Below are 64,937 nucleotides of genomic sequence, written 5' to 3'. Positions count from 1 at the left end.
CACCATTTCCACCACTAAAACCACCATCTCCACCTCTAAAACCTCCATTTTCCTCTACTACAACCTCCATTTCCTCCACCACTTAACACCACAACTCATCTTAGAGATCCCAAATTTCACTATTCTTACCAATATCAAGAGCTTGGAGCAAGGAAAAGGAGGTGACTACCACCACATCATGTTCTTGGAGACCCAATCCAGACAGACTACCACGAACTTATCTAAGTACTCGTGGAAGACTTGGTTCATCAAAATGCAGAATGTGGCTAGCGCATTGGTCAACCCGAACGGCATCACCAAGAACTCAAAGGCGCCATAACGGGTGACGCACGTTGTCTTGGGTTCATCTCCTTCTGCAATACGGACTTGATAGTACCCCGAGCGGAGGTCTAGCTTTGTAAAATACTTGGCACCACTGAGTTGGTCAAACAGATCCGCAATCAGAGGGATCGGGTACTTGTTGCGCACCGTGACTTTGTTGAGAGCCCGATAGTCCACACATAGTCTCCAACTTCCATCGTGCTTCTTTTGAAACAACACTGGCACACCAAAGGGGGCTTTAGATGGCCTAATGAATCCTGCCTTGAGCAGGTTCTCAAGCTGCTTTCGAAGTTTCGCTAGTTCTGGGGGAGCCATTCTGTAAGGCGCCTTTGCAGGCGGTTTGGCCCCCGGAAGCAGTTCAATCTCATGGTCCACACTCCTTCTCAGGGGTAATTCCTTGGGAAATTTGGGAGGCATCACATCTACATAGCTCTCCAAGACCCCCTCAATCTCCTTCGGAATCATTTCTCCTTTAATCTCATCCCTTATCATGGGAATTGCTACATAGGTAGGCTCATCACGCTTCACGCCTTTCTTGAACTGGAGGGCGGACAAGAGGTGGAGTTCACTTGGTTGTTCGATTCTTGCGAGAACCACACACGGCCTTTCTCCCATAATGAGCAAGTGTTGGGCACTAGGAATGGGAATGGCTTTGTTCGTCAACAAGAACTCCATTCCTAATATGACATCAAAGTCGTCCATCTGAGCAACTACGAGGTCAGTCTTCCCTTACCAGTGACCCAACTTGAGTGATACCCCTCGAGATAGGCCTGTTGTGGGTGAGGCCTTTGAGTTCACAGCTTTCATGCGGCCCACTTCCTTCTCCAACTTCAACCCCAACCTCCGAGCTTCAGCTTTTGACACAAAGTTGTGAGTGGCCCCTGTGTCAACCATCACGCTCTTGGCTCCTTTCCCATTAATACTACCATCTACTAACATCAAGCCTTTAGCTTGGGACTTCCTTAAGTGATCGTGGTTTTTTCTCCACCACACCCAAGAATCTCAAAGCTCCCATGTGACCAGGTTCCTCCTCCGGCTCTTGCTAATCCTCTATTTCCTTCGATTGAATATGAGCCTGTAGAGCAGAGATAGCAGTCTTATAAGGGCATTCATTCACTCTATGAGGTTCTCTACATAAGAAGCATGCTAGTGGTTTTGGAGCATAGCCCGAGGGATTAAAAGGTCAAGGGGTGAAGACCCCTGTCGAGGCAACAAGCTTGGACGTTGCCGTGTCCCTGGCGTTCACTGTTCTCCTGTCCCCTCCTCCTGAGTTGGAAAATATGGACTCCACTCCCCCACTTCTACTGGGCCCGGGCCTTACATTTCTGTTGACATTCGCATTCGAAAATGGCTGAGTCTTCTTAGAAGAGTTCTCTTCGAATGTGTAGTCCGTCAACCTTTCAGCAGTAGCTTGTGCGGAGGCCAAATCTTGGACCCTCTACCGCTAAAGTTCTGTCCTTGCCCATGGATTTAAGCCTTCAAGGAAATAGAATAGCCGATCCTTCTCTGACATATCCAGGATGTCAAGCATGAGCAAAGAGAACTTGTTCACAAAGTCTCGGATGTTGTTGGTGTGCTTGAGCTCCCTTAGTTGCCGTCTGGCAATGTATTCCACATTCTCGGTGAAGAACTGAGTTTTGAGCTCCTTCTTAAGGTCTTCCCAAGTGTCAATGGTGCATACTCCCCTTTGGATGTCATTATACTTGGTTCTCCACCATAGTTTTGCATCTCCCGACAAATACATTGTTGCCATGTTCACCTTCACCTCTTCCGAGTCTGGCTTCACTGCTCGGAAGTATTGTTCCATATCAAATAAGTAATTCTCAAGCTCCTTTGCATCTCGCGCCCCTCCAAATGCTTGAGGTTCCGGAATCTTTACCTTCCTGTAGTTCGTCATAGGTTGATTTCCCATCGCACGGATGGTCAGGTTGAGCTTGGTACTCATCTCCACCAGCTCGTTCCTGAATGCATCAATGGTGGCTCAGACATCTTCTGCCATATTGTCCACCGTCACCTGGAGTGTGTCAAAGGCATCACTCATTGCCCCCATTTGCTCGTTCGGAACGGGAGTTTCTTCCTCATTTGTCTCCCTTCCACTTCCTCGAGCTTTACATTTTTCAAGGGCCACAACTCGGTCCTTTAGGCTCTCCACCTCTATCATCCGCTCCGCCAACCCATCTAGGTCGACGCGGTCCAACACATTGGTGATATCAATCGACCTGTTGGGCACCCCCGCAAGTTCTCCGAGTTGCTGGTCATACCAATCGAATCTTTGTTGGTTTGTCATCTTGCCTGTCATCGTAGTGAGCTTCTTGAGCCAACCTGGCTCTGATACCAACTGTCACGGGCTAAACTTTGCAATGCGCAAAGCGGACCGTGTGGCACCTGCTAGCAAGCAAGTCAGCCAAGTGAGTACCTTGCAAGGAACAATGAAAGCCACACGATATTAAAATAGTGCTAGCAACACGCAAGAACACAATTATATAAACGTTGGGCAACCACGAAGAACAATGAATAATCGAAAGGAAAGATCAAAGGGCAATCTCACGAGACACAGATGATTGAATAATTCCTTTTTTATTGATGGTAAGATGGCAAGGGAGGCAAAAGTACATGTGCTTACCTATACTAGTTCACTAGTCCAAACTATGCCGACTAGGAACTCCTCCCCATAAAGCATATTGGCCTTACATGAACCTGGCAGGAGGAAACATGAAAAAGGCCAAGGAGACTAATTGCTAAAATAAAATAAATTACATAATTTGTAAATTACCAAAATATCCCTAGCATGCAAGCAAACCAACCAAAAGTTTGACTAATGACCCTGGACAAGGTTGCTTGCGGCATTACAAGTGCGGCCCCTAACACCAAGTCACAAGTTAATAGCCAAGTCACTGTTAATCACATGTCACTAACCAAGTAACTGACCATGTCACTAACCAAGTAACTGTCAGTAGCCAAGTCACAAGTTAATAGCCAAGTCACTGTTAATCACGTCACTAACCAAGTAACTGACCATGTCACTAACCAAGTAACTGACCATGTCAATAGCCAAGTCACAAGTTAATAGCCAAGTCACTGTTAATCACATGTCACTAACTAAGTAACTGACCATGTCACTAGCCAAGTCACTGTTAATCACATGTCACTAACCAAATAACTGACCATGTCACTAACTAAGTAACTGACCATGTCACTAACCAAGTAACTGTCAGTAGCCAAGTCACAAGTTAATAACCAAGTCACTGTTAATCACATGTCACTAACTAAGTAATTGACCATGTCACTAATCAAGTAATTGTCAGTAGCCAAGTCACAAGTTAATAGCCAAGTCACTGTTAATCACATGTCACTAATTAAGTAACTGACCATGTCACTAACTAAGTAACTGACCATGTCACTAACCAAGTAACTGTCAGTAGCCAAGTCACTGACAGTGACTTTAGGTTAATAATGATTTGGCCAATGACCTCACTAACTAGGTATTTGGCTTGGCCAATGACTTTATTGGCCAGTGACTTGGTTAGTAATATGTGTATAACAGTGACGTGGTCAACATGCATTATGACTTGGTTAGTGACTTAGTCAGTGACGTGTATTACAGTGGCATAACCTATAAGAAAGCTATCATCAGTAAATTAAAAGGCATATTGCTTGTAAAGATTAAGAAATCCTCCGTATGGGGACCAAGAATAAGAAATCATTGCCTTCAAACGAATGGTTCATAAACCTTAATGAGAATGACTATAGTGCATAGAGCACATGTAGCATAGACCATTATAAAACTTACAACATTGTACAAATCTTTCAACAAAGCTTCAAGCATAAAAAAAAGTCAGATTGCACGGGACGAATATAATCTAGATGCCCGAGAAGAGTAAAAAGACATCTATGCATCTTGTAGTTCCAAACTTTAATCTTGTAATCGTCCCCTGCAAAAACCCAACATAGATCAATTAAAACCTGAACTGTACCATCTACAAGTTAATGATCTTCTATAAAAACAAAATACAGAATTGCAGCATTCAATTAACCATCTAAAAACCATAATAGTTCCTATCAACGTGTGATTGAAATGTTAGCTTTCGTTATATAAAGACAGATACAGAGTTGATCAGTATATCAACTGATGCAAAAAATCTATACATGTAGACCATAAAGAAATGAAACTATAAGCTTGGTGCAAGTTATAATCAAGTGTCGTCAACAGAGATCTTATACAACATCATTGCTCTCCAGGATATAGGACAGAAGATCACACAACAAAACCAACTTTTTCTTAAAAGTATAATGCAGTAGATACTGTAAGAAATGCCTATTTGGTTTGATTGAAGTAATACATTGTTCAATAATCTATCGCTAGCTCGAGCAATAGGCTAGGTTGTGGAAGAAATCTAGTTCCATGGAGAACAATGCTTTCTTGTTTGCTGTGGAGCCTCTAAAAGTATTGCATTGGTAGGGCACTAGGGCATTAATGATGACTAATTTAATAGTATGAGATGCCTAATACCAAGATAGGTCTGTAGAACCCCCATTGTAACAGAAAATTTATAAATTGCATACAGTTCTCGGACAATCCAATACCATCTCTGTAAAATAATTGACAAACAAACACATGAAAGCAGCGTATAATAAAAACACATATCCCTCATATGTAATTTTATCTATTCCTGCAGAAACATAAAGATCATTGCTGTCAATTTATGCACTCTCCTAAGCCTCTAATATGACTAGAGTGAAAAGATATCTCAAGTATATCAAAGGCACAGTAAAATGGGATGAGGTTCACTAAAGGATATCTCATTCTAGACAGGGCCATATAGACAGACATTCTACTAGTGGACATTGAATGTCTCTTGGTCCTAACCTGGTCCCTTGGAGTAGTAAAAATTAGCCAACTATAGCCAAGTCTTCCTGTGAAGCAGAGAATCAATTTTTGGCATAAAATCTTCACTGATATTCACTTGTTTCTGCACAATCCACTAGCAGCCTTGTGGTCTGAAATTAACCCTTCCAATTTGGTGGAAGTTCCACCAAAGGACCAAACATGTGAAATTTGATTACAACTCTCTGAGAGAATTTTCATTTTTCCTCTACAACTACAACACTTGTATTCTATAACGAGCAAAACAGACAAGCCTAGATACACTTAATTGGTAATTCCAAAGAAATTGAGGGGTAAAGTTAAAAGAGGAAGTACCTGATAGTTACAGTGGAAGCTGTAGCGGAGCTGAGGGTTGATCTCAATAAGAGAGTCGTCGTGGTCATAGTCCTGAGCGCGCTTGCGAAGGACATGCATGGTTGCTTCCTCCCCTGCCTGCTACCGTGTCACTTTCAGCTTCGCATTGCCGAATTCATCCTCCTCTTCATTTGCATAACAAGTAGCAACCAACCACAGATTAGTTAAGATCCTTTACCTCCTTAGTTAACATTTTGCACATTCAAAATGCATACCACTCTATCAAAACTAACCACAGTAATTCACAGCTGAAACTAAATTCTAAACCACACAAACTAATTGTGGCTTCATAATTGGCAGATCACCATACCTCACTAACATTATTAATTGATTCATGTTAAACCGTGGCTTCATAATTGGCAGATCACTATACCTCAATAACAAGATTCAAATCCATCATATAATAACTCACAATATTCAAATCACATCAATATCAGTTATGCATAACAAGTGTTCGATATAGTACCTGAGAGATGAGGCGATTGAGATCGGTGTAAGTGGGATGCTCAATGTCCAGAGATCGACGATAGATGTCGTAGATGGCCTCATTATCAAGCAAAACAGACGCATCGGTGTGCTCAAGCAGAGAATGAGTGGGGACGACACTGTTACAGGGCTCTACAACAGACGTAGAAACCTGAGGAAAAGGATACACCGTGAATCTGAGCTCGGACGTTTTCCCATAGTCCACAGAAAGACGCTCCAGCCTCCAGCAGAAGCGACCCTAGACCCGACCCGGTATCACCACCGACGACATTGAAGACCAGAAATCCCTGAAGCCCAGTGCAGTTGTCGTCGAGCTTCCGGATCCGATCCAAGCAGAGATCGACGATCTCTTTGCCGGTGGTGTATGGCCACGGGAGAAGTTGTTAGCGGCGTCCTCCTTGCAGGAAATGAGCTGCTCGGGGCGAAGTTTCGGTGCGGACCTTGTCAATAACAATGGGCTCTCGGTTGACGAAGATGGCGCGTGGAACTCTGAAGCAAGTCCCAGAAATCGACATGCTACAAGAGATAGGGATATTCGGATAAGGTTTCAGAAGGGCTTAGTTAACGGGAGGGAGGGAGGGAGGGAGAGTTGCCAGTGGCAGTTTTTGTAATTAAGTTTAACTCTAGTGGTAGGTAGTTATTAGGTGACCTTAATTATCATGGGGATATTTGTGGTATCTGGATTATCATTAGGTACTTTAAAATGACCTCTTTTATCATTGTCCCTTTAAAAAATATTAAAATTTGTAAATAATTAAAAAAATCATAAAGACTTTTTCAATCGTGCTTAACTAAGGGCCGGGATTCCTCGACTTAGTTTTCACTTTTCATACCTTATGGTTACTGGAATTTTAATTAAGGTTGTAGAACTAAATTTCCTCATTCTCTTGTTTTATTTATTTATTTCCATAAATTTATCTTATATGTGGCTTCACAATTTTATTTTATTTTCCGTTGAGCGATTTTTTTTTTGAGCGGTTTAGTAGTCAGTAATTTCTTTGATTGTTGATTTGCATGGCCTTGAAAATTCAGACCATTAATATTTAATTAGCTGGTGGGCGTGTGTATCGATATTCCATTTACATAAACAAATCCATCCGCTACTAAGGGCGAGTTTGGCCCCGAGGTGATTAATTTAAAAGTAGCTTTAGCTGTACTGTGAGTATAATCAGCTGGGTGTTTGGTAAACTGTGCTTTTAAAAGTGCTGTGAGTACAAAAGCAGTGTTTAAGTGTTTGCTAAACTTTAGTATAAAAGTGCTGTGAGTTTAGAAAATGACCAAAAAGGTCATGAAGTTAAAATGATGTTATTTATATATTTTTAAAAATAATAACACTTATGATCTTTATAATAACATTTATTATCTCTATATACTCTACTCATTTATTTATCCTACATGTGTGTGTAATCATCTTCCAGTGTCTTTGACATTATATTTCATGTTCTAACTATATTATTGCAAGGAGATATGGGTTCTTTCCTCTGAGTAACTTCCGTCGACTGAATCAATAAGCTTCCTTGCATCCTCTTCCATGTGAAGTCTTGTAATGCCAAACTTCTTATGCCCACCACCAAACTCTACTAGAATGTCCAAATCAATGTAGCCACCGGTTACAATTGGAACATTAAAGTGGGATATTTGGTACCCCTTTGGAAGGTCCGCGTAAAAGTATTGTTTCCAATCAAACAATTAAGATAGCTAATATGTAAATGAGCTATTTGCTTATGCATAGATAGTAGAGGATGCACAAACATAGTTCATTTGATGTTTATGGGATACAAAACCTTTAGCACATCAGTTTACTTCCATTACCAAAATATATACATCAAAAATTCAATCTCCAATGGAAAGGAGAGAATCAAAATGGAGCCAACAAAAATCACTCCCATTTCTTGATCACCAACGAGATTGGTAAGGTGGAAGAGTTCTTGATATCAACACATCATCATATGAAAATATCAAATGGATCTTCTATGGTGAGCGAGCATTCATTAAACTTGCAGCAATATCATTTCTCACTATATCCATTTCTTGTGCCCCGAGATTGTAGTTTATACCATGTTCTTCTTGTGCATTCCCCCCATATCCATCTCATTTTGGACATTATTTCTATTATTGAAATGAATATCATGTCGACTATGCTTTCTTACATAGTTATGAAGCGTCATTGTCGCAATAATTATTTTGACTTGTGTAATGAATGGATAACTAGGCATGTCTTTTAAAATCTTAAAATTTTTTTTCCATGCTCCAAAAGTACGTTCAATGACGCTCCTAAGAGATGAGTGCATATGGTTAAATACCTCTTTAGAACCGGTAGGTTCACCGCCGTTCCGAAATTGTGGAAGATGATACCTCACACCACCTCTATAAGGTCCTAGATATCCCTTCATTTGTGGGTAACCAGCATCCACAAGATAATATTTCCCTGTCAAAATAAAAATTATGATAATTTAATTTCTTGTTTTTCAGTTTGGAAATTGCATAATTTCAATCATTACCATTGGGAGGCTTAGGAAACTTCAGAGCAACATTCCTTATAGGTGAGAGAAATATCCTTGTATCATGTGCAGTTCCTTCCCACCCGGCACATGCAAAAGTGAATTGCATGTCAAAATTACACACCGCCATTATATTTTGAGTCGATATGCCTTTCCTTCCAATATATGGTATTTGATCTCGAGGAGGTATTGAGGCATACACATGTACACCATCAATAGCCCCTATACAATTCTGCAAATAATATGGGATTAAAATGACTAAATGCCATCAACAAAATCAAGATCTGCAATAAATAAGAGCAAAAAAAAAAAAGCCAATTAAATTTACCTTAAAATGAGGCATATATCTTGTATCTCTTGATATTTCCTCAGGAATTTCATTGAACTCAGGATCCGGCGGCTTTATAACATCAATAGCCATTTGACATACACTGTCTAGGACAATACTAAAGTATCTACTCACAGTCTCTCCAGAACGTTGGAATCGTTCTTGGGCTAACCTATTCCCAACACCATGTCCTAACATGTGCACGAACATTCCCACTATCTCAGCAGCACATATGTTCTTTGAACCAGTCAAGCCATAGTTATCTAGTAAATCATTACATAATCTGAGAAAAACATGTTTTTCCATTCTAAACATTCTATAACAACGACTTTCATGTCCTGCTAGTAATTCCATTATCCATCTATTTGCTGTTTGGTCAGAATTCATGCATGGAGTTTTAACAAGATATGTGTCATGGTAATATTCAACTGTGCGTAGCAACAAACATACATCTTGGTAGAAGGGAAACTCCTCCTCATCTATAATGTCCATATTCTGAAAACAATCAAGTAAACCTGCAATTCATCATTTCATACATTCAATTTATCTTAATACAATCAAGGATAAACAAACCAGATATAAATGAGAATTAATTAACAAATGAGAAGTAAAACCAGAAAAGTTCATCAACCAAATATATGATTACCAGTGCAAAGTAACATTCCAAGTTAAATATCCAACTGAGAATAGAACATATATACAATAGTTTATCCAAATACTAGCAGAACATGGTACTTGTCCAAGCTTCACAAGTAAACCAGTTTCAAAATCAAAATAGCTAGCTTCTTCCTAGTAGCTTCTTAGTCCTATTATTTTCCACTAGTTCCCATTTCATAATAAAGCCACTGAATCTTGATATCTGCATCTTCTATGGTGACAAACATCTCTCTCTTTTCTTCATTGAGAAATAACTGAGTTGCAAAAAACCACAAAGGACTACCTGGTTCTGCCCCGAGTAAAGATGAAACTGATTTCATCACTTCAGCAATAGAAGTCCCCAACACACATTTATTCATTACTGAAGTCACAGCGCTCCTAGTTTGAATTGATTCCACCATCCGATCAATTTGTATTACTAACTTAGCTGCACCTCCAATCTTTCTTGATCCTATACCTTTGGCTTTATTATTTTTCTCAGTACCTGCATTAACTTGTTTTGTTGGTGTCCTTTTCCTCTTACCTAAAGAACTGGCAATGACTTTAATGGGACATGCCAAATCATCATCACTATCTAATGGAACTGCAACATTGTTAACTTCTATATCATCAGGTGGAAGTACACCAGATGATGGTGCCCAAGCATGAACACCACTTGCAGTAACTTGTTGGAACATCATATCTAGCTTCTCTTCCAATTCAGGGTTAATTCCCTTTTTACGCAATTTGGCATATTCAGGATTGTCCTACATTTTAAAAAAGATGACTGTTGAAATAAGTTCATTGTAAATTAACAAAATGCCACATTAAAAACTAATTAGAAGATTACAAACCTGAATTTTACTACACCACCATTCATCAGGTGCATTTACAGTTTTCAGTTTGGGGTTCCACCCCAAACCAGTCTCCTTCCTAATTAGTTCTTTCCACAATTTCCATTGATCTCTTAATAAATCCCACTTATTTTTGAATTGAGATTTAGTATATTGAAGTCCCGTCTCTTTAGCGAAGTTAATGCCCAAATTTTCATAACCTTTTGGTGTGAGGTGAGTACTTGGACGACTTCCTTTCTCAATCTCCTTGATACAAAGGTCACAAAAGACATCTACATTATGATCAGTCCAAGTAGCCTTTCCTTTTTCCTGTATTCCACTCTTGTTTGCCATCTGTGTTTAAATCATCATTCCAAAATCTATTACAAATAGGTAATCGAAGGTCCCTCATGTCACCTAAGAAGAAGGAAAGCACAAAGAAAAACAAAGGCCAATAACCATGGAAAAAAAACAAGAGCAGAACAGCAAGGAGTTGCCTATAATGTTCTCATAGTTTAAATATTTTGCTAAGATGCTTATTTGTGCAGAGTTCTTTTTACTTGTTCATCTGTTACTATTATGTCCACTTCTGAGTTTCTTATATGCTACTAGCTGCTATATATATATATATATATATATATATATATATATATTTAGAATTGGGAATGCAAAGATTGTTTTGTAATCTTTACACAGCAAAGATAGAATCTTTACTTTAGTATGCTACTTGCTTCCCTACTTGCTGCCATATAATGTTTCATTGTTAATATTGCATCCACATTTGCTTCACACATAACTAAGCAATGTCCATCAAAACAAAGGCACTCAAATACTTCCTGTAAGATTCAACCACATATCCAAGTATGACTTCCCACCAAAAATAGGAGTCATGCTCTGCCCCAAACTTGATACCACTATAATCAAATTTGAGGACACATTCTCATTGCATAGTTTCTACCATGTTATTGTAATTTAGTACCATTGCTAGTCTACTTCCAACGATATCAATATCTGATCCAATTTATTCAGACAAAAAAAAAAGATCTAATTTATTTAAAATATCAAATTTCTGCTAGTCTACTTCCAACAATATCAATATCCAATCTATTTACTATAATATTTATGTTGATCTCTAAAAGCTAAAGCAATTTATGATAGTCGGGTGTTAACATAATTCTAGTGTGATGTATAAATTGTTCTCTAAACACACAGAAAGAGTCAATATGATCATGAATCCACAAACATTAAACCCATATTTCAAAGTATTAGAAGAGATTCAGCAAACGCAATTAACTACATGCAGATCGTACTTACCTTTGCTAGGTTATAAGGAAGTAGATACAACCTTCTTCTAATTGCAATAGAGTAGTCCCTCTTCCTCGAATCAGTTACCTGTGTGATCATTGTTTTCATCAAAACTTCTAAACAAAATCTCTGTTTTCAAAGCTTTAATCTAAAACCCTAATCTAAATTTGGAGAACCCGTAATAATTTATTCATCATGTAGACAATAACCTAGATAGGATGATGAAACCCAAAATACTACAGAAGATAAACAAGAATCAGAGATAGAACCCCAAATCAAAAAGTCAGAAACATGCATTCCCAATTCAAGCTACTGACTTTTCACACATATGAATTCCACTAACCATATAGCCTTACCAAATAAGATTGTAATGAGTGATTTGTTGCAGATATGTAGATGGAGAGAAACGAGAGCTCTGTTTGACGTCGATCAGTTTTCTGAAAGTCTAGAATGAAGTTTGTGAGTTGAGAGCGTGTAAAAACTGATGATATCAGGTAATATAGCAAATTAGATGAGGGCAATATAGGTAAAGCCAATAAATAGTCTCAGATTCTGAAATCAGAAGCATCACTTTCGCAACTTGTAGATTATAGCATTGGGAAGTGGGAGATTGAGTTATAATCCACAACATCTGGTCTTACCAAACACCTATCCAACTTAAATTATGGAATAAGCAGCTTAAGCTGCACTAACCTCGGAGCCAAACTCAGCCTAATTATCCGTTACTTCCTTTCAAAAAAAAAATTATCCGTTACTAGTCGTCACAGCAATTAGTGGACCAGCCTCTTAATTTGGTCTATTTTACACTTGACCAGGTTCAAAAATAAAATTATATGACATATGATAGGTTCAAGATATTATTGTACACAACCATGACCGCCCAGGGGAACCGGAGCTATACTACACCGGTGGAGGTGTAGGTTATTGTGAACTAAAAGAGAGGCATTTTTGATAGAAGGCGGCTTGCATTAATTAATTCTGTATACAGTTTGTGTTATACGATGGCTATACAAATACTACTAATGCATTTTATTAATAGCCTTGCAAATCAGATCAGTAGTTACATAACAGAGTTCAATTGAGATCAACTAATTAACTGAGTTCAAGCATGGTTTATGCAGCACAAAGCTTAAACCATTCTTTTATTTCACTAAATAAAAATAATGTTATTTAGATCGATCATTCACTCTGACACAAACTGCAGGAATGAATTAAGAAAATGTACGCGTGTATGATAATCCCTCTCATCTCATCATATGCCTGCAGTTTTATCAACCATCGACTATGGAAGTGCTACAGTAGGCCATAGCAGCGGTGTGTACACTGGGCTTGGACCTTGACGCATTCCTGCCAACATGCATCTGGTATTTGCTGTCTTCCACCGTTAGAACACCGATTAGTGCACGGTATAATGACGTTGGAATCGCAAGCCTTGAGACATTTCACCGTGGCTCCATCTCTTTTGCCGTTGACGCGTGCTACCTCAGGGCAGGATAGCGACACCAGTAGAGCTGCTAACAGAAGACTAAGCGCTTTAGTTCTTGACCTTGCCATGGATATGCAAATTAATTAAAGTTGTAAAACCTAGCTCGTTGAGACTTGAGAATATCGTATATATACCACTACTAGAAAGAGATCAATTAAATGTCATATATATATATTAAACGTTTCTTTGTCTATAAATGTGGTTGAATGTTACATGTAAAAAGAAACTAATTAACTGTAATTATACCCCTAGCCTTGATTCCATGTCTGAAACGCCATTGACCATGTTGTAATTAATACAATGATGCTTTGTCTTAATGCTACCAAGCAGTAAACGGCATAAAAGATAAAAACCTTGTATCGTTTTTTCGATTGTCGTCAAACTTAGGCTTTGGCTTTACTCGATCAAGGACCATGATAATCTAGCCCCCAACCAAAAAAAGGCTTCACCTCACTTCCCAAAATAATATTCTCTTTCTTTCATTTTCCAAATTCTCGACTTAACTTATCCAAAACTAATCTCTTCTCAGTATTTCTCTTTATCTATTTTCTGAATATTTTCGCTCACGAATACGAAAATCGAATGAGAGATCATTTCTTTAAAACAAAAATGCCAAGGAAATAATAATATTGAAATGGTAAGGGCGGTTATTTGATTCTCATGCGAATTTTATAAAATTTGACACAAAGTTATGCACAAAAGTAACACTCACTTAGTAATAAGAACAATGAAAATTTGCAGCCAATTTTCATAAGTTCAAAATTTCTAGTCAATCGGGTGCTATTTTTGATAAAAGCCTCCTTTATATACTAATTACCATTTCCATAAATATTAATTTGCATCATTGCATGACCAACCAAGTCCATCTGATTAAAACTAAATCACCATAATGTATAAATGTATGATAATGACCTAATTCCAACAAAACATTAACCATTAATTCATGACCCATCATAGTTCGTTTTCTCGTTGGGTTGTACTCATTGTTTGGAATTGGAAGGAAGAGATCCCATTAATTCCACTCCGTATATATGTGGACGTACTACTGAATTATTCATTTCATAGCTATACGCAATGTAATAATTTTAACTTGTCGATCATGACCGACTTGAACATAATATTTATAGCAATCCTGGAACTCGATCTATTTTGATTTCAGATCAACATTAATCAAGTTCATCGATCATTTATGCAGCACAAAGCTTCAAACATTCTCTTATATATTTCACCAAGGAACATATATAATGTTTATTTAGATATCGTACGTGCCCGTACTTAGGTACATACTCAGTTTCTGCCGGAATGACTTGAATATTTAGCGATGCGGCTGCATTGTTAATGATCGATCATGGATGTGCTACAGCATCATATGGTGAAACTGGTTCCTTGCAGAGTTTTATGCACTTGGCTTGGATCTCAGTATCTCACTGCACTTCTTCAAACCTGTAGATGATCCAAGTCCTCCTTGCTTGCACCCATATGTGCTTGGAGTCATGAGATTGTTATTGCAGTCATCAAGACAATATTCTACCACAGCTCTATCTACTTGACCAGCCATGTCGCGTGCTGCAACATCATGCCAAGATAGCAACAGAAGTAGTGCTGCTATTGCAAGAACAAGTGCAGCGCTTCTTGACATAGCCATGGACATGCAAATTAGCTAGACAGAAATGATTGAGAAACTAGCTCGGTGAAAATGGATATGTAACTGCACTACAGGAGGTGCTAGCTAGTCACACACAGGCCAGAAATATATTTTTAAAAAATTTAGCATTTTTCTTTCTTGGAGAATGATCAGTTTTCTATCTGTATCAAAATATTTCAGACGCATGTATGTCTGACAGATCCAAAAGTAATTTCTGTACGTAACTTTTCCCACCCGAGTCCTATGATATCAATGAAACTCTATTAATCTATACATATAAAAGAAGGAGTGGCGATTACCTTATTTCACTACTGGGGATGAATATAAACAAGGGACAGTTAAAGGCATACCCAAACAAACGTTTTCACAAAAAGAAGAATAAAAGTTGGAATTGCATCCCACCGCAAATAGAACGAGAGACAAGGGTAAAATGATTTGCAAAAGCACTCAGTACTAGTCGATAGCTTTATGATCGATCAAGAGACCCCAAAAATCATTTGCTTAATCGAAACATATAATCCTGCCTAGCTATTATACCTAAAATATAATTGTAGCTATTATACCTAGAATATAATTGTATCTTGATATACGGTCAATTATCCAAGCTCCTGACATATATACAACTTTTCGATTGTTCTTTTATTTCATGTCAACGTACTAGGACATGATTTATTTACTAAAGCACGTAAAAACATAGTCATCCAGTATTCTTGTGCATATAAACTGGCTCTTCGCGGCATTAATAATCGTCATCATACTTAGGCTATGGCTTTACTCGAGCGCCATGACAATCTAGCCCCCAACGAAAGAAAAAAGGTTTCTCCTCATCAGTCCTCGTATCCCACAACCACAATTTATTCCTTTTGCTGAATTCTCTAACTCCCCAAATTGATATAACCTCTTATCAGTTTTACTTTCACTCTAAATTAAATCAGGTATATATATATAGGAGAATTCTTGAGTACCTTGGTGTTTGCCATACCCTCATTTTGTTAAATATTTTGGACCATTGAATTAGTAATATATCCAATGGTTCAAAATATTTAACAAATTGGTAACTTGTTTAGCCCTTAACCTTTCTAATTTTTTTGGTAACACAAACTACTAATTGAATTGAAAACAATAAAGATTGTGAAAACAATAAAGTCAATTAATGTTTGATTATCAATTGACAATTGACAATTATGATTTTCCTTTTAAAAAAAAAAATTAAAAGAACCTTCTATCCTAGGTACACCGAATTATTTTTAGTTAAATAGTCTATATTACTAATTAATTTTATTATTAGTGAATTAATGCTTGTTATTAATGGACTATTACACAATTGAAAATTACGTTTTTTCCTTATTAAAAACAAAAACCTTCTAACCTAAGTTCGCAAAATTAGTATTAGTTAAGTAATCTTTATTACCAATTAATTATATCATTAGTAGTTTCCTTAACTAAATATAATTCTTTTTACATGAATTTTACGACAACGACAATAATTAGTGTAAAAATAAATAATATTTGTTTCAAATGTAGTCAAATGAGAACCTACTTTAGGATTTATTTACTCAAATGAGAATCTACTTTTCTCTAATGAGAACATATTACAATTACCACTTTTAGGACTTAATTACTCAAATGAGAACCTACTTTTCTCTAACCAAGACCTTGTTTACTTTAATGCGGATTTTTTTTTTCTAATTACCACATGTGTCATCAAAGTGGTTACATGAGTCCTCAAAGTGGTAAATATTATATAAAATAGAACATGTATGAATATTTATGTTTTTATCATTAGTGAAATTATTACTACAATGACTATACATTTTATCACAACCCACAACACTTGATGTAAAAGCGGTAACTTTTGTTCTATTTGTATTAATTACTTCACCTAAACTAATGTACTAATTTATAGACAATTTAACAAGTATGACAACAAATTTGTTGTCAGAGTGGTAAATCTTTATGTTTTTATCATTAATGAAATGATTACTACAATGACTACACATTTTACCACAATCACAACAATTGATGTAAAAGCGGTAACTTTTGTCCTATTTATAGTTATTACTCAACCTAAACTAATGTACTAATTTATGGACAATTTAACAAGTGCAACAACAAATTTGTTGTCAAAGTGGTAAATCTTTATATTTTTATCATTAATGGAATAATTACTCAATGACTACATATTTTACCATAACTTGCAACTATTGGTGTAAAAGCAGTAACTTTTGTTCTGATTGTAGTAATTACTTCAAAAACTATAGCATTTACAAGATTATCGACCATTTTACAATTCTGACAACATTTGTGTTGTGAACATGGTAAAATTAAAATTAGACCAAAAGATATGTAACAACTCAGTATTGTAAGGAGCTTCTCCACTTGATAATCAAGGTTCTAAATTTGATAAAAGTTGTCCAAATATGATATTTACATCTTTGACCACTCAATTACAATAACCACAACAACTATTGTCATAAGTCGTAATTGTAGTTCAACTATGTGTAATTTATTATTTTGACAATACTTGTTACATGATTTTTAACAATGTTGCATATCAAGAAAGAGTGTGTTGTTAAGATGGTAAATTTTATTTTTTAAAATGACACATGTCGATATTTAATTGAGTAACCTGTTAACCAGTTCAGTAGGTTTTCACTATATTAATTTACTAAAAGTAAAAAAAATAAAAAATAAGGGTATGACAAACACCAAGGTATATATATATATATATATATATATATATATATATATATAGATCTGCAAATATTGAATCTTGTTCTTCTCGAAACGTTTCTGAGTTCCGTTTTCTTTTCAATTGTTGGACTTTACATATTAGCATATCGGTAACCGAGATTCGCTACTCCATACTCTAAATCATGCTCAAAGCCGTAAATCATACAAAACAGACACAGTCACACACAATTAAATAGTCCTAATTCCTTCTTACTTTTATTTGGCCTCCTTAGGCATACTATATTTAGACAGGCAGATGACATAGCTGCAGAGAAGAATGCCCAAACCAAACAAGGCGGGCGAAACCACTGCTTAATCCCCATCATCTTCTCTTCTCTTGAGTGTTTGCAATTAGGACAAGAAATTAAGAAAACTCGTTGGACAAACATAATTTCAACGCCCAATATTGCCCTCAGTCTTCTTGATCGATGCATGGCCAACTGGCCTTGGAATTGAAAAATAAAGACCCTCATATATAGTACGTATTCTCGTTGGTTGTGCTCACTGTTTGGACTCCGAATAAAGTAAAGATCCCAGTACCACTTCATACGTGGACGTACTAGCTACTCAATCATTCAATCCAAATCTATATGCAATAAGATCAGTAATAATTTTAACTTGTCATAACAGACCTCAACATGCAGCGTACATATATTTATAACAATTAGGGAACTCAATTTTTATTTCAGATCCATAATCAAGTTCAACGATCATTTATGCAGCGCAAAGCTTCATACATTCCTTCATTTCACCAACAAACATAGCATTATTTAGATATTTTACGCGTACACGCGTACATAGATAGTTACTCAGACACTGCAGGAATGATTTGAATTAGCGCCGTGGTGGCTGCATTATTAATGATGGATCATGGACATGCTGCAGCAATGGATCTTGGAGCTGGTTCATTTTTCATGCAGCGGTTTGTGCACTTGGCTTGTTTGTCTCTGCATTTCTTCCGACATTCAGCTGCAAATCTGGGGTCGCACATATCTATGCATGCCATCAGGACATTGTCAGTGCAGGCATCAAGGCATTCTACCATGACTTTGTCTACTTGACCATTGGCGCGTGCTGCTGCATCAGGCGAAGTTAGCAACACGAATAGTGTTGCTATCACAAGAACAAGCGCAGCGCTTCTCGATGTAGCCATGGATATGCAAATTAGCTAGAGAGAAATGTTTAAGAAATAGCTGGATGAGAATGTATGTGGTTCTGCAATACAGGATGTGCTGGTTATATATAGTATTTACAAAGGTCATACATATATTTTAAACAAAATTAAGCATTTTTTTCTTTTCTATTGGAAAATGATCGATTGGTTTTCTATCTATATCACAGAATTCCAGACGCATGCATGTATATATGAGAGAGCCAAAAGGAATATTTATACGTAACTCTTCTCTCCTAATTCCTAATATATCAATGAAACCATGAGTGCGTGGGTACATATAAAAGAGGAAGTATCATTTACCTTATTTCACTACGGGGGATGAATATATAAACACGGGGACAGTTGAGGCATACCCAAACAAGCGTTTTCACAAAAACAAGCAAAGAAAGGTGGAATTGGTTTCCACCGCTAGTAGAACTAGAGACAATAGTAACAATAATTAATATCCAATGTTTGATCGATTGCTAGCTTTCTCAAAAGATATGAGAAACTCTAAATTTCATTTGCTTAAGTCGATACCGGTAATATATTACTTACTTATAATATGATACTTGGTCAGCTATCCAAAGCTCGTAATCAACGTTTGAAAAAAACTCTAGGCGCTAGTTGGGCAGTGGACAAGTTTATATTATTTTTATTTTTATTTTATTTCTATAATATGATATTTGGTCAGCTATCCAAAGCTTGTAATCAAGGTTTGAAAAAAACTCTAGGCGCGAGTTGGGCAGTGGACAAGTTTATATTATTTTTATTTTTATTTTATTTCTATAATATATATATATATAAAGAAAAATAAAATAAGAGGATGAAAAATATATATTTAATTAAATTATTAAATTTGTGTTTAAGATAAAATTTATTTAATTGAAGATTAAAAAACTTTGAGAATAAACATACAAGTAAAAAAGAACGCCCCGTGCACGCGCCTGGGCTATACGATGAGAATTATATCCTGTTCGATGGCACGCCCTCGTTGCTTCGTCTTCGGAAGGGCCAGAGAGGACCTCGTGTCCGGTGAGGCAGAGAGGACCTCGTGTCCGGTGTGGTCCCGGAGTAAGCTCGGTCGGAGTAAGGGTTGTGTAGAGACTACTTCATTGTCTAGATTGCTTGGAGGTTGCATTGGGGAAGGTTGGGGGGCGAGGTTGCTGTCGCGCTGGCCTAGATTGGAGCGCCAACCTGGTGGGCGGAAGGCGAGGACGGAATCTGGTGTGACCAGATCGGATCGAAAGATTCCTATCTGGTTAGGTATTCTGATCTAGTTTGGTTGATCTGATCTGGGAAAAGGAGGAGAGCTTGCTCGCGTGCTGGAGCTGTTGAAGGCATGGAGGGCAGGCGCGACTGGCCTGTGATCGCCCAGTGCATAATAGATGCCTGCGAAGGCGCCAATTGCGAGCGAGGTGCAATCGGGATGGAGGTGTCGCGGCCTATGCAGTCTACAACTTGGGCTTGGGCTTGATGGTGTTTGGACCTGGGCTTTGGCTTTGGGCCCATGTTGCTTTTAATTACTTTTATTTTATGCTTTATTATTTTTTACTTGTAGTAATTTGTGGCTTCTTGCCGGTAATAAGTCCCTACCATTATTTGGTAGGGTGACGTGGGCGTTGTCCCGGTATGCACTCTTTGTGTGCCTTGTCTGGCCTAGCGAGGCGCCAAGCTGTTTGCTTGATCAAATGGACGCAACCTCCTAGTGGCAGGATGAAACGAAGTGTCGATGGATTTATCTCTGTGCGGCAACATAGTGGGAAATCTGTATTATTTGTAATGATGCTTCTCTGTGATAGAGTTATCTTTCCGGTATGCATCGCTATGTCAAAGCAAATGGAGTAGCCATTCGCGCATGCCTTGCTAATTGGTGCTTGTTAGAATACATAGATTTTGTAGAGACTCTTGATATTATTTCAGGATGTTCTCTTGATGCTTATTGTAATCTGAGGTTCAGACTTTACGTCCCCCCTTGTATTCTACAGTTTTATTAATCAAGGCTTAAGCCGCACTAGCCCTTTTAAAAAAAAAACAATTTATTTAATTGAATATTTGTTTAATTAAACAAGGAAAACATAAAAGGACCAGTATTCAATTATGCTTTTAATTATACTTTGGCTTGCACACACGTCACACCACTTGTCCATCCAACCATCCTCTCTCTCTTCTCCCGCTCTCTACGCGAACAACAGCCACACATTTTTTTAATAGAATTCTCTCCCTTTAAAACAACAGAGGCCACACATTTTTTCATGTTCTATGTTCATTCTCGTCTCTTCATCAACCAACAGCGACCACCTACACATTCTCTTTCATCTCTCTCTTCATCAATTTTCATTTTTTTTTCATTGTTCAATCACTTCTTCCACACAAAAAAATAATACATAAACGCAATTACCATCAAAATTTCATCCAACCCAGTAAAACCCAGAATCTCGATTAAAAAAAGAAATGCCATTTGTCTGAAAATCAGGCAAACCAATTCAACCCAATAATCAGATTCACATTCAACCCAACATTTACTAGCCAAATTCATAGAATACCTATTATCCGAAGACTTAAGAATGAAGAGAGATTGAGAGTCGAGTAGAAAGAGAGTAGTGAGAGACTTAGGGAGGGGAGAGAGAGGCGAGGGCAACTGAAAGAGAGAAAGAGAGGCGCGGTTGTCGATTGAAGGAGAGAGAGACTCGCCCAGAATCACCACCCAGTCTCACAGAAGCCCAAGCGCCCGCCCAAAATCAAACTGCCCAAGAGCACCCATTAGCCATTAATCGAGTCGAAGACTCACCGCCCAGAGCCTAGGCGCCCTGGCGGTTGAGTTTTAGAACACTACTCGTAACATACAAACTTCCATCATTCCTTTATTATCCATGTAATGTATTACACTAGTACACTACTACGACGTGATTTATTTATTGATCAAAGCACGTACAAGCATAGAGTACTTCTATTTGGGAATGTAAACTGACTATTGGCTGTATTAACTGATCATGAATTTGGTTAACAAGAGACAACATTTCTTTTGTGTAGTATACCCTCTTACCGTCGCAAACAGTTGGACAACCCGGTATGTCTCGGTTACTTTTGTCCAAACAATGCATGAGGTAGTCTGCTCTGCATGCTTACTGAAGCAGTTCTCAATACATTCTGAATTGTATTCAACCTGTTGATCAGCGCCAACTTCCATTGCCGGCCATGCAGGGACGGAACCAGAAATTTAAGTTAAGGGAGACTAATATTACCTTATGATGCTGTCAAGTTTTCCTAAGTTCATATAAAGCTTATTTGTCGTACTTTGACTTCGATGAGTTCGTATGAATTTAATGGCTTCATGCGCCACAAAACTATTCTGTTAGCTTATACATCTACTCATTACCCAGGAAATCGGTGCCGATAGCATCAAGATTTGACTGAAATTTTAGTTTGATTGATTTTTGGTTAGTAGTTTGGGACTTGCGGCTTAGTTTCTTTTGATTTTCTTTGTGATTGGTCAAAATTTTCAAAATATACGTTTTGTCATTTTAGGAAGTACAGATCCTGGGTTTTGCTTGTATCAATCTTTTAATATTTTTGTATTAGCATGTATTTACTCATATATACACTACAAGAAAAGTAGTCTACCACAACATCACAATAACAACATGCTCCAAATGCTCGTTGCTACTTACAGTATTCGACAACGAGCAAATAATGTGCGTTGTAGAAAACTATTTATTACTATATTCGTCATTTGCATGTTGTTAATTTAGTTATCAACAACCTACTTTGCGTGTTGTTATCTGAAAGTTGTCAATTAAGTTATCAACAAGCAGACAAGCACGTTGTTAAATTTTTTTCAGAATTACAACATGAGAAAGGTGGTAAACCTGTTAATGAAGTTGTTGGTGCCATATTGGTAAGAAAGTTGAGCTCTCTGATCTTTAGTTTTAAATTCAAATTCATTAAAACTACCCAAAATTTCCTTTCTGAATATTTTTTCCCTCTATAAAGTGGGTCTCTGATGGAGCCGAACTGGGGACTGAAAAATTGCTGTAACCATGAGCAAGTGGTGTTTGTCATTACTGTTGCTATCTGCACTATTGTTATACTTTTACCTTTCCTATACTGAGATCATGTTGCATGTTTATAGGAAGGTTTAAAAGAGTGTAATGAGTCACAGGAGAACCCACCATCTGCAAATTCCATAAGGGATGATGCACTTACAAGAGTTTTAGGACCTGAAACTCGTGGACGAGTTCGTGGGCTTAGGTTTGGTGCTACACCATCTCGAGTCAATGCTACTATTCAAGGGAGTGCAAAGGTTAAAGAACTTGAAGCTACTGTATTAAGTCAATCACAGAGGCTTGCTCAGGTTGAAGCAAAGCTTGAAGCTCTTTTAAAGGCCACTCAGGAGGTACAAATCTGCTCTTGAAACTTGAATGCATTATTACTCTTCGGATTCTGAAACAAAACACAGAAACTGCCAATTATCTAGAACAATTATATACCACCTCTTGCAATTGAATTCATTTGTACACTTCCCATAGACCAACATCCATGGAAACTACCTTCTCAATCTTCTTGCTTCCTTCAGTTACAGTAGAGCGCAAACAAAACCGGCCAATCCACATTATATTCAAGTCCTTCAGCATTGTGCTTAATAAATCCATTTGGAATGAAGAAGCCTAATGTGTCTTGAACTAAATATAGGGACCTGCTCAACAGAACAGAAACTTAGAGAAAATGATAAATGCACATGCAACTACTTCCCAGGTATGTAATCTTTGCTATAATTTGTAAGATTTATGAATTTTAGGTGAAACAACTTATAGTTAGATGTTTAAACCAATATTTCTCTCTCTTAATTTCTTCTATTTGTAGTCACAACAATCAAGTCGATCTCCAAGCAATGATCTTGAAAATAGAAGATGTGCACTTTTGAATTGGAACAATTATGAAGAAGATGAAGTGGTGGCTGAAGGGAAGATCTCTTCAACAAATCCAAGTACAAAAGTTCATTGTGTGCCTCTTGGACGAGATTGTTGGAAGGTTTGGGTTGATGTGGTGTTTGATGAGTATCAGACTATGGAAGTGTATAGACTAACCATGGATGCCAAACAACTTGGTGAAGCTGTAGGAAGCACTCTTGCATGGCCCAAAAGCTCCATTAAAATGCTCCCTTAGTAGTTGAAGTAGCAGGTATATTTTGCTTTACTTGAGAATTTATGTAGGTGAGGGAGTACCATGCATGTTTTGTCAATGCTGATGAACAAAGAATCCAGTACTTTGTCATGCTTGTTTTGTAAAGAACATATGTATAAGAGAATGTGGCACTCCTAATGAAATGTATATTTTTCATACATGGTTAGTGTGTACTAATATTGACATGTGAATGAGTTTAAGTAATGGTGAATGTTTAGAGGTACAGGAAAGCATAACCCAGCAAATTGGGTGCAATAGTACGTACTGAAATTTTTTAACAACGTATCCATTAATATGACAACGTACCATGTATGCTGTCGAAAACTAAAGACAACATGCTGAGAATGTTGTTAACATTTACAACATGCGCTTGAAACGTTGTCAAAAATTTATGACAACGTGCAGATCTCATTGTTGAATAATTACAACAACATGCTTCGCCTCTTTTCAACAATGTTCAAATCTCGATGTTAAGGACTCGGGGACTTTTAATGACTTTGGCATCTACAACATGCGGCAAACGTTGTCAAAAGCGATTGACAACGTGAATTGCATGTTGTTAAATATGTTTTTTCTTGTAGTGATAGTTTTTTTTCTCATGCTTTTCTCTAATCTTCCCTCTATCTTCATGCATTTACTTGCTTCTATACATTAAATATATATAAGATTTTTTTTTCTCTAAAAAAAATGGGGAGTGTTCTAGCACATCCCACCACCCCCTTGGTTTCGTGCCTGCGACCATGCTAGCAAGAGCCCAGTCACGATATACTGACCAGTAGAAGCACACTTGACATCTTTTGAAGAGCTGCCATTATATACATGAACTCTATGACACGTTTACTTACTTGGAATGAAAAATAATCATGAATCGGAGATAAGTGGAATGAGAGAAGAAATGAATCAGTATTGATTCCGGAGGAATGATTCCTAAACTCATCTCCCACCTTAATAATCCAATTCCTGAGTATTCAGGAATCAATTCCTGATAAGGAGGTGGGACCTACATTCATTCCGATTCCTTCATGTGTTAATAAACGCAGGAGTTCTTTTACCCGGAATCATTCCGATTCCTTTATATGTTAGTAAACGCAGGAATGTTTTTACTCCGTAATCATTCCCTTTCCTTCCAAGTAAATAAACGTGTCCTAAAGATGTGTAACTAAGTACCTTGTTTGAGATTTAATGTGTTGCATTTGAGGCGTTTATATAGCAAAATATCACGCACAAATGTTGAGCCAGAAATTAAGATAGTTGCATCACATTCCGGATGCATGATCAGCAAACTCGTGGCATGGATTATAAACAAGGGTCCAATAAAAGTTTAAAGCCCATAATACTAGCAGCCCACCCGTCTCCTGGTGCAAAACTGAGAATAACAAACACTGAAGGGGCCGAGATCAAAATATAAAAGCTAGATTCAAAGACGAGAATATCCCTAATGTAGGCCAAAGGCGGAGATCAAGGATCTAACGGCCAGCATCGCTCAGCCATTCGTTTATATTCACAAATATAAACCCTAATTCCCCCTCTCACTCTATCCATCGCCGCACACTCGCTCCGTAGAGACTCGTCTGCTTTCGCCGCCGTCTTCTTCGATCTCCGCTCGTCAATCAAGATGGTGAGTCTGACTCACCTTTTCCTTTCTCTAATATGAATCCTCAGGTTCACTTTTCTGTTTAGATTGAACGTTATGCACTATTTCGATCGGTTTAGAAACGTGGTTTAGGGTTTTGTTAGGTCAGATTTATTTAGGTGTTGGATTTATGCACTGGTACTGGAAGAGAATTGTGTTGTTTTTGATCTGTGTTGGTGAAATTGGTAGAAGAGAAGGTGATTAATTTGTTAGAAATGAGATTTTGGAGGTGACTGGTGTTGGTTTTGTGGTGACAGGTGCTCCAGAACGATATTGATTTGCTTCACCCACCAGCTGACCTCGAGAAGAGGAAGCACAAGCTCAAGAGGCTCGTGCAGACCCCTAATTCATTCTTCATGGTATTACCCGTGATGATTCGATGAGTTTTGTGTGTTTTTGAGGTTTTTGTTAGGGTTGTGGTAATCTGATTGTTGTGATTTTGCGCAGGACGTCAAATGCCAGGGATGCTTCAACATGTGAGTTAATTTTACTTGTGCTTTTCGTGATGGTTATGATTTAAATTTGAAAATGAGGAAATTTATTTATCGAGTATGTGTGCAGTACCACTGTGTTCAGCCACTCGCAAACAGTTGTGGTGTGCGGAAACTGCCAGACAGTTTTGTGCCAGCCAACTGGTGGGCGTGCCAGGCTCACTGAGGGGTGCTCTTTCAGGAGGAAGGGAGACTGATGCTGCTACATTAGTACACTTTTGACTCTAAATTATGTGCAAGAGGGCGTTTGAGCCTTGATTTCATGGAAGGAGAGAAATGGATGCTTTCTTGTTGTGTTTTATTATCTAGAATTGGTTTTTGGTATTTAATTTTGTTAAGATTGCTTAATGTGATACTGGTGCGTTTCAGAACTTCCTTGATTAAGTTAGCTGTTTGATGTTATCAATTTTCAATCTCATCTTCAAACTTTATTACGGTTTGTGCTTTGTTACTTTGTACAATTGTCAGTTTTCTTTGTTCTATCCGTGTTATTTGTTTTATCATCCATTATTGTCTTCCCCATCTCTATAGCTTTCATGAACTTCTCCTTGTATAGGGCAGAAAATTAATGTTTGCTGAATAGAGGAATACAGATGTCCACGTTCTTTTTTGCAATAATAATTGCTTCTTTATGCTTTTCTTTCTTTCAGTATCTGAACTGTTCTTCTCAGATGCATGTAGCAAATTGTTTCTGCTTTTTAGTTGTTTAATGTGCTCCTAGTTGTAAGTTTTATGTCTAATTTCTAGGGTAGGGGGAGTGGGAGGAATCAGAGGAGGGTAGGAAGCAACTGAGGATTGAATCTTATTGTAATAGTTTTTACATCAGTGATACTTGGCTTTTTATCATGGTTTGGAGTATGGGAGGGGAGGGGGAGGAATCTAGGAGGGAAGGCAATCTTATTATGGGCGTGAAGCAAGTGAGAATTGAATCTTATCAAGGTTATTGGGAAAGTGGTCTACATCAGTGATACTTGACTTGTTGTCATGGTTTGGAGTAAATGGTAAGTGGATCATGGGAGGGGGAGGGAAGAATGTTGGGCCTCTTATTATTGTGGGTTTGAAGAAAGCGGGACTTGAAACTTTTCATGGATGCTGGGAAATATTCCCTTGAATCAGGTATAGATGGCTTCTTATCATGGTTAGGAGTAAATCTCACTGTGGATGTGAAGCAAGTGAGATTGAATCGCATTAAGGATATTTGGAAGTGCTATTCAATTAGGGGTAGTTGGCTTCTTATGATGGTTAGGAGTAATTGAGAGTTGGTCTTGCTGCGGTGGGTGGGGTGGGGTAGCAAGTGAGAGTTGAATCATACCAAGATGTTGGGGAAGTGCTTTACAATCAAAGATAGGGTAGGTATTGTCTTGATTTTTGAGTGGAGCAAGAGAGCTGAAGAAGGGTGGGATATTATCTAGTATAATTGAATCAGGGATACAAGTTTGGAGTCTACTTATCATGCATTTAGTGCAGAATTAGTGAGTAGAATACTTTTGACAATCTTATCAGACCCGGTATAAGTGAATCTTGTCATGGGTGTGAAGTGAGTTGAGCGCTCTAGTCTTGTCACACATATGCGTTTGGTGCAAGTGTAATCTTGTCATGGCCGCGGAGTGGGCAAAAGACTAGTGATGTTCATTCTTTGTGTGGTTGTATATTCCTCAACCACCCAATCTTTGTTTATGGGCTTTGCCATCCACAGGTGGGTATGTGGTTCAATATATTCATATTTTGTTTGTGTTGGTGTTTCATATTGCGACCGAAAACCCTTCCTTTCTAGGATTTGCCCAAGTACATGAACAATAGCTAAGTTCCCTGCTGTGCATCTTAGAAGTTGTTTTCATTCTTCTCTTTACAAGTCCTGAAAATTTTCTGGCATTTTCCCAAGCGTTGCCTACCTCGGTACCGTCTTTCACGTTTGTGCAAATAAAATTGACATCTGGATGTGCCTTGACGTGGGGGTTGGGGGTTGTGCCAGTGAGCCTGAGCCTTTTGAACTGTATTCACTGTTAGGATTTGTACCAATGACGGTGTCAATCATTCATAAGTGTGGAAAATTTTGATGCTACATCCTCGGTCATCATTTGATGCTTATCTTGACATCCGAATTTCTTACGTTATGATTTATGTAGAATTGATGATATCATATGGGGGCATTGACCTGAGTAAACGGTTTTTGGCGTATTGGGCATGTAACGTTCTGAGTTCCAGACACTTTATATCAATAATTCATGTGACATCTTCCTCAGCTAAACTAGCTAGTGGATGTGGCAGTCATATCTAGTAAACAAAGAAAGCAGAAACAAGATAAAAAAGAAAAAAGAAGAGTTTCCTTTGGCTTCTGTTTTCTGCGGCTTAACTCGGTTCTTCAATCAAATCTTCTCTTTCCACTTCTTCTTGTGCATCTATGGTCTTGAGCGGTTTGTAGCTCTTATGGTTATAAGCGTTGATTTGTAGTTTCAGTGGTTTTGAGCATCTATAGCTATCACTATAGTTGAGCATCTATAGCAATCACTATAGTTGAGCATCAAGGTAAGATTTCAGTAATTATAAGCATTTATCTACTTACAACTAAAATTCGAGTTTGATTACCTCCTCTCAATTTCGATAATTATCGAAAAATATAATAAAATTATACTTGATGAATTAATGCAAGATCGTGATATATTAAAAGAGTTATGGTCGGCCAATTATTTGTGGGGACTCTACTCAACGGTATATTAAAATTTAAAGACATTTTCACCATTCCATGTAACAAAGTCCATTGCAGGTTTGAGTTCCATCTATCCTTTGATTTCTCGTGTGTGAACTCCATGTTCTATCTTCAATCTGCCGACATTTGAATCCAAATTGAGTGTTCAATTGGGATTCCGAGTTCTGCAAATGTGAACCATTTCATTCGATGTGGGATGCTCATTTTGCCAAAAAACAAAACAAGACCCATGTCAGGTCAGGCTTTGAGGTTGACGTTATATTTAAGTGGGTTAAAGTTGATTTGGTCTTCCCGCTGAAACTTATTTATGCCCCATCTATCTTTCTGGCATACATGTAGAGCTATAGGGGGACTAGTAGAGTGCAGCTTCTATGAAGGAGCATCCCAACATCTTCAGACTAGTTCAAAATAACTTAGATTTTTAGAACTTTCGAAGAGCGCCGAAAAGATTTTAAGCGTGTTGTCATCGTTGCCCTTATTGACCCATTTGATCTCTTTCCTCTTCTGCTCGTTAAATTCGAGGTTGTCGTTTTGCTCTATGGAGTAGTTTTGGGTTTGTGATCTCTTGGTATGCTCTCAATGTCGAAACTATAGTATAGTTAGTTGCCCTTCATTTGTTGAACTCATAACCTCAGAGGTTTCAACAAATCCAGCAGAACCCAGGTTTCTGATTCCATCTTTGTGCAGATTGTTAGGGCTATTGGCTGTGCAGATTATCAAAAATCATGTCTTGTTTGACAGCCAGAACAGGGCGGCAGAGACAGCGGTACGAGGATCAATTGAGGCTTGTTTCAGGGTGAGCACTAGTTCTTTTGGCTCTATAAATTTATCAATTTGGTTTTCTATTTCTGTAAACACTGTGCTCTTGAATTGTTGTTTTCTTACATTCTTTAAGCTAGAGGGAGCAAATTATCCTTTTCTGGTCTGCATTATATCTTTAGTTGTTATGAATTATGATACAGGATTATTATAAATTTTAAGTGTGCAAGCAAGATTGGAATCTTTTGTTTGGAAACAGTGGTATTATGAGCTTTTGTCTTTTGGGTCCCAATGGTTGTTAACAAGTTGCCGTGACCCGTGAGGTCCATTGCTAGTGGGCAAAGGTACTTGCAGAGCTGGGCCTTAGGGATTGACTTAATATTAGCTCATGACTTGTTCCAATGTGCACCATATGTCCATGTACATTCGAAAATCCCTCTCTTAGTATTTCTACAGAAAAATTTTGTTTACTGTGAGTTTGTATTCATACAGCTGCATAAGCATTCATAGGGTAGTTAATTTTTTTCTGACCACAAAAAAAAGAAAAAAAATAAGGGTGTAGTTAATTTTCAAGTGTAGTCAAGAAAAGAATAAATTTTTCTAACAGTTTGGTACAGTTAGATGTTGAGATACAGAATGAATAGACGTAAGTGCTGATCTATGATATGCAATTGATTGTTTGATGTGTATAAAATAAATAAGAGAAAGGTATTTCTAAGAATATCTTTGGATAATAATATGTTTGTCAAGTTTTGGATACATCTCAGTTGTCAATATCTACTTTACTTACTAAGAAACATGTCATATCACATTCTTAAGCGTTATGATTTTAAACAGAACATCATGTAAGGAGAGCCAGGAGTTGAATATTGTATTCATTCTGAGTTGACATTACATGATATTAATAAATGGTGTTTCAACATCTCTTCTTATGCTAGATAATGCAGTTTGAAAAGTTGAATTCTTACAGTACTGATTTTATTTATGTTTTGAAGTCTGGATTTTGCATCGTTCTCTTACTGGGATCTTTGTTGGTTGGCAATTTTGTGGTTTTCAATATGACATTATTCAGTTGTTAATCATTAACCATTTATTAGCCTCTAAGTAGGTCGAACTGTAATCTTCTTTATAAATATCATAGCAGATCAAGAACAAAAGTTATACTTATAAGTAATGATCAACTATTGGTTAGTTTTTCATGAATAGTGCAGGAAAGTGCTTGCAATCTTTTCTTTCTGACTTAATCCATTTAGTTCCTCCTTTTGGCTTTCAATTTCATAAACTAGCAGAAAGTATTTGCTTACTGGATTTGTTTTTCACCAATTGGCATCAGCATAGTGAGAGAAACATGACATCTGCTGAGCGATATACTTAAATGGACTCCTTCTTCTGATTATTTTTCCTGAGCATAACCACTTATCTAGAAAGATTGTGTAATGAATTGGAATCTTAATTTCATGATTAAACCTTCTTTGGCTTGTGAAATGTAGATGACATGTGGAAACGTGTTTCAGTATCATGTCACCATAACTAGTGCATTATTTGTGTTGGTTCTACCCTTTGTTTTCTCTGGATATCCATGTGTGTTGATTAAGTTCTTCCTGAGCACCACCCTCTCTCTCCGAGAGTTTAGTGGGGATTTTTTCCATTTCAATCAGCTGTTCTCTTACATTTGAGGAAAATTTGGATCTAACTTTTACTCTTTTGGTGGACAAAAAAAATATAGATGTATACCTTATAGGTTTGAAGAGACGGTAGGGAGTAGCAATTGCAATGTAGAGAAAAAGTTGCTTGTTCTCATGATTTCTTCACCAGATCGAGATGATCTTGTCTTTCCAAAGGTATCTAGCTATCTTCCTTCTTTGTTTGTTTCATACTTAAAGCTCTATTGTGATAGAGTGTTGACCACAGCGACACCTTGTTCATGATCAGGGAGGATGGGAGAATGACGAAACCATGCATGAAGCTGCTTGTCGCGAGGCCTTAGAAGAAGCAGGAGTGAAGGGAGTTCTTGGTGTAGGTTTCTCTTCCCTGCTTGGTAACAGGCATGGACTCCTTGTCACTGTATTGTTTAATTAAGGCTATAGAAATTTGTAATTGGAGCTCTAAAAGTAGAGATTTTTTGCCTCACCATTTCCACCTGTAACTTCTTGCTGTATGGATTTTCACTTCATATTGCTGCGTGAAGTAGAGAAGAGTGGGGTTAATTGCATGTTTTTGAAAGTCTACTATGTTTTGGAATCTCTTTGTGGTTTTGTACATTTTTGAAGTGATTACAAACTGTCTCTTGCATCTGCTGAGACTGAATTGCTTCTCTACACAGAATTGTAACCCCTGGTCGGCTAAACAAATCAATTTCATGTTTGCTTCAGGAAACTCCACTAGGACAATGGGAGTTCAGAAGCAAGAGCAAACAGAACAATGGCAGCCTGCAAGGTGGTTGTAGAGGTTACATGTTTGCACTAAGGGTTACTGAAGAGCTCGACTCCTGGCCCGAGCAGGCCATCTACGGAAGGAAATGGGTGAGTTGTAACTGATGTATATCTTCATCCACCATAGGAACTAGGAGAAATAAGAAAGAAGCATGAAAGTTATACAATTTGAAACTTGAAAGACATCTACTGAATCTTGAAACATGACATCAGTTTTGCTAACAAGTTCAGTGCTTTGGTTATTATAATCGTTAACTTGAATGAAAAGAGTTCATTGTCATTATCATCTTTGCAACTCGATCGCTCGAGACATATCATCTAATATTGAAACTTGAAAAACAACTCCAGTTCTGCAAACAAGTATTGTGATTCAATTATTATACGTGAGGCCTTGATATTGAAGACTTGGTTGGTGTCATTTTCAGGTTACTGTAGAAGACGCATTCAAATTCTGTCGGTATGACTGGATGCGAGAAGCTCTTAGAAAGCTTTTGATAGCACTCTCAGATAACACGGAAAATGGCCCGAGAGAAGAACTGGACGGATTTCCTTTGAGGCCAGTTATCTCAGAAGTCGGATCAGAGCATCAAATATCATCACCATCCGGTTGCTTTGCTAGTCATTCTAGTGTTCAGCAGCTCGCAGCTTGAGAATTCATGTCGCAAACGCATTGTACACAGGGTTAATGAATCATGTCTAAATCAAGTCAGAACCCTTGTACTGCAAGTTCCAATTGTAGCAAATCCTAGACATTCGTTGTTGTATTTCTTTGATAATTCTGTTTAACCTGTAAATAAATCGAGATTAATAGGAGGAACAGTTGGTTTCTCTTGTAGATTTTCGTGACCTTAACATTCTTTAATTAAGCTTCCACAAAGACACAGCTGCTTCTGGGATAACGATGTCCACATTAACCAAAGCAGAACAAAGCACAATCTCAAAGTCCGGGAACGATCTACATATCACGACAAGAAAAATTCAAACCTCCACGCGCTCCTCCCTCGAAAACATTCACTCTTTTGCTGGTTTTAGTATTCATTCTGGTTTAGTTTAATTTTGAAGGCTATGGCTTAGAGAGAGCATTAGTGGCATTAAAAATGTAGGAGATAAAGGAGAAGAGAAAAGAATATACGACCAAATGGGAAAGGATCAGAAGGACGACCGTGCGCTTAATTAACTTTGCATTGTCTAGATTGTTGAACTTGTTCTGCCATCTTTATTGTGAAGCATTCAAACTCTAGCTAGCTTAGCTTAGCTTTGATATAAAGCCTCCATGTAACACGGGCAGGGTTGGTCCTTTGACTACTCTATATTCTATAACCATTTTCTTTCCAAACACATCTTTTTACTCAATGATCTGTTTTATTTGAACCTTGGAAGTGGAGATTCATGGGATTCACAAATGCTTTGGCCCTTGTTTGAGTTTTCTTGACTTTGGTACTTTTTCTATAGTCAAAGTACTATTCATCAACTTGGTTTCTTTGATCAAGAAGATTAGACCGAGTTGTTTCCTTAATTTGATCTCTTCTAAACTCTTGTACTTACTAATTAAGAAAGTAAGTATAGCTTTTATTACCATTTGGTATGATAGATAATTACCATTATTTAAGTGATGTTATTATTACCATTCTAATTATTGTTATTATTACCATTATATTGTTTCTCCTATTTGGACTAGGAAGGTTTATATTTTGTTTTTCTTTAATTGGGGAAAATAACTACATCAATACAAAAGGGCACTAAGGGGGAGTCCATTCTTCTAGTATCAACTTCCAACAACAGAGTGACTAAGATCTTTTTAAGGCGTATGCATGTGTTCAAGTTTGCTTGTCGAGCTAGCCAAATACATCTTCAAGTTATGATGCGCCAAGGAGACTTTTTTGTAAGATTAATTGCCAAGTAGAATCTTGGAGTATCATTCAACTGGAACTTGAACCTTGCACTAGTGGAAACCTGAAATCCCTCTCGATCGAACAGCGAAAAGTATGTTAGCCTGGTTGCAGAGATGAGAATGGCTCTCCCCAGAAATCATACAAAGTTAACTATAACTGAAGAAGAGGCCGGGATATCGTATCTAGCTAGTTGATAGTTGTGGTTGTTTTGGTGGGAGTATACAACGTCATGCGGACAATTTACATTTTACGATGCAAAATATTTTAATTTTTAAATTTATTAATGTCTCGTATATAACATATTTTCTTTTTTCTATGTATTTGACACATTTTTGTGTGTAATATGATCTTATCCATAATATTAAATTTACAAATTGCAGATGCATGACGTGAAATATTATAAATTGTGTTATAGGATTCCATTTTTATTTTACTTGAGGTTTTATCAAATAATTCTTGATCTTCAAAAAATCATCAAGACTACAGATATTATCACTAAATCAATATGTAGCTAGCTAGTTGGTATGTTCTACTGCAGACAAATCTAGGCACACGCGCAGTATCGGATTACATGTCAATATAGCAATCAAGACTCTAATATCATTACACTTTGATATCTAAACCCTAAAACTGAACAGTAATAACACAGGTTTACTGTGATATATTCTCACAAAATGCTTATCACAGTAAGTGGATCACATGGGTTGGTCTTTCGTGCCTGGAATTCTTGATGATTTCACTAATGATTGCGAAAACGACATCTGTTAGTTTAAGACCATGTAGGATTGTAGGCATGTAGCTTAGCCTAGGATTATTGATACTCACTAGACTGCAAATATTGTCTTCACAAAACCATCGATTTCAGATTGGAGAAAGTTACTATGTAGAGAATCTCTTTCTTTCTATCTGTCTGAATTAGTGAGTTGTTTAATTGGAATGGAATTGATATGAAGCTATATGTCAGTCATGAGTCAATGGAGATCATATATATCTCAGTCAAATAACACCACATGGAATAAAATTTGCTAAATGTCTAAAAAGAATACACTGTTAGATTCTTAATGCTTGATATCTTTGAATAATGCTACTACTAAATCACCAATAAAGCCTTCTATGGCCAATATCAATAGACCCACCTACTTAAATTCAGAGTTCTGTCCATCACCAAGGACCAATTTCTAGCTCTACTTGGAGCTTTTGATCATGATCGTTCAGCATGGTAGGGAATTAATTAAGTAGGTTATATATATATATATATATATATATATAGACACACATATCCGATCCAGAGCGGAGCTCCGCTTTGAAATTAACGTGTGAAGTTCGAGTTTTTGGTCACTTTTCGGTCGCATATCCACATCTCGACCGTTCGGTTTTTAGGTACTAGTGTATAGATCATCTCTGCAAATTTTCAACCAAATTGATGATCGTTAAGGTATCTAACTCGCTTAAACCAATGGACGGACTGAATCTATCAACCTGAACCGTACTAGCTTTAAGGCAGTTATCAATGCCTTAACGATCATCATTTTGGCTGAAAATTTGCAGAGACGATCTTTACACTAGTACCTAAAAACTGAACGGTCGAGATGTAGATATGCGACCAAAAAGTGACCCAAAACTCGAACTTCACACGTTAATTTTCAAAACGGAGCTCTGCTCTGGATAGGATTTGTGTATATATATATATATATATATATATATATATATATATAAGGTGTTTTCTAAAATGGGGTGGGCTATATATTAAGGTGTTTTCTTTTGGGTTTCAAAATTTTTTTTCGGTACAACCATATACAAATGTAAAAAGTATCATGTTGTATTGTCGTTAAAGGAGGCCGGAAGGCGAGAGTATTTGGAAGAGAAAAAGCGGTGGCTAACTGGCTATAGAAATGAGAGTGAGAAACCTGAGTGACAAAGAAAATGAGGGCTCAATCGCTGGTGAGTGATGGAAATGACGAAGAGAATACTGAAAACCAATCCCTAATTATTTTCAGGTGGGCGTCAACATCAAGACTACAACGTTTTGATGACATTATATATAGAAAAAATTTTCTCCAAAATTTTCGGGTGGCCTTTAGTCCTCCCGAAGCTATATGTGGATCCGCCACTCAACCTTATGGTTTACTGGTTTAGGAAAATAGTAATTAGTAAAGTGTATAAATATGATTGTAGTGAGAGTTTCACATAGTTGATGGCAGTTTCTCTTACCATATAAATTTTACGATTTTAGTCGATCATGTTTAACATGGTATCAGAATTCTGATTCTAGATAGTTCCAGTGTACTATTGGCGGGAAGACTTTAATTGTTTGGAAATGAAAATATAGCCTAGAAGTATCTATTAAATGGGTTTGTATGTACATATTTCTACTTCATATGTGTGACTTCTTGGTTACATTAAGGCCATGCAAAGGAAACAGATTTCAGATTTGAATGGAATGCTCAATATCACTGAATTACAAACACTCATATGGTATTTGTGTGATTGTGGTGAGTGTTCTTCGCACAATGATAGTCTTATTTAAGATTAAAGTTCATTGCAATTAGCAGAAGTTACAAGAACTTCTCAAAATGTATTTGAAAGGATAAGATAGAAGACTAGAGTATGCGTGGTTCTGAACTACCACCTTCAATAATTTACAGTCAGCTGACTATGTGTGTTCATTAAGGTATGAAAATTTAGTACCTTTCTTTCTAGTTTTCGTTATCCACAGGCCAGCATTGGTCTTAAATTGGAATCAATTAAGTTGAAAATTACAATAATTACATGCACTAAACTATGTCTTAAAAAGTGAATTTACATATACTGTGTACCGAAAGGCCAATTAGTAATGCATGGGGTCCTCCATTTGGGTCAAGTCTCACTAGCTTAGCTTGATAAATGTAAAATTAACAAAACCCTCTAATATCTAGTAGTTTGTTTATTAAGTAGGTCTTTCTAGTGATTGTTTTCTTCAAAAAAGCTTGCCCTTTGTGTCCCTCTCTCACATGCAACCCAACATGGCTTTCCCTCATTTGGAGGTCTATATGTTCATATTCATGAGCAGCAAAGGACGCTCCAAAATTCGGCAAAAAAAATAAAAGAGGAAAAAGCCATTTCCATGGAATTAAACAAGTTAGAAAACGAAGCCTTTTGGTTTGAAAGTTGGGAAAGGGGGTGTGGAACATATCATTATATTAAGCTCAAAATTGGATGCACGTGGCTGAGATAATTATATTCCCCAATGTGTTCCAAGTACGTAAAAGTCTCCATATGCATTGTATAAGAGTAACATGATAATCTATACGTTTGTTTCCCTATTATATATAGGTAATATTATCCTATCATATCATATTTTAGAGCGAAATGTCTAATCGAATAGCAAGATTATATATTGCGAGTCATTTCTAAGAGATATCATAACATTCATCATCTGAGTAATCCTACGTTCTAGCCCATAAGCTCATATAGAATATATGAAAAAACTCTAAAGCAATTCATGTTTGTTTGGTCCTAAATCCTGAACTATTTAAGATAAATATCAAATGGCGTGCCATTAAGATTTGTTGAGTAATTTAATTTATATAAATAATGTTGAATGAGAGAAACTATCTTTATTTTCTTCTCCATAAATTAATCATAAATATATCATCATACAATCAATATAGTTGATACATCTATCTAACTAACAATAGCGTAAGTGTATATGATCCTAAAGGAATACAAACACTTATTTTTTTAATACGAGATTTCTATTCTTTTGAGTTTCTGAGATAGTTTTCTAATTAGAACTGTTATAAAAATTACTAACTGACAATATCAGTTTAGTTAAATTCTTATGGTGTAAGTGTATATGATCCTAAAAGTATGTAAACAGTTATTTTTTAATACGAGATTTCTATTCTTTTGAGTATCCGAAATAGTATTCTAATTAATTAGAACTGTTATAAAAATTACATATGCATAAAACTCGGTCAATTTTAAAGAAAAATTGATTAGTGCATGTACCATATGGTGATTAGAGAATATGCTCGAAATGATAAAGGTGGTATTAAAATGCCTGTACATATAATTGCATAGGGATGACCAATGATGGGTACTGACAATTGAATGATCATATGGGAATGAATGATAATTAGATTTTTCATGTACTGAGCAATCATATGGTGCAGGTTAGTCTTTTGCAAAATGCAGAGCTTTTCGGGTTTTGGATTAAAGCTTTTCTGACGCGTGCATGCTCATAATATACCGGTGATTTGATTAGTACCACAATAATCCATGATTTAATTTGATTAATTAGTATATGATGATCATATATTCAACTGCTTAGACTTCTCTCTTCCTCTCAAGGTCACATGCGAGCAAACTTTAGGTTAGATATGATGCTCAGAACTTTTGGTCAGTACCTACTATTTAGTCCAAATTATAATGAACTTCATAATTAACAACATAAGCTTGCAAAAAGTTATATATTGAATCACCCACTAAATAATAATGGCAATTAGTTGCCAATCATGCATCTTCCATATGTAAACATGAACTACTAATATTGTAATACTCGTATCTCTAGTTCCATAGATCGCAAATCTAATCAAGAATTTGCAAAAAAAGGAATAAGATCCTGTGATGATGATTTTTTACTTCCTCTGTTGACATTGTGATAATTTGTTTTCAAACATGTTATAATTTAGGTTTTAAGAATAAATGGCGTATCTATTTTAGGGTTTCATATTAAAAGACAGTTCTAGAGCGAGCGTTGCAGACTGATATAGTTATCGTTATATATATTTCATTTCAGCTGAGTTTGCAAATTTATTTGTCATTTACTTAAAATATGTTAATTAGTATAAATTTGTGTATGCTAGAAAGATAAGCGCATACCGACATCAAAAGGATGAACATGAATTTTGCTGTTTAGGGTTCTAGCTGCGAGGTAGGGTTTTCGTCTTGCAAATTAAATAAACGATGGAGGAGGAGATTACAGCAGCAGCAACGGAAGAAGTGACAGGCCAGGGTGCCTCAGCCATGGATGATTCGCTTATGGCATGAGTTTATGATGTCGCGCACAGAAAAGGGCCCCAATAATTTCATGCAGTGACTCATGAGATTGCTCATCATTTGTTGAGAATCCGAAATTATACTTAATTTCTCACCTCAAGGGCAACTCTGGTAATTATTAACACACACAATAATCTAATTAATCAAAATTAATTAGTAGATAAATCTGCTATTTAAACCCCTAACATGCAACAGCCTACAATCATTCCCTCACTGCTACTGCTCTATCCAATTCCAGACAAACCAAACTAGGACTACTGTCCTTTTCTCCAACCCAACCTTTCTTTTTCGTCAAACCCAGTCACTTACTAACTGCAACCTCCCTCTCACTCTCCATGGAGTACTTCACCAACTCATCGTCAAAAGGCGGCAACTCTCCCTCCCCCACTTCCTCAAAGTCCAAGAAAAAACCGCAACAACAACAGAACCAGCAACCTCAGCAGCAACAACAGCAGGAGACGAGGTTCCTCGGAGTGAGGAGGAGGCCGTGGGGCCGATACGCCGCCGAAATAAGAGACCCTTCCACCAAGGAAAGGCATTGGCTCGGAACCTTCGACACAGCTGAGGAAGCTGCCTTGGCCTACGACCGAGCCGCCCGCTCCATGCGCGGCTCCAAAGCCAGAACCAACTTTGTCTACTCCGACATGCCTCACGGCTCGTCCGTCACCTCCATTATCTCACCAGACGAATCTCATCGCGACATGTCAGCCTTCTTCACCGCCCCTCCCCAACCCCAAACGCAGATGATCACCACCCACAACAACGGCCAGCAGCAGCAGCAGCAGCCATTTTTCACTCAGGACCCGTTTGATGCCTACCCATTTTCCGGCGGGTCGTATGGCTCTTACGGACCCGGTTCGGGTTGTGCTGTTGGTGATGGAGCCGGGTCTCATGACAATGAGCTTCCACCTTTGCCTCCAAGTGTTTCCTCCACTGGTTATGGGCCTGGGGAAGTTATGGGCTCGGACTTTGATGGGTTCTCGGAGCCTACTACCACACATGGGTTTGATTCCTTGGCCAGTGGGTCATACATGGGTTTTGACTCGAATGAGTTTGTGCAGCACAGCCCACTCTTTGGGAGCATGCCACCGGTTTCGGATTCCGGTATCGATGGGTTTGATCTAGGCTCATCATCTGCCTATTTTTATTAACTTCTTGTTACTTTTCAATCACTAGTCGTCTAATCTTCTAAGTGTGTGCTATTTTGTTTTCTTAATATCTCTCACTTGCTTTGTTTTGTGCTGGGCTACAGCCTAAACCCTAAAGGCAATGGCGCCTTGATAGTTTGTACTGGATATGGCCATCATATATATTTCGAGAATTTGAGCCTCTTTGAAAATGGAAATGTTGATCTTTGGTTAGTAATATTTCATTTTATTTGAAACTTTGATAGTACGAGAAAATGTTTATTTAGCGCACGTTTTCAACTATGGGTAAAAGACAACCAACTAGGATCAAGCTATACATGGTCTCCTATGTACAAAGAGGATTTGGATTTTCAGAATCTTGAATATTCATTCTAAACTGCAAATATATTGTCCAATAAGATAACCCATGTCATTTGTGCACAAATAGACTGTGCAACTCGCATATAAAGAATGACTTTAGAGGATTTTATTATAAAAAAAATCTAAACTTTTTTCCCTACCCTATGTGGTAGCCTAACATGCAACAAAAAAGTAGTGAGAAAGAAAAAAGTACAAACAAATCAACAAAATTTTGGTGGTATTCTACAAATCAGTAATTTTTTGTTTGTGCTTGTACAACTGTTTGTAGAACTACGAAAAATTCAATTTATTCTTCGATGTGTTGTAGCAACTAGTACTACATTTGCAAACATATTGTCCAATTATAAGATAACCCATGTCGCTTGTGCACAAATCGACTGTGCAACTCGCATATAAGGAATGACTTTTTAGGATTTTACTATACAAACCTAGACTTTTTCCCGTACCCTATGTGGTAACCTAACATGCAACTTAAAAGCAATGAGAAAGAAATAAGTACAAACAAATCAACGAAATGTTGGTGATATTCTACTAAATTAGTAAATTTTTTTTTTTTTGGTTGTAGAACTATGAGGAATTCAATTTATTCTTCTATTGTGCACGTAGCAACTAGTACATTGGCTAGTTTTATTTTTTGCTCCTTGAAGTTGTATTAGGGGACTCAAAGCGATCACTTGGATAGCACACTCTCAATTCCTTAAAACTTTCAACATGACAGTATGTTGCTCAATGTTTATGTACTTTGTTTGTCGGTGGCTCAATTTAATAATGTGTAGTCACGCAAATATTCGAACATTCATTTATTCACTCTTGTGCTTGGTATGGTAATTGATATTCATCGATTTTCTTCTTTGGAGAAACATACTTATTGATTTTGTCTATTTACAATCGATTGGCTGCCCCTAATGGCCGGCAAATGCGTCAAGCGAAAGAAAGACTGACGTCCTGGTGTTCCTCAGTCTTGGTCAAAACTCAAAAGTAAAACACGTACTCAAAAACAAGGTAGCTCTCAACTCCCAATTCCCAACAGAGTGATGATGACCAAGCATTCCGATGTTCATATGTCGCAGTCGTCGTCGTTGCCACCGCAGAGACGCAAAGGCGCAATTGGACAATGTGAGTTTAATATGAATCACAAAGAAATTGGAATCAGTCCTGCACATGAAATTTCAAAGCAAATGCAAGCTCAAGCTTTCACATTCTGATTTTGACGACTTCTTTGTCACTTCCTTAAGCTATAACTTAAACGTAATTGCACTGGGGTCAAGTCAAACTAAAGACCCAGCTACCGAAGATGAAGCTGCAGTGTTTAAGCTTCTTGGGTTTTTAATGTTTGAGTAAAAGATAATGAAATTTTTGTGCTTTTCTTTTCATTGTTAGCAGTGTGAGAAAAATTCAACCGGGGCTATAATAATAAGTACAAAATAGAAGGACCAGTAGGACTATCAAAGTCTTCAACTAGACGTTTCTTGTTTCACTTCTTCCTTCTTCTTACCTTTGTCAAAAACCAAAGCTTCGCTATCTTGCAGTTTGGTTGATGAAACTTAAGAGTTCAGAATGGTAATCTTCCATCTCCTTGCGCTAGTGTGAAGAACTCAAACAGAGGCTTGAAGAGGAATTTGAAAGATACAACTGGGAATATCAATTTCCAGTGTGATAAATTTGGTCTACAAATGAGGTCAGGAACTCACTTTGGAAATTTCTCTCTCTTTTAATTTGTGCAGTAGTATTTTGGGCTTTGTTTAACTAGTGTGTTTCTGAACTTGAAGTTTTCAATTATGTACATGCTTGAATATACTGTCTAAATTCTGGTAAATGTGATGTAAGATATGATTTGTGTGGATGAAGGATAGACGTAGAACCCATTAATACAAATCGACCAAAAAGAATACTAAAAGGTAAATAAGAAGCAGATTAGAGTCCGGTCTGGAGCTTATTTTAGATTTTAGGCAGATTATGGGTTTTGCCAACAGCCATTACTATTCAGTTTGTCATTATAATTGTTTTGCAGTGCACCTTATATCTTGTTTAAGTTGACCATATGGTAAAGACAGACTTTGATGAAAGATCAATGTAGTGCATTGGATTTACTCTCCGAGTTCTTATATAAATTACTTCATACTTGTAGGATTGCTCGTCTGATACCAATAAACCTGTGTGGGGGCTATGTCGGAATTGACTGACATAATGAGAACCTAGTGACACTTGGAATAGATATCATACATTTAGCAGATACTAGAAAATGTCTGGACTGGACTTCAGTATCGGAATGGAGGATGTTGGAATTGCAGTACTACAGGAATTGTGGAATAAGGTGGCGTTTCAGACCATGGGGCTTGTTAGCGAAACAAGGGATATGTTGTTTGAAAAGGACAGTTTTTTGGAGTTCTCCAGGAGCATTTCTGAGCTGAATATCCTCCTTAGCAGCTTAAATGCCCAGAAGGTTGAAAATGCACTTGGTTTAGAGTCCACGAGAGCTGCACTGACAACATTGAACCAGCAATTGAAGAAAGCAAGCAAGATCATCAAGGATTACAAATGTGGAAGCCGCCTCCGTCTCTTGCTTAAATCTCACTCTATTCTCTTGCAGATGGAGGATGTAGCTAAAGATATTGCCAAGACTATCTCCGCATTTCAGCTGGTCAATCTTGATACTGCACTGAACTTGAATACTATGACTAGCCAGATCATCAACAATCTGGGATCAATGGAATTCAGGTCAGCAGCTGCAACAGAAAAAATTGCTTCAGAGATGGAGACTTCAATATCAGAAAATACGAAGAATAGAGAGAATGCTAAAAAGCTCCTGGAGAAGATTGCTGAAGCTGTTGGTGCTAGGCCAAGTGCATCCTTGGTCCAAAATGAGTTGGCACTTCTGAAGCAAGAGAAAGAAGAGATGGAAGCTCAAAAAAAGCAGGCAGAGGCGCTTCAGCTATCTCAACTGATTGAGTTCCTTTACAGTACCGAAGTCGTTACAAGGCCAGTTGATGAGGAAACAGCTTCTACTCACCACCAACTATACCCGATTGGTTCATTCATATGCCAGTTGTGCAACAAGATGATGACAGACCCAGTAGCAATTCACTGTGGCCACAGCTTTGAGAGGGAGGCGATTCAGGAACACTTCAGACGAGGAGAGAGGAACTGCCCCACCTGCAGACAGGAGCTTTCATCTTTAGAGCTCACTCCTAACCTTTTGCTACGAAACTCTATAGAAGAATGGAATGAGAGAGACATGGACTTAAAATTCCAAGCTGCAGTGCCTAGAATCAAATCCAGTGAGCATTCACAACAGGACAAAGCCTTGGAGGATCTGCAACTTTTCCTGGAAAGGCCCAGATATGTGACCAAAGCTGCAGAGGAAGGGCTTGTGAAAAAGTTGGTGGAAATCTTAAAAGATGATAGGGTAAATGCTGGTGCAGCATTAAAATGCCTGTACTATCTAGCCAAATACAATGATGATCAGAAGGTAAAAAAGAAAAAAAAAAGATATTTTGTTGCTTATCCCAAATCCATTTCATTGTTTAATCTATTCTAAATGTATGTGGTCTTGTTGCTTCGACTTTCAGGAAGCTATTGTCATAGCAGGAGGCATTCGCAGAATAGTGAAGCATATCTGTAAAGGTGGAAATGAATGCCATGCCCTCGGAGTCTTGATGGAGTTGTCTGAAAAGGAAAGCCTTGCAGAAAAGATGGGAAATACAAAAGATTGTATTCCCCTTGTGGTTTCTTTACTCCATATAAATAACCCAGATGTGTCTCAAAAAGCTAGTAAGGTGCTTCAGAACCTCTCCTCCAATGTCCATTTTGTTGTCAAGATGGCTGAAGCAGGACACTTCCAACCTTTTGTAGCTCGCTTCAACGATGGTAAATGATATGCTTGACGTCAATCATAAATTGTGTACCTTTCTATTCCTGCACACATAACCATCCCCTTTTGTCTCATTTTGCAGCGGCTGGAGAAACCAGAACACTGATGGCTGCAGCCTTGGTAAATATACAACTGAAGGAGAATAACATTGATGACTTAAGAGAACAGCAATTCATCCACAATCTAATTCAGATGATCTCTTCCAGCTCCCCAGCATCCAAATCAGCTTGCCTAAAATGTATCAAGAAACTTGTAGCACACCACAAGATTGTAGAGCGCCTTCTGGAAGATGCTGTAACTATACCACATTTGCTTGGTCTCATCTCATTTAACAAGTTTGACCTGCACTTGAAACAAGGAGCTGCGGAGATTCTGGCTAAACTGATTGGAGATAGTGAGCAATTTGAGCAACCAAAATATCAGGGCTTGCAAGAACTGCAATCCAAGCACAATGTTAGTCTGCTGTTAGAGATTATGACCAGTGCCGAAGATCAAACCAAGATTCAGTTTTTACACCTACTGGTTGAGCTAAGCTCTAAATCAGAGATAGCCCGTGATTTAATACGAACAGACAACGATGCAATTGCTCAGCTCTTTTCATCCCTTTACAGCGACCATCCTGAGGTGAGAAGGTGGGTCATGAAACTTATATATTGCATATCTGAAGGTCATCCTGATGGAGTTCCACTACCAACGTCACCTGAAAAAGAAACAGCCATTACCAACCTAGCAACCATCCTCATTAATTCACCAGATACCGAAGAAAGATCTGCTGCTGCAGGAATTATCAGCCAGCTTCCTCAGAATGATAGTAGCATTGATGAGATACTCCGAAAATCGGATGCGCTGAAAGCCATTTATGGGGTAATTTGCAGCACGGATGACGAAATTAGTGGGAACATAGGATCTTCCGACCAAGGCACATCTCTACTGGAGAATGCTCTAGCAGCCCTGTTACGCTACACAGAACCCTCCAAACCCGATCTTCAGAGGCAGTTGGGAAAGCTTGAACTATACCCATCACTAGTTCGTGTACTGACACGGGGCAGCTCACTAGCTAAGCGGAGAACAGCAACTGCACTTGCCCAGCTATCCCTCTCCACCAGCCGGTCATTCTCTGATGAAACCATCATGGCACCACAAACCAAGCCCTCCATGCCCTTCTTTCTCAAGCATGTCACCAGTATGTGGTGCTGCCCAGCATCGTCACATAATTTCAGTTCATGTTCTGTTCACGGTGATGCTTGTTCACCAAGAGATACCTTCTGCCTGGTCAAGGCTGATGCGGTGAGGCCACTTGTGATGACTTTGAGTGACACAGAGTCGGGTGTGGCAGAGGCAGCTCTAATGGCACTTGAAACAATGCTTATCGATCACAGCACACGATCACAATCAACTGCTGTGATCGTGGACAGCCAGGGTGTGGCTGCCATTCTACACGTCTTGGACAAGGGATCTGTATCTGCCAAAACCAAAGCCTTAGACCTCTTTCAGAAGATCCTTTTACATACAAAGATCAGTGTACCGGTAATGCAGAGGTTTGAGAGGATCCTCATCCAATTTCTCAGCGATGATGACCTTAAGAAAAAAGCAGCTTTGGTACTTAGGCAGATGGGAATCATCCCAGAGCAGTCCTCATACTTCTAATCTCTTAGTTAACATGGTTGATGCTAGAGGAAGAGCTTCTTACAGCACCACCAAGCGAATCCTAATGGGAGGATTTCTATCCCAAGATGCGAGCTTCTTGACACATACAGACAGTGATCGGGGGCAGATTGTAGATACATGTATAATACCACCGATTTGATTCTTCCGCCATTTTTTTCTTGTGCAGCAGCTGCCCAGTATGAAGATCAACTAAAGTATAGAATACTCAAAGCACATAGAAATTCTAAAGTTAGGCTTTAGCCATAAATTTTGAAACGGCACGAGTTGTGATAGCAATAGCTTTAGCCAGTGTACTTTCTCATACTTCTGACTTCTGAGTACAGTATCATTCATCAAGTTTGCTCTATCTTGTCATGGATTCATGTCTCTTGTTATTACCATACATTTTCTGTTCCATAGATATATAAAAACATTTAGCGAAAATTCTACCATGCTCCAAACATGGCATGCTCGGGCACGTCACCATATTTTTGGTCCATTGATTTCATTTGGACAATCATGGCCATTCCTTTGGAAAACCGGCTGACTTGCATAGCTTTTCTAATTTGAATAAAAATGCAGGGTCCCACTATTTAAAAGGCAATGGTGAAAAGTATAACACTGCGTAAAAAATTTATACAAACAATGGTCAGCTCAGTGGATTAGGCTATTTGGCTGTGTGGGTACGATCTGGCTCAACCACGTTTTTTTTGTTTTTCTTATTTTAATTATTTCTTTTTATAGTCTTTTTTTTTTACCCTTTCCACTACATTACTGAAATAAAATTAAAAAAATGAATATCTAGCTCAACCTCGTTTTTGTTTTTCTTATTTCTTTCTAAAGTCTTTTTTTTTCCTTTCCACTACAGCACTAAAATAAATTTTAAAAAAATGGATTATTAAAAAAAATTTGCATTCCTTACAGAAAGCACGATTTCCTCATTTTCAATGTTTTTAATTTATATTTTCTTATAATTGTTTTTTTCTTTAACAAACTATTTTATCTTTTAAATTAAAAAAACAACTGCATTACTTAGACAAAGTTGAATTAAAAAAGCGGCTAATAAATTTGGCATATATATTTTACATCTCACCTAGTAGTCGAGACCCAAACGATGATGAAAAAACTGAAATTTTGACCATAATGATTTCTTCTTATCAAAACAACATCCAACGATCGATTTTGATAAAGTCTATTTCCTCCACATCGTTGCTCATGGAAGTTATACTTTTTGAGACAACTAATAAATAAGTTAGACCACATTAATAGACATATAAAGATTTTATGCAATCCAAATAATCGAAATTAGAAATCAATAAATTTGACATTATCCAGTTATTTATAGCGTATTAGTAGGTATTGTGTAAAAAAATTAATCCGATCCACAGTCGTTTCAACATCAAATGAAGCGGTCAATCTTTTATACACCTAAACTTCCCTAAGGAGAGCTAAATCACGAGGAGATAAATTTTCTGAAATTTTTATATTAGTTGATATAGCTCATACCCATGAGAGTGTGAGAGCTGACAGATAAAAAAAATAAGTTGTGAATGAGCGGTTATGAGCATATTAGTTTTATGTGGTATTTAAGGTTTAGAGTTGACCTGGTAGATCGAGACCTAAACGACGACAAAAATAGCTGAAATTTTGACCATAACCATTTCTTCTAATCATGACAACATCTAACGGTTGATTTTGATAAACTCTATTTCCTCCACATTGTTGCTCATGGAAAGTATACTTTTGATACAATTAATAAAGTTGGACTACATTAGTAGACATATAAGGATTTTGTGCAGTTCAAATAATTGAAATTGGAAATCAATAAATTTGACATTACCCATCTATTTATAGCGAATTAATAGGTAATGTGTAAAAAAATTAACCCGATTCACCGTCGTTTCAACATTAAATAATGCAATCAACCCTTTATACACATATACTCCCTAAGGGGAGCTGAACCAGAATGAGATAATTTTTTTTTAATTTTTATATTAGTTGATATAGCTCATACCCATGAGAGTGTGAGAGTTGACAGATCAAAAAACTAAGTTGCGAATGAGCGGTTATGAGCATATTAGTTTTAAGTGGTATTTAGGGTTTAGAGTTGACCTAGTGGATCAAGAACCAAACGACGATGAAAATAGCTGAAATTTTGGCCATAACCATGTCTTCTAATCATGACAACATCCAACGGTCAATTTTGATAAAATCTATTTCCTTCACATTGTTGCTCATGGAATGTATACTTTTTTATACAACTAATAAACAAGTTAAACTATATTAGTAGACATATAAGAATTTTGTGCAATCCAAATAATCGAAATTAGATATCACCCATCTATTTATAGCATATTAATAGGTAATGTGTGAAAAAATTAACCTGAACCATAGTCATTTCGACATGAAATAAACCGGTCAACCCTTTAAAAGCTTCTACGTCCCTAAGAGGAGCCGACCCTTGAGGAGATGAAATTCTCAAAATTTTTATATTAATTGATACAGCTCCTATCCACAAGAACATGAGAGCTAACTGATCGAAAAAATAAGTTACGAGTAAGCGGTTATGAGCATATTAATTTTATGTGGTATTTAAGATTTAGGGTTGACCTACTACATCTAGACCTAAACGACGATGAAAATAGCTTAAATTTTGATCATAACTATTTCTTCTTATCATGATAACATCTTACGGTCGATTTTGATGAAGTCTATTTCCTACATATTGTTGCTCATAGAAGGTATACTTCTCATTACAACTAATGAACTAGTTATACCACATTAGTAGACATAAAAGAATTTTGTGCGATCCAAAAAATAAAAATTGGGAATCAACAAATTTAACATTACCCATCTATTTATAGCATATTAATAGGTATTGTGTACAAAAATTAACCTGATCCGCCGTCATTTCGACATGAAATAAACTGGTCAACCTTTTAAAAGCTTATACGTCCCTAAGGGGAGCCGACCCTTGAGTAGATAAAATTCCCAAAATTTTCACATTGGTTGATATAGCTCCAACCCACGAGAGTGTGAGAGCTGACAGATCGAAAAAATAAGTTGCGAGTGAGCGGTTATGAGCATATTAGTTTTAGGGGAAATTACTGGTCACTCCCTGTACTTTTAGGGAGTCGACAGTTCAGTCCCTGCTATCCTAATTTCGACAAGTTACTCCTCAGACTTTCAAATCTCACACAATTTGGTCCAAAATGACTATTTTGCCCCTCCCTTCCTCTTTTTGTTTTTTATTTTTCTCTCCTCTCCCCTCCTTTCTTCTAAAATTCATAATTAATTCATACGAACTCCGATATTTGCGTTCCATATATGTACGAGATCGTATCGATGAGCTCCACAACTTTTATGAAGAAAGTTTTTCCAAATTTTGTATGTATAAAAAGTCAATTTTCACAACCGCTCCAAATAACATTTGTTTCGAAAATCCACTTTCTTCTAAAATTCATAATTAATTCATACAAACTCTAATTTTTGCGTTCCATATATGCACAAGATTGTATCAACGAGCTCTACAACTTTCATGGAGAAAGTTGTTCCAAATTTTGTACGTATAAAAAGTCATTTTCACTACCCCCCTAAATAACGTTCGTTTCGAAAATCTCCTTTCTTCTAAAATTCATAATTAATTCATACAAACTCCGATTTTTGCGTTCCATATATGTACGAGATCGTATCGATGAGCTCTACAAATTTTATGAAGGAAGTTTTTTCAATTTTTATATGTATAAACAGTCAATTTTCACGACCCCCCTCCCCCCCCAACCACAAAATAACACACACACACACTCTCTCTCATTATGCACATTTCAACCCAAGAAGTATCAAATATTTGAATTATGAATATTGAGACTATTTAATAAGTAGTTGTACGAGAAATTCGGTTTCGTATCAATTTTAGTTTCGAAATGAATGTTATTTAGGGGGGTCGTGAAAATTGACTTTTTATACATACAAAATTTGGAAAAACTTTCTTCATAAAAATTGTAGAGATCATCGATACGATCTCGTACATATATGGAACGCAAATATCGGAGTTCGTATGAATTAATTATGAATTTTAGAAGAAAGGAGATTTTTGAAATGAACGTTATTTAGGGGGGTCGTGAAAATTGACTTTTTATACATACAAAATTTGGAAAAACTTTCTTCATAAAAATTATAGAGATCCTCGATACGATCTCGTACATATATGGAACGAAAATATCGGAGTTCGTATGAATTAATTATGAATTTTAGAAGAAATGAGATTTTCGAAACGAACGTTATTTAGGGGGGTAGTGAAAATGACTTTTTATACGTAAAAAATTTGGAACAACTTTGTTCATGAAAGTTGTAGAGCTCATTGATACAATCTTGTGCATATATGGAACGCAAAAATCAGAGTTTGTATGAATTAATTATGAATTTTAGAAGAAAGTGGATTTTCGAAACGAATGTTATTTGGAGCGGTCGTGAAAATTGACTTTTTATACATACAAAATTTGGAAAAACTTTCTTCATAAAAGTTGTGGAGCTCATCGATACGATCTCGTACATATATGGAACGCAAATATCGGAGTTCGTATGAATTAATTATGAATTTTAGAAGAAAGGAGGGGAGAGGAGAGAAAAATAAAAAACAAAAAGAGGAAGGGAGGGGCAAAATAGTCATTTTGGACCAAATTGTGTGAGATTTGAAAGTCTGAGGAGTAACTTGTCGAAATTAGGATAGCAGGGACTGAACTGTCGACGCCCTAAAAGTACAGGGAGTGACCAGTAATTTCCCCTTAGTTTTATGTGGTATTTAAGGTTTATGGTTGACCTACGAGATCGAGACCCAAGCGACGACGAAAATAGCTGAAATTTTGACCATAACTATATCTTCTTATCATGATAACATCCTACGGTCAATTTTAATAAAGTTTATTTTCTCCACATTGTTTCTCATGGAAGGTGTGATATTTGATACAACTACTAAACCAATTGCATCACATTAGTATATATATAAGGATTTTTTGCGATCTAAACAATCAAAATTGAAAATTGATAAATTTTAAATTTTAAATTACTCGTCTATTTATAGAGTATTAATAGGTATTATGTAAAAAAAATTAACCCTATCCGCCGTCATTTCGACATGAAATAAACCGATCAACCCTTTAAAAGTTTCCACTTCCCTAAGGGGAGCCGACCCTTAGGGAGATAAAATTCCCAAAATTTTCACATTGGTTGATATAGTTCCAACCCACGAGAGCGTGAGAGCTGACAGATCGAAAAAATAAGGTGCGAGTGAGCGGTTATGAGCATATTAGTTTTATGTGGTATTTAAGGTTTATGGTTGACCTACGAGATCGAGACCCAAGAGATGACGAAAATAGCTGAAATTTTGACCATAACTATATCTTCTTATCATGATAACATCCTACGGTCAATTTTAATAAAGTCTATTTTCTCCACATTGTTCCTCATGGAAGGTGTGATATTTGATACAACTGCTAAACAAATTGCATCACATTAGTATATATATAAGGATTTTTTGCGATCTAAACAATCAAAATTGAAAATTGATAAATTTTAAATTACCCGTCTATTTATAGCGTATTTATAGCTATTATGTAAAAAAATTAACCATATCCGCCATCATTTCGACATGAAATAAACCGGTCAACCCTTTAAAAACTTCTACTTCCCTAAGGGGAACCGACCCTTGATGAGATACAATTCCCTAAATTTTTACATTATTTGATATAGCTCCTACCCATGAGAGCGTGAGAGCTGACAGATCAAAAAAATAAGTTACGAGTGAGCGGTTATGAGCATATTAGTTTTATGTTGTATTTAAGATTTAGGGTTGACCTACTAGATCAAGACCCAAGCGACGACAAAAATAGCTGAAATTTTGACCATAACCATTTCTTCTTGTTATGATAACATCTTACGGTCGATTTTGATAAAGTTTATTTCCTACACATTGTTGCTCATGGAAGGTATACTTTTCATTACAACTAATGCGTTAGTTATACCACATTAGTAGACATATAAGAATTTTGTGCAATCCAAAAAATCAAAATTGAAAATCGATAAATTTGATAATACCCATATATTTATAGCGTATTAGTAGGCATTGTGTAATAGTAATGACGTCGATCCACTCAGTCAACTGGTTAAGGCTTAATAACCCTATATTTCTTCACTACAAGCTGCAAGAGTAAGGGTGTCATCGAATTGTACATTAGAGACACCGTCCGTTAGATATGACAAGTACATCATTTTAGGCTTCGGGTTCAAAATTCAGATAATTCCATAATAGTAATGACGTCGATCCACTCGGTCAACCAATCAAGGCTTAATAACCCTATATTTTTTCACTACGAGCTTCAAAGAGCAAGGGTGTCATTGGATCGTACACTTGAGACATTGTCTGTTAGATATGACAAGTACATAATTTTAGGTTTTGGGTTCAAAATTCAGATAATTCTGGAAAGGTAATGACATTGATCCACTCGGTCAACTAGTTAAAGCTTAATAACCCTATATTTTTTCACTACAAGCTGCAAAGAGTAAGGGTGTCATCAGATTATACATTTGAGATACCGTCCGTTAGATATGACAAGTACATCATTTTAGGCTTCGGGTTCAAAACTCAGACAATTCCATTATAACAATAACGTCGATCCACTCGGTCAACCAACCAAGGCTTAATAACCCTATATTTTTTCACTACAAGCTGCAAAGAGTAAGGGTGTCATCGGATTGTACATTTGAGACACCGTCCATTAGATATGACAAGTACATCATTTTAGGCTTCGGGTTCAAAATTCAGACAATTCCACAATAGTAATGACGTCGATCCACTCGGTTAACCAATCAAGGCTTAATAACCCTATATTTTTTCACTACGAGCTTCAAAGAGCAAGGGTGTCATCGGATCGTAAGCTTAAGACATTGTCTGTTAGATATGACAAGTACATAATTTTAGACTTCGGGTTAAAAATTCAGACAATTCCATTATAATAATGACGTCGATTCACTCGGTCAACCAATCAAGGCTTAATAACCCTATATTTTTTTCACTACAAGTTGCAAAGACTAAGGGTGTCATCGGTTCGTACATTTGAGACACCGTCCGTTAGATAAGACAAGTACATCATTTTAGGTTTCGAGTTCAAAATTCAGACAATTCCGTCATAATAATGACGTCGATCCACTCGGTTAACTGACTAAGGTTTTTTTCTTATTTTTATTAACTTCGCACTTCGAATGATTAGATCGTTAATGAATACAAGATTTGGGACACAATATTAGAGTACACATCAAGACGAGTCTCTAAGAATTTTTGGGAATTTTTACGGACACCCAGCTATTTATTATGATTTTTCAAAGTTTAAAAATTTTAAAAATTATTTATGTATTATTCTTAAAAATATATCAAAATAGAGAAAATATTTGTTAATTTTTTTTAAGAGGTGCCATCTGGACCGTCCACTCTCCACTGTTTGATCTGAACCGTTGATCGAAACTATTTATCTGGGCTCCAAAGATTGATGAGATCAAGTTCTCGATCCGGACACAAGCAAGGATGACCCGACCGGAACTCCGGCGCCAGGCGGCGTCACGGCGGCACACCAGCGAGGACAAGGATGGCTTATTTCCCGCGCATGTCCGTCGAGGAACTCCCCTACAACATCCGTCATCCACATCGACGCCGTCCTGGCCTCCGCCGTCAATCTCATCAGGATCATGTCGGCTCATGGCTGCAAGGTCTTCGCCGGAGATGAAGGTGGTGCTGCCGCCGATGTCGGAGTGCAAGGATGCCAGAGAGCTTCGAGTAGTCACCGCTACAGTGGCCTCCGACTCCATTGAAGAGCAGAACTAAGGCCGTGAGCAGGTGGAGCTTCCACGTTGCTCATATTTCTTTCTGTGATTCATTCCCTTCTGTTTCTGGATTTTTTAGCAGAACAGCAGAGAAGAAGAGGTGACGAGGGCAAAACGGGAAGATGAAATTGGTGATCCCCATCAGCTAACCAAACTAATGGCTGAGAATTTGGCACCTCGATCTCTATTAATTTTCTTTCTCCCTTCTGCCACCCTCTCTCCCTCTGCCTGTTCGAAATTCGATTGCAGGTCAAATATTGAATTTGATGTGAAATTCAAGATCAGATCGAGTGAGTGAGTTGGTCAAATCCCGGCTGAATTCTGCAGCTGACGGTGAAAAACTGAAAATGAGTTTGGAATCCAGTGAGGAGCATGGTGATGAACACTCCCACGAGAACTCAATCCAAGATCCATTTCTACCTAGATAAATTGATAAATCAATTCACCCTGGTCTGCATTAATTTCATTTCACACAAAACCCAGTCTGTGTAAAACTTGGAACTGGGAACCGACTAACCGGCTAAACCTTTCCTATATGCATTTTGTTTTGATAACCAGTCACGTGAAAATCACGTAGGTGGACCCCAAAACTTCGAGCACCGCATGCTCCGAGCACGGAAGACGTTCCCAACATTTAGGGGGCATTTTGCTTTTAGATTATATTATCTCGAGTATGGTGAAGTAGTATTTTTGGGGAGACGCATAATTTTACAAAATTTTATGTTCCCGGAGGTAAAGATATGATACCAGTAGGATTATAGACGATTTACATTTTCAAAATATCCGGCGGCTATTAGTAGAGATAGATATTGAGAGGCTGTACTAAATATTAGGAATTGATGGAACAAAGGTGATCGATTCTCAGAGCTAGAAACCTTGCTATATTTGTAAGTACGTACATCAGGGGCAAATGGCAGTGAAACGCTCAGATACACACACACACATATATATATATATATATATTTATAGCTAGGACTGGATTTAGCTGTTGACCATTAATTGGTGAAGCAAGAACCACGAAAAAGCCTACCTTATCCCTATATAATTTAAGTATAACGAAAGCAGATTCATCGATCTTGAAAGACAAATAGCTCCAAGTATTATCCATCCCTGTAGTATTTGAACAAAAATGGCTTCAAGAGCAGCGGTAACTTCTCTATTATCAAATTATAAAGTGCATTTCCTTAATTCTTTTGCCAAGTTTTTTATTTCTTTTCTTTTTGGCTGATTGCTGAAATGATGTATCTGTTGACGCCTGCAGAACTACTGCAGATCATTGCTGACCCAGTTGGGAGAGAAGCGGTCGTTTGCAACCTCAACCATCCCCAACATGAAACCAGCAACTGCACATGTTTCTTCTCTATCAGATAAAGAACAAAAAATACTTGACAAAGTGGAAAAAAGGTATTCTACCTCATTAATTTCTTGGATTAATGCTATATATGTCTATTATTTAAGAAAAGAAAAACAAAATTGGAAATTATTCTATGCACCAACGGTGTAAATGACCAAACACTTATAAGATTATCTCAACCCTTGATATTTATAATTAATATTTTTATTAACAACCTAAAAGTTTATTTAATATAATCTAACTATCCATTTAATTATGTCGGTGCAAGTACACATAGAATGGAAATTATTCTATGTACTGACGTTGCAAATGACCCAACACTTATAAGAAAAACACATTTTATACATAGATCTAGTTATGATAGTATTTCGATTAATAATGAAAAAGTCTATCAATCGCAACTAAAAAAAAAATAAAAAAATTAAGGGTTATTATCATAAATGATACTTGAACTTATCTTCTATTTTATCGATGGTACCTGAACTTCAATTTTGATCACAACCAGTACCCGAACTTTTCTATTTCATTTTAAATGGTACCTAAGGCCACATTCGGTCACTATTCCGGCCAAAAAAGCCAAATCTAAAAAAGAAAAGAAAAAAAAAACAAGTTCAAGGCAAGTCTATTACCAAAAAATCATCACTATATATATGATTGCAACCCTTGAAATCATAAAAAATCATCACTATGATTGCCTCTCATGCCGTTTTTAGTCGGAATAGTGACCGGAGGTGGCTCTAGGTACCATATATTTAAAATGAAATCGAAAAGTTCAGGGACTGGTTGTGATCAAAATTGAAATTCAGGTACTATCGATAAGATTGAAGTATAGTTCAGGTACCATTTGTGATAATAACCCAAAAATTAACACAATAAAGAATGGAGAATGAAAACGAAAAGCGCGCACAACTGAGATCCCATCCAACCCCACTTAATCAAAAACAGGGCTTGGCATTATAGTTGTTAGCATATATTGTCTTTTTTTCTCCACAAGTTTCTCATATTTGTCTCGTGCGTTTTTATGTGTTATTGAATTTGGCATCATTTGTATACTGATTTGATGTTTATATATTTAGGGCTGCTCTTATGAAGGCCGAGAATGCACCCATTTGGATTGTAGCCGGAATGGTCGGGGCGGCAGTGTTAATAGCGATTCACACTGCAAAACAACAACTGGTGCATTCCCCCGTCGTCAACTTCCGCAAGACTAAGAGGGAATCGGTACCGGAGGTGGATGATCCCGATGCTGTCGTCGGCTCTGCTGACAAGTTCATCAGCAAGTCTTTCCTCAGGAAAGTCGCTCATATCCAGGACAACACCAACACCGTCCACGACCCCTCCCGCCCTAACCCTTTTACTGCGTACGTCCCTAGCTACCTCAACTCTGTTTCCCTTTACATTTATTATTTACTAGTTCATATTTAAGATGATCCGTACTGGAGGGTGTTGGTTGATACTTGCAGGCCACGCAAGGCGGAGACGCTCAAGTCCGTTGGAGTGGAGCCAAGCAGTCGCTATTAAATCAGAACTTTCCGTCCATCCATCTGAACAATCTGATTATACGTCTTCATTTCTCGAGTCTCTGAGCCAAAGCATAATTTTTTACTTTTTTATTTTAATTATGACGGGAGTTTGTATATAGCATTTCCATTAATTGGTTTTCCTCTGTCCATAGTTTTTTCTGTTTGACATGTATAAATTTGTACGTCATGATCACGAGGCCTCCCTGATGACTACAACGATATCAGAGACGAGAGCCTTGGTTCAATTTTGCCCTTATTCTAATAAAACAGAGACATCATAAATATATAGATATGCTCCTTATTCTAATTACAACTTGTTCTTGATTTTTCAACATTACTCAACAAAGTCCAAAACATTGGTGTATGTACCGGATGTACCATACGTATGCCGGCTACTTGGCTAAGATGTTCATATGATAATGTAAGGTACGTTGTTCTAGTGCAGCCTCAAAGTATTCTGAGATCGAAGTGGCCGGACCGCCGGAGTAGTGTTATATTATCACAAATATATGGGATTATACGGTTATTACAAGTTATAATATGTATAAACTTTATTCTCGAGAGCAGCCTCAAGTCCTCAACGTGAAGAAGTTGATCTATTTATTCAATCCCAGATTCCCACTATCACTCCTTCGTAAGACTGTTCACTGCCGTCAGCCAACAAAAAACAAGTAAGTTGCAGATGGAGAGAATTAATTCACTCCTTCTTGATTCCTTGAGATAGTCTACGCTTGTTGGAATTAAAGCTGATCTTAATCTATGTATAAATTAGGGATCAAAAACTAGCTTGCTTGTCCCACATAGATCCTATGAAGGCGGCAGGAGAGCAGACTTGAGTATAAAATAAGAGGTCTAATGGAAGAATGTCTCTCAGCTTCTTCTATTAAGAAAGATCATGTAACTCGGTCTGATATGTGGTCAATGGTCACAAGGTATTAAATTATTATTATTATTATTTTTTAAAGTAGAGGAGCTTTGTATGGTGGCTTGCTACTACTGTTCTCACAGCATTTCCTGAGCTTTGCACTATCGCTTGGGTTTGGCACACCGCACACCCCACTAAAGCTAGCTAAAACTTTTGTATTGCCCAATTGACTCATTTCAATATCAAGCTAACGACACTTAAGCAATCGTCTCTAATTATGAATTGTAATACATTATGAGTTATAATTTTCTAGGTTGGGTATGTACTTTATATATTTTTTAAGAAAATAGTTATCGATTATGATTTTCTAGGTTTTTTTCAATGTGGTTATAATTTTCTAGGTTGGGTATATACTTTATATAAATAGTTATTGATGTATGGTCCACTGTAGCCTAATTCAAAGAGATGGATGTCAAAGTAGTTATGTATAAAATAAAAGGAAAATGATTTGTGGCCTCAATGAGGCCTAAGATTTGTGGCCTCAATTCTAAGTGTCATGTCATGTCACCTATACACATCACCTATTTGCCAAATCATGCCATGTAATTCTTGAGTAAAAAGACTATCTTATCCTTCCAAAATCTAATGACTCTAAATTATTTTGGTTTTAATCTAAAAATAAAATATATTATTTTGGTTTTTTTTTTTCGTTATTTATATAATTATATATATATATAATTCGTCAAAAAAAAATTATATACAAATATTGTGTGTATAAATATATATATATATATATTAATGTCTTAATTCTAACCCACAAAATTAAAAAAAAAAATTTGATTAAAAAAAAGTCAAATTTAAAATTGATTCCACAAAAATGGAAAGAAAACATATTAATATCTTAATTATAACCCATCAAATTTGGTAAATTGAAGTAATATTCAACTCTTTTAATAAATGAATTTAATAAAATTAATGGAAGATTAGTTTACCTTACACTAACAAGTTAATTAGAAAAGTCAAAAATTAAATTGGATCCACAAAAATGGAAAGAAAATGTATTGAAATCGTAATTGAAACCTATGAAATCTGGTAATTGAAGAGGTAAGAAACTATCAATAATAAATTAAATTGATAAAATTCTAGATTCCATCATTTCAAAATTTCTCGATAATTTAATATTGTCTCATCCAAACGCAACATTAGGAAGTGTTCCTTAAAGGTCAAGTGAGACTTCATTAATACAACTGTTCGTTTATTTTTACATGAAAAAACAATTATAATGTTATTAATACTATGTAGAAATTCAATGAACAATAGGTATATAACACAGCAATCAAAGAAAAAGTGCAATTAAGGAAGGTGTAAAATAGAAGTCATCATCCACATTAACATTAAAGTCAGCTAACATGTCTTACACGAACAAATAAGTAATAAGTAGCTAATAATGAGCCAGTAAAGTTTACTGGGGACTTTTCCCTAATGACATATTTACACTGAAATAGAAATCATCATCCACACTGAAATTTAAAGTCAGCTAACATGTCTTACAGTAACAAATAAGTACTAAGTAGCCAATGATGAGCTAGTAGAGTTCACTGGAGACCTTTACCTAATGGCATGTTCACACTTAAATAGAAGCTATCATCTATTGAAACTGAAAGAGCTAACATGTCTTGCACGAACAAGTAAGTATTAAGTAGCCAATGATGAGCTAGTAAAGTTTACTGAGGATCTTTTTTTAATAGCATAATTACATTAAAATAGAAGTCATCATCCACACTGAAATTTAAAGTTAGCTAGCATGTCTTACAAGAACAATAAGTACTAAGTAGCTAATAATGAGCCAGTAAAGTTTACTAGAGACCTTTCCCGAATGACATATTCACACTAAAATAGAAGCCATCATCCATTGAAACTTAAAATAAGCTAGTGTGTCTTGCACGAATAAGTAAGTACTAAGTAGCCAATAGTAAAGTTCAACGGGGAATCTTTCCCTAATAACATATTCACACTAAAATTGAAGCCATATATCATTCACATTGAAATTGAAAGTCAGCTAAGTACTAACATGTCTTATACGAACAAAAAAGTACTAAGTAGCTAATAATGAACAAGTAGAGTTCACTGGGAACTTTTTTCTAATGACATATTTACACTAAAAGTCTAAAATAGAAACTATCATTCACATTTAAAAATCATTATTGTCTATTGAAAAATTTGGGATCAACAAAACAAGTATACTTTCAAAAATTAATTTCCTCATGTGCAATATATTGTATTCCATATTAAGCAATTTCTTTTCAGATATCAACTTCCCAATCAATTTAGATATCTAGGTTTTCAATCACCAGATTTTATGAGTTAAAATTATGATTTAAATATATTTTCTTTCCATTTTTGTGAATCCAATTTAATTTTTGACTTTTCAAATTAACTTGTTAATGTAAGGTAACTAATCTTCCATTAATTTTATTTATTAAAAGATTTAAATATTACTTTAATTTACCAGATTTCATGGATTATAATTACGATATTAATATATATATATATACACACCACATTCATTCTCCATCGAAAATATATAAATTTTTTGGACGAATTATATATATATATATATAACTTTGTTTTTAACGAATTATATATATACACACCCATATTTTTTTTTGAATATGTATAATGAAAAAAAATCTAAAATAATGAAAAAGAAAGAAAGGAAAAAAACCAAACAATATTTTTTTTAGAAGAAAGTCAAAATAATTTAGAGCCGTTATATATTCAACAACATATATATATATATATATTTTTTTTTGACGAATTATAGATAAATATATCAGTATTAATTAAGCCAATAAGGCTTATGGTTAAATTTTCAAAAACCCACAATTTACCCTTCTTTGATAATAGTCTAAAAATCTAAAATTTAACACATGAAGGATAAAATAGTAAATATAATAGCAAATTGAATTGAAGAAATTACCAAAAAAAAAAGATCTTAGACATTTTGTTGTTTTGTTGACTGCAATGGCAGTTTCTATTTTTTTTTTAGAGTTGGCAGTTTAAATAAAAAAATTGCTTATTAAATAAAAAGTTAACTTCTTTTTTTTGAAGAAAAAAAAGTTATTCATAATTTCATAAAAAATAAACATTTTTTAAGAGAAATTACTAAAATAAACTCTTTTTTTAGAAATAAAATATTATAGACACAAATAAAGTATAAAAAATAGTAAAAAATGTCAATTGACACACGCTCACTAAGGCTAGTATATATATATATATATATATATATAAATATAATTTTTTTAGACGAATTATATATATATATAATAAAAAAGAAAAAGAAAAAAAATAAAATAATGTATATTTTCTAAAAAAGAAAGCTAAAATAATTTAGAGCCATTAGATTTTAAAAGGATAAAATAGTCTTTTTATTCAAGAATGACATGACATGATTTGACAAATTAGTGAGGTGTATAGGTGACATGGCTTGACACCTAGGATTGAGGCCACAAATCTTAGGCCTCATTGAGGTCCTATATCATTGCCCAAAATAAAAATAGACACAGATTACTAGCCAATTATTCGTTGGCAAACTGCCACAATAAAATAAATTAATGGTTGAAAATAATTTGTTGACAAAATTTTCTGAAGAAAAAAAAAACACACACACACATACACACTTTGGTAAAAGCACTCTAAAATAAATAATTAAATAAACTGAAACCTTGAACGACACCTAGCCTTGAACAATGTTTGTCATTCGGAAAAGCCTATAGTCCTATACCATATTTCCAACTTAGAAGTTGATTGATTTAGAAAGCATTTTTTAAAATTTAAAATGCGTTTTCATTTGCTGCATTCAAAAGTTAAGGTATTAGCCCTAGAGGTGGCAAACGGGCCGCTAAGCACGAGCACGGCACGGGCCCGACACGCTTAAAAGAGGCCCGGCACTGCCCAAGCCCATTAGTGGCCCGGCACGACCCGAGCACGTTAGAATAACGGGCCGGGTTGGGCCTAGGAATATTGGCCCATTGGCCCGGCTCGGCCCGAGCCCGTAATGGGCCCGGCACGGCCCGAGCACGACATATTGTGGGCCGGCCCATTACAAACACAAAATTTCATTTTGTTTTTAAAAATATTTAAAAACCACAACGATAAGATTTGAATATTAGACCTCTTTATTTAAAATCTCATGACAATTCCACCAATGCTATTTCTTTATATTGTCAAAATAGTGAAATAAAACATCATATCCTTGTTTTGACATAAAATATTTTTTCTAATCTCATAATAATACAACTATAGAATGAAGGAAAGAATAATATGATACTATATCTTCATTATATTAATAAAGATTAATCTCCCTTTCAAAAAAAAAAAATAAAGATTAATCTCACAATAATATACTACAAGCAATACATTTTGACTTATTTTTTTTTCTTTCTTTCTTGTAGTGGAATATAAAAAATATTAGAAAACTAATCTTAAAAAGCTAAGATTAAGAAAAATATTGTAGAACTTAATTTATTTTAATTTTCTAAATAGTTAAACAAAATTAATTTTTATTTATTCAAATTAAAATTTTAAAATCGTGCTTTATAGTGGCTGCACGAGCACGGCCCGTTTATTGGCCTGGCACGAGCACGGCCCGACACGATATGGGCTCGGGCCATGGGCCGGACCGGGCTTAATGTTTAAGTAAATGGGCTGGCACGAGCCCGGCACAATAATAAATGGGCCGGCCCAAGCACGGCACGAAGCACTACTAGGCCCGCTTAAAATGGGCCGGGCCGGCCCGTTTGCCACCTCTAATTAGCCCAATACCATTTGGTCTAGTGGTATAATCTCCCCTTCGTAAGTGGGGGTGTTCTTTCTCCACAAAGCTCTGCAGTTTACGATCTGAAAACTTTCATCAACCGCCGCAACAAAAGCGACACTAGACTCAGCGATGTAGTAATTCCCGCCAAGAAACCCAGGGAGCAGACCCCAGACCAGTTTGGCACTCCTCCTTCAACGCCTGAGCCAATGTCGTCGCCGCCACCAACCAGACCACCTCGGAAGCTCCAATCCGGTCAACGTCGTGCCCAACATCCTTCTCTCACCTCCAGATCGACCTACTACCAACCATCACTGATCCGGCGGTCGACCACGATCCCCCATCATCGTCTTGGTTAAGAAAGAAAGCTCCTAAACCTCGATTTGGACCAAACACAAGATTGCCACCCCCGAGACACAGAACACCCACCTCCTCAAAAGCCGACGAAAAGCAACAACCATCGACACTATCAGTGTGACCTCTGACGCCGACACAAATCAGCGAACCACTTCTAGAAAAACACCCTTAACCACCTCAGCTGCAAGCCACCTCGATCGGAGCCCTTACTGCCTCAAACTGTACCATCGAGCATTCCACCAGAAAAAACAACGCCACAGAAACAGGAAACGCCACTGAATAGGAAGCCTGCTGTCCCCTTGCCATCACCGTTCCTCTACAGCCTGATCTGGGGACCGCAAGGTCGCCGCTGCTAGTAACCGAAACCTAGGTTTCTATTCTCGAGGTCACCGCGAATTGCACAGAGGTCTCCTTGGGAATAAATGACTATAAATTTCTTATATATTGGTTTGAGCACACCACAACAATTCCAACTTTTCCTTCTTTTTCCTATCGAATCATCTTTTTCCTCCTCTCAAAACTCTAGTTGCACGTGCAAGAGAGAGGAAAAAACCCTAGCTTGCAACAACGATGGAAGATGTTAATGAAATGGCTGTCTGCCTAGCCACGTCTCTGGGGCTGGCAAACGCTTGATGACCGGTAGACCTTCCACCACCACTAGGCTAAGGTCTGTGCTGGTCTCAGACATATTTGGTGGGAAAGATCCTCACTGCTAGGGCTTTCAACTAGAGATCTTTCATGGAGATGTTCCTGTGAGCCTGGAGGCTAAACAACCAATATACCATTTAGGAACATGATGTCCGTTTTCTATTCACTTTGTCGGACCCAACTGACCGCAACCGGATACTCTGAGGAGGACCATGGGTTTTTGATCGTGCACCGGTGGTGTTGGCACCATATGACAGCATTAGAGCTATCAAGGAAGTTCCCCTCTCTACCTTAGATTTCTAGATCAAGGTATGTGGCCTCCCACCAAATTTTTATACTGATAGATACCTGAGCATTGAGAGTGCTTTGGGACGATATGTCCAGAAGGATACGGTAGAGTTTAGTGCAGGTATGACTGAACCTGCCCCGAATTCTACCCTAAAATCTGAGGTGGCCTTGCAGGGCCCACCCTAGGAATAACTCTATAGAAAAATCAGCAGAGTCACCCCTAAAAATGAACTACCCAAAACCTATAGAAAGACATTCACACTTCTAATAAACCATCCTTATTCTTCTGGAGCCACCCTGCTCCCCAAATCACAACAACTCCACAAAAACAAATGAAATCCGACAATACAACATAATCCAAATACACAAGTGTAACTCCTAAACTTTATAACATTTGTCCCATATGTTATTAGAGCAATCTAAAAGACGAAAAAGAAATCAAGATACAAGTAGATTCCATAAATAACCTACAATAAGGAATACAACAGCAGCAGATGTTATGCCTCGAATCCTACTATGCCAAACCAGCTACTCTGCAGATTGGGCATTTGAAACTGAAAGGCCCAGGGTGTACATAAAAACGTTAGCGTGAGTGGACAAAAAAAAGTAATTGTAAAGAAAATTGATTTTATAATTTCCCACATTTATTCCTTTAAAAATCCGATGCATGCAATAATTAAGGAAAACAATCTGAATGATGTTCAACTCAAGAAAATCGACTAGCCCCGCTAGTCACAACAACCAAGTAAAAAGATTGAAACTCCGATACTCAAGAAAATAAGACCAGCCTCGTTGGTTAAACAAAATCTAACTAGTCTCGCTAGTCAAGTAACAGTAGAGTATGGGGAATAAGTTATCACCATACGTATAAGGGAGCCTCCCAGGTTCTGCTCAACTCAGCCGCAAATACATAGTAAGCAGGGAGAAATACTAATAGGCTAGCTAGCTAGCAATAAAATATAATGACCCAGGTATGGTGACCATACGAAAATCGAAAACCAGTAAGACTTTCCCAAAATCTCGCAAATGAAAACACGAGTACAGTTTCCAACCGCACTTAGTAAATCTCATGATAATTCTAATAAATCAACGACTTGTGCCACACGCCAAAAGAATATTCACAAATCCAACAACAAGTAAGCAAGAATTAATAGATAAGTATAATTCCCTCAAAAATTCCATTTTCGAAAACCTTTCAGAAATCTCAAAATCGACGAATGAAAATATAATATGCAATTCCGGAAATCACATCGGAAAATAATTCGTCGAAAATCAACATAAATCATAAATCAAAATCCAAGCATAACAAACTCATATCCAAAAATTAGGATGGAAAACCAATCAATAAACCAAAATAAAATTCGAAACCAATTCTTTTCGAAAT

The 64,937-nt window shown here is 36.9% G+C and overlaps 6 protein-coding genes and 1 pseudogene across 7 annotated transcripts; 5 read left to right on the top strand and 2 right to left on the bottom strand.

Annotated features, from left to right (window-relative positions):
* Nucleotides 1–4,985: 4,985 nt before the first annotated feature.
* On the bottom strand, nucleotides 4,986–8,677 carry LOC112199554 (annotated as a pseudogene).
* Nucleotides 8,678–9,513: 836 nt separating this feature from the next.
* Nucleotides 9,514–13,203, bottom strand: LOC112196845 (L10-interacting MYB domain-containing protein-like). Its single transcript, XM_040518798.1, has 5 exons — nucleotides 12,972–13,203; nucleotides 12,006–12,193; nucleotides 11,659–11,736; nucleotides 10,366–10,698; nucleotides 9,514–10,278 (listed from the first exon to the last, which is right to left on the bottom strand). The coding sequence occupies exons 1-5, from the start codon at nucleotides 13,201–13,203 to the stop codon at nucleotides 9,685–9,687; spliced, it is 1,425 nt and encodes a 474-aa protein (XP_040374732.1). The 3' UTR covers nucleotides 9,514–9,684.
* A 12,106-nt stretch (nucleotides 13,204–25,309) lies between these two features.
* On the top strand, nucleotides 25,310–26,454 carry LOC112196004 (40S ribosomal protein S27-2). The gene is made up of 4 exons (XM_024336255.1): nucleotides 25,310–25,468; nucleotides 25,741–25,842; nucleotides 25,931–25,959; nucleotides 26,045–26,454. The coding sequence occupies exons 1-4, from the start codon at nucleotides 25,466–25,468 to the stop codon at nucleotides 26,169–26,171; spliced, it is 261 nt and encodes an 86-aa protein (XP_024192023.1). The 5' UTR covers nucleotides 25,310–25,465; the 3' UTR covers nucleotides 26,172–26,454.
* Nucleotides 26,455–27,762: 1,308 nt separating this feature from the next.
* LOC112197667 (nudix hydrolase 12, mitochondrial) lies at nucleotides 27,763–32,718 on the top strand. Of its 2 annotated transcripts, none has more exons than XM_040518541.1 (6): nucleotides 27,763–28,500; nucleotides 29,369–29,477; nucleotides 31,167–31,281; nucleotides 31,373–31,456; nucleotides 31,813–31,962; nucleotides 32,298–32,718. In XM_040518541.1, exons 2-6 carry the CDS (start codon nucleotides 29,407–29,409, stop codon nucleotides 32,520–32,522), a joined length of 645 nt encoding a protein of 214 aa, XP_040374475.1. In that variant the 5' UTR covers nucleotides 27,763–28,500; nucleotides 29,369–29,406; the 3' UTR covers nucleotides 32,523–32,718. The 2 variants fall into 2 exon arrangements, with proteins under 2 accessions (XP_040374475.1, XP_040374474.1); XM_040518540.1 differs by lacking the exon at nucleotides 27,763–28,500 and adding an exon at nucleotides 28,544–29,249.
* Nucleotides 32,719–39,023: 6,305 nt separating this feature from the next.
* Nucleotides 39,024–40,126, top strand: LOC112195770 (ethylene-responsive transcription factor LEP). Its single transcript, XM_024335968.2, has one exon. It carries the CDS (start codon nucleotides 39,140–39,142, stop codon nucleotides 39,953–39,955), a length of 816 nt encoding a protein of 271 aa, XP_024191736.1. The 5' UTR covers nucleotides 39,024–39,139; the 3' UTR covers nucleotides 39,956–40,126.
* Nucleotides 40,127–41,735: 1,609 nt separating this feature from the next.
* On the top strand, nucleotides 41,736–46,245 carry LOC112197372 (U-box domain-containing protein 44). The gene is made up of 4 exons (XM_024338007.2): nucleotides 41,736–41,990; nucleotides 42,441–43,781; nucleotides 43,882–44,179; nucleotides 44,266–46,245. Exons 2-4 carry the CDS (start codon nucleotides 42,555–42,557, stop codon nucleotides 45,828–45,830), a joined length of 3,090 nt encoding a protein of 1,029 aa, XP_024193775.1. The 5' UTR covers nucleotides 41,736–41,990; nucleotides 42,441–42,554; the 3' UTR covers nucleotides 45,831–46,245.
* An 8,446-nt stretch (nucleotides 46,246–54,691) lies between these two features.
* LOC112195791 lies at nucleotides 54,692–56,889 on the top strand. The gene is made up of 4 exons (XM_024335990.2): nucleotides 54,692–54,849; nucleotides 54,964–55,106; nucleotides 56,133–56,417; nucleotides 56,520–56,889. Exons 1-4 carry the CDS (start codon nucleotides 54,832–54,834, stop codon nucleotides 56,575–56,577), a joined length of 504 nt encoding a protein of 167 aa, XP_024191758.1. The 5' UTR covers nucleotides 54,692–54,831; the 3' UTR covers nucleotides 56,578–56,889.
* The last annotated feature ends 8,048 nt before the right edge of the window (nucleotides 56,890–64,937 follow it).

The sequence above is a fragment of the Rosa chinensis genome, chromosome 4, assembly GCF_002994745.2.
Source record: "Rosa chinensis cultivar Old Blush chromosome 4, RchiOBHm-V2, whole genome shotgun sequence".
Classification (NCBI taxonomy): Eukaryota; Viridiplantae; Streptophyta; class Magnoliopsida; order Rosales; family Rosaceae; genus Rosa; species Rosa chinensis.
The sequence above is the reverse complement of the archived record's forward strand: the minus strand, read 5'-3'. Positions and strand labels throughout refer to the sequence as shown.

Excerpts from the sequence above, each read along its gene's own strand:
- LOC112195791 (XM_024335990.2), top strand. Across the intron at positions 55,107-56,132 it reads CTTGACAAAGTGGAAAAAAG|GGCTGCTCTTATGAAGGCCG; the intron begins GTATTCTACCTC and ends TTATATATTTAG. Across the intron at positions 56,418-56,519 it reads CGCCCTAACCCTTTTACTGC|GCCACGCAAGGCGGAGACGC; the intron begins GTACGTCCCTAG and ends TGATACTTGCAG.
- LOC112197667 (XM_040518541.1), top strand. The coding sequence starts at position 29,407 with ATGTCTTGTTTGACAGCCAGAACAGGGCGGCAGAGACAGCGGTACGAG. Across the intron at positions 29,478-31,166 it reads CAATTGAGGCTTGTTTCAGG|ATGTATACCTTATAGGTTTG; the intron begins GTGAGCACTAGT and ends AAAAAAATATAG. Across the intron at positions 31,282-31,372 it reads ATGATCTTGTCTTTCCAAAG|GGAGGATGGGAGAATGACGA; the intron begins GTATCTAGCTAT and ends GTTCATGATCAG.
- LOC112196004 (XM_024336255.1), top strand. Across the intron at positions 25,843-25,930 it reads CCCCTAATTCATTCTTCATG|GACGTCAAATGCCAGGGATG; the intron begins GTATTACCCGTG and ends GATTTTGCGCAG. Across the intron at positions 25,960-26,044 it reads TGCCAGGGATGCTTCAACAT|TACCACTGTGTTCAGCCACT; the intron begins GTGAGTTAATTT and ends GTATGTGTGCAG.
- LOC112196845 (XM_040518798.1), bottom strand. The coding sequence starts at position 13,203 with ATGGCAAGGTCAAGAACTAAAGCGCTTAGTCTTCTGTTAGCAGCTCTA. Across the intron at positions 12,194-12,971 it reads CGTCAAGGTCCAAGCCCAGT|ACTATTTATTGGCTTTACCT; the intron begins GTACACACCGCT and ends TCAGAATCTGAG. Across the intron at positions 11,737-12,005 it reads ACTCATTACAATCTTATTTG|GTAACTGATTCGAGGAAGAG; the intron begins GTAAGGCTATAT and ends ATGATCACACAG.
- LOC112197372 (XM_024338007.2), top strand. The coding sequence starts at position 42,555 with ATGTCTGGACTGGACTTCAGTATCGGAATGGAGGATGTTGGAATTGCA. Across the intron at positions 43,782-43,881 it reads AATACAATGATGATCAGAAG|GAAGCTATTGTCATAGCAGG; the intron begins GTAAAAAAGAAA and ends TTCGACTTTCAG. Across the intron at positions 44,180-44,265 it reads TGTAGCTCGCTTCAACGATG|CGGCTGGAGAAACCAGAACA; the intron begins GTAAATGATATG and ends CTCATTTTGCAG.
- LOC112195770 (XM_024335968.2), top strand. The coding sequence starts at position 39,140 with ATGGAGTACTTCACCAACTCATCGTCAAAAGGCGGCAACTCTCCCTCC.